At 35.4% G+C, this 63,051-nt stretch overlaps 4 protein-coding genes across 7 annotated transcripts in view; 2 read left to right on the plus strand and 2 right to left on the minus strand.

Annotated features, from left to right (window-relative positions):
* Positions 1-15,869: 15,869 nt before the first annotated feature.
* Positions 15,870-20,619, plus strand: LOC133298799 (probable inositol transporter 2). The gene is made up of 6 exons (XM_061498151.1): positions 15,870-16,098; positions 16,465-16,535; positions 17,984-18,319; positions 18,779-18,886; positions 18,984-19,580; positions 19,927-20,619. Exons 1-6 carry the CDS (start codon positions 15,966-15,968, stop codon positions 20,398-20,400), a joined length of 1,719 nt encoding a protein of 572 aa, XP_061354135.1. The 5' UTR covers positions 15,870-15,965; the 3' UTR covers positions 20,401-20,619.
* Positions 20,620-23,426: 2,807 nt separating this feature from the next.
* On the plus strand, positions 23,427-27,610 carry LOC133298803 (uncharacterized). The gene is made up of 2 exons (XM_061498158.1): positions 23,427-23,614; positions 25,772-27,610. The coding sequence occupies exon 2, from the start codon at positions 25,832-25,834 to the stop codon at positions 26,834-26,836; it is 1,005 nt and encodes a 334-aa protein (XP_061354142.1). The 5' UTR covers positions 23,427-23,614; positions 25,772-25,831; the 3' UTR covers positions 26,837-27,610.
* Positions 27,611-28,732: 1,122 nt separating this feature from the next.
* LOC133298793 (DNA damage-binding protein 1a-like) lies at positions 28,733-51,019 on the minus strand. 2 transcript variants are annotated; one of them, XM_061498140.1, is made up of 19 exons: positions 50,866-51,019; positions 50,704-50,752; positions 50,403-50,462; positions 50,191-50,282; positions 49,673-49,724; positions 49,454-49,516; positions 49,288-49,337; positions 43,436-43,511; positions 40,047-40,256; positions 39,810-39,916; positions 39,529-39,637; positions 34,329-34,529; positions 33,998-34,213; positions 32,559-32,669; positions 31,527-31,802; positions 30,726-31,000; positions 30,264-30,615; positions 29,878-30,162; positions 28,733-29,593 (listed from the first exon to the last, which is right to left on the minus strand). In XM_061498140.1, exons 1-19 carry the CDS (start codon positions 50,967-50,969, stop codon positions 29,012-29,014), a joined length of 3,270 nt encoding a protein of 1,089 aa, XP_061354124.1. In that variant the 5' UTR covers positions 50,970-51,019; the 3' UTR covers positions 28,733-29,011. The 2 variants fall into 2 exon arrangements, with proteins under 2 accessions (XP_061354124.1, XP_061354125.1); XM_061498141.1 differs by lacking the exon at positions 49,454-49,516.
* Positions 51,020-58,784: 7,765 nt separating this feature from the next.
* LOC133298801 (serine/threonine-protein kinase Aurora-3-like) overlaps positions 58,785-63,051 on the minus strand; it is a 4,921-nt gene continuing 654 nt past the window's right edge. The window contains exons 2-8 of one of the 3 annotated variants that reach the window (XR_009749863.1): positions 62,136-62,406; positions 61,588-61,830; positions 60,319-60,414; positions 59,676-59,890; positions 59,520-59,592; positions 59,002-59,426; positions 58,785-58,837 (exon numbers count right to left, since the gene is read on the minus strand). Coding sequence is in view for 1 of the 3 variants with exons in the window: in XM_061498156.1 (XP_061354140.1) it covers positions 59,328-59,426; positions 59,520-59,592; positions 59,676-59,890; positions 60,319-60,414; positions 61,588-61,830; positions 62,136-62,264 (855 nt within the window). In the remaining 2 variants the exon portion in view is untranslated. The remainder of the gene's footprint in view (positions 58,838-59,001; positions 59,427-59,519; positions 59,593-59,675; positions 59,891-60,318; positions 60,415-61,587; positions 61,831-62,135; positions 62,407-63,051) is intronic. The other 2 variants (XM_061498156.1, XR_009749864.1) reach the window with 2 other exon arrangements.

Genomic DNA, 63,051 nt, shown 5'->3' on the forward strand with positions numbered 1-63,051 from the left:
TTAGCATCCATGATAGATGCCACCTTCGTGGTGTCATCTGGGTGTTCCTCTACTTCAGCTCTCCTGCAGAGTTTGGTGATGAGGTAGGGAAGGAAGACCGTAGTCTTCCTTATGTCCCTCTACAAGCTGTTGTAGATGAGGGTTACTGCATCAAAACGGATGTGCTTGATGATGCAGTAAATTTGAAATTGAAGTCCCCAGCTAGCAGAGGCTTCATGAGAGGTGGGGGTGATGATGGAGTTGGCAAACAGTGCCCAGAACATGGCTATGTCCTCCATGCTCCCCTTGCAGAGGGACCCTTTGTAGTAGTTGGGATTGTCCAGCGCTACTGTCTGCTTCAGATCCTTCTGAAATTGGTACACCTCCCTACTATCCAAATACTCCTGGTATGGACAGTTGGTGACGGAGGGAAGGTGGAGTACTTCCTAGACATCAGCGGGGGAAAATGATACTTGTTTCCCCTCACTGTGACCACATCAGGTGCCTCCTCTTCGGACAACCTCCTTGTCTAGTATAGGAATTCCCCCACCCAATTCAAGTTTAACTCACGGTCATCAGTGGCGAAAAGCAACCACTGAAGTTTGTCCAGTGATTTCTTCACAAATGAAGGCAGAAACACTTTGTCCTGATGCAGAGAAATGTTCCTTTCTGGGTACATAATGATGGTGGGTTCAGTGAGCTCTGGTTCTTCGCCGCGGTTGGCTACAAGGATCACTTTAAATGAGAGCTTATTCATTTTGTTCAGAAAAGGAGTTAGGGCACAAATGCAGGAGGAATAAAAGGGTTCTGAGTTGAATGGAAGTAGTAGAACTTGAAGAAATCAGAGACCGAGTTTAAATAGACTGTGGGGAAGAAAATGAAAGGTTTCTGGGACGTGGAGGTTAAGGAGAGGAGGTTGAAGAAGTAGTGGAATGAGGACGTTACAGAACGAGTGGTCAGCAGTAGGTGACCAGTTACTGATGGGATGAGTGTGAGAAGATGGAACGGTTTAGGTCAAGACGTGGGAGAGAGGGAAAAGGAAAGGGTGCAGTTGTCTTAATGGTTGAGGAGACAGTTGCTTTTTCTACGCGCATTTCCAAGAATATGGCTGCGTATCTTTTTAAGTGACTCAGCAGGGACAGGTGTCCCAGTCACTCTTATCTCCTAACCCAGGGAACGTTCCCTTTGTCTTTTCCTAACTAATAAATAGATAACTAACTGAAATAAATAATAAGATATGCAATAGTGAGTACTAAATAAGGAAAAGGGAACGTACTAACCTATCACCTATTATTTAATAAATCTAAATGAACATGTAACAAAACATTTAATTATATCTATATGTATATATATATATATATATATATATATATATATTTTTATATTGGGATTGTGTGGTCAGGGACCACCCCAAAACTACGTTCCTGGAACGTAACGTACTTTATTTGGACTTTTTGGAGAGGAACATCAGACGTTCCCTCCTTTTTGGGAGCTGTGTGGTTATGGATAACCACCCCAAAACTTTGCTCTTTGTCAGAGAGCAAATGTATCTACTGGGTTGCCTCCCAGTCAGCGCTTAGCTTAATGTCTTTAGCTAGACATGGTACTTACCTCTTAAGGTGTTTCAGAAACGGTTGAGGGGACCTCAGTGTCCCCTGGTAGTGATCCTGGTGTTCTGGTTTGAAGGTTGGCAGCAATCTGCCCCAGATGGGACTCAATATTCTTGACCACTGCATCATTCCTGGTGACATATTCCTTGACATAATTTTCCAGGGTGTTGATGCGTTGGTCATCTCTGTGGAACGAAACGTAGTTGTTTCTTCTTTGTTCAGACGTTCCACTGCTGCTACCTTGCTGATACTGCTGTTGATTGTTGTTGAATGGTCTCTGGTTAATGGGTGGCCTCCATTGGGTGTTGTGGTTCTGATCCTTAATGATAGTTCCTCTAGGGCTTGAATGTGTATTTCGTCCTGCTTGTTGATTGTCTCTGGTGAAGTTCCTATTGCCAAAATTTTCTGCATAACACACCAATGCAGTGGATGGGCAGTCTGTTGAGTCATGAAGGTCACCACAGGCTGAGCATGGTTCTGTTTCAGTTGCTGTGAGTTGTAAGACTTCCACCCTTGGTGCTTCTTGGTCGGCTTTTAGGTTCTTCATTTCATTCATGAGTGATGCTAGCTGGGCTTCCATGGCAGTTTGTTTATCTAGTTCTAGCATGCCTGGCTTCCTCACTGGGCTCACTCTGTCTATTGGCCATTGGAGACATCTTTCAGCAGTCCATTCTATGATTTCATATCTTGATTCAAGTGTTCCTGTAAAAAAATATCCTCCGCAACAAAATCTAAGTGAGACTGAGAAGTATGGTCAAGTCCTTTATAGAAAGATTGTAACACTCCCCAACTCTCTACCCCATAGTTTAGACATTTTCTTATGATGTCCTTGTATCTCTCCCATGCTTCGTAATTTTCTCCATAAAACATTCTAAAGTTAGAGATTTCTGCTCTAACATCTGCTTGTCAAGACATTGGGGGAAACCTCTCTATGAACTTGTTAGAGAGTTCTTCCCATGTGTGGATTGACCCAGGGGTGAGAGTTTTCATCCATGTTTTAGCTTTTAAACCTAAGGAGTGAGGGAACAACCTCATTCCCATGTTCTCTTCTGTTACACCCTCAGCTTTAAAACTGTCACAAATATCTTGGAATGTGGTGAGGTGTGTGTAAGGATCTTCTGCAGGGAGTCCATTGAAGACCCCTGCTTCCCTAATCATGTGAAACATGATAGGTTTTAGTTCAAAATTGGGTGCTACAGGAGGGAGGATCACTCCCCTGTCTGGTCTCTTCCTAAAAGGAGCAGCCAAAGTTCTGAAGTTCTGCTCAGGGGGAACCTCTTTATTGTTATTATTGTGATCAGCCATGTTTTCAGGAAATCTTTCTCTGAGGTTCCTTCTTCTCCTATGGAGTGTACGTTCTGGCTCAGGATCAAAGAGAAACTCAGGTACTTCAATGGAGTGGTTAGAGTCTGTTTCAAACTCTTCATTCATAAACCAATAACACAGGGTATATATATATGCACAGCAGATTCAGTGATAAAGAGAAAAAAAATATAAAAGTAAAGGCAGATATACAGTATATGTGTTAGAAAACAATGACAAGAACAACAGTTAGTGTTTCAATCCCCGGCAACGGCGCCAAAAACTTGTTGGGTGGTTTGCTGATGGTGGAAAATATAAGTTCTGATAAGGTACGTTCCTCTGTTCTTGCAGAACACAGATTCATCCCTTAGTTCCAACCCAAGTGCGCAAGTGCACGCATCAAGAAATAAAGGGAGTATTAATGCCCAAATTATCGTTCCCACGAGGATAGAGTGCTAATGATTGTTTTATCACTGTTTATAAAGAGTGAAAATGAGAAGAAAAGATAGTAAATGAACTGTCGGGTCAAACGTTCCCTACTGTCTTGACAACGTTCCTCAGGAACAGTAGGTTCAATCTGATGGCAAACAGTTGCTCGCTGCGTTATGTATGTGATCCTTCATGTTTAGAAGAAGGTGAGATAACAATCATTGGAGTTTTTATAAGTACTAAATGAAATAAAATAAAACTACTAAAACAGAAATAACTATAATCAAGAGACAACAGGGTGGTGGTTATAACAGTTTAACAGAAGGAACGGATTCACTGCTTTACTCTTAAAGGGGCTGTTTTCTCTGCTCAAGACTTAGCACCTTTTGGCTTTGTCCCAGTTTCTTTGCCTGCCAACTCTGATTCCTCAGCTCATGGTCTAGATGGCTCACAAGTTTCCATATTCCTATGGCTCCCTTGACTCCAACAGGTACTTAGTTCAGAACCTTAAAATGGACAAGTTGGCCCCTTATTCCTAAGGTGACCAGTAGTGTTTTTGCCATGACATCTACCTTCCCCAATGGCTAAGCTGTCTGAAATCCCTTCCTTATGGAAGTTCCTTTATCAGTATGTACCCAATTTCCATTGGCGCACAATGAATATAGCTTACTTAGCCAAAGAAATACAAAAAGCTTCGGTCAAGAGTTTTGAAAATAGTTCTTTAAGAGTTTCACAGTTTACCCGTTCCACAGATAGTTCATCTCATTGCTGATAGTTTAAACATAATTATTCTCAACTGAGATCACATAGACCCGAGATTCAGTCAAGAGATAACGATTAGGACGAAGAGAAAAATACTTATATTAATTTAAATGACAGTTTACAAAAATAAACAGAAAATGGAGAAAGATGGATATTTGCTCGTGAGGAGTCTTGATGGTTGGTTACAGAGAAGAAAAAAGGGGTTGTCACTTAACTACAGTTACAACTGAAAATTAAACTAAGTTACTAACTACTCCTAAGTGATCTCTTCCTTTCTGACTGCAAACCCTCCAGGATTCGATGATGTTTTTGTATGAGGGTGGTCCTATTTATATATGGAAGGAGAGTGGCAAGCTTGTAAATCCTTTGGAGCAAGTTGCTTGAATGAGGGGACGGGACGGTGGCAGCAGAGTATGGAAGCTGCGCAAATTGCTGGATGGAACAAGGTTTGGTGATGATTAGCTGTAGTTTGCAGGCCTTCCCATGTTTTGCTTCTGTTTTCAGCTAATGAGAACTTTTGATTCCCTGCTCTTCACGTTTCCAGCTGCTCAGTTGGTGCACCGCCTTGCTTTTTAGAAGTCTTTAACTCTACGTTACCTGCAAAGTGTACAGAAGCATTAAATGAATAGAGCAGGTGCATTAAATGCGTCTCAGTCTGTTCCCCTTTTAATATATTTTAAAGGAATACGTTACCATCCGTTCCCCCACTGTGTTTTTGTCACAAATGTGTAAAACAAGTGATTTTCATGCTGAAGTTGCTCATCAGATGAGGGAACATATGGTATTTTGCCATCAAAATGGGCTTAGATGGGAACGAATTTACGTCCCATCAAGTTAACCTAAATATAGTACACTAGCGCTCTACAAATTATGAATTAAGCGGAAGGCTTAACATGCGTATTTATTCTAGTTATGGAAAAAATACGAATAAACTTTTTCTTTTTTCCTATTAATGTTCTGATTTATCTTAACAATTAACGCATATCTTATTATTCCCTGTATTGCCACGTACAAAACTTAATTCCAAATGTTATAATCTGCACAGTCCCATATCTGTACAAATTTCTTGAACGGTCTACCTATGTCTATTCTAGTTATATTTGTACTTGACAGACATATTCCATTCAAATATGATCATAGAGACCATTTTGAGCAGAAAACCTACAGACAACAGAAAATCTACACAAAACATAAATAAACATTATCAAACTTAGAATTTATCCATGAATTCACACAGATTCTGACTCAATGTCAGTCTTGAACACAATTAAACATGCAAATCTTAAATTGCAACAGATACAATACATACTGAAATACCTCGTACTGAACTATGGCTTAAAGCCAATACACATATACATGCAAAAATTCATACTTCATTACAGATAATCAAAGTAAAGGCTAAACATGCCTTTCAAAAAGATAACAGCTGACAACATGCATGTATACTACACATGCCTCAAAAAGTATATACATATACACACATATCAAAATACAAAATCTAGCTCCAAGACTAGCCACTCTGCACAGGCCTCTTGCCTTGAGATGACTATTCAATAATTTCTAGAATACCTGAAATATATCCCCACAACACGGGGTGAGAAATAAATCTCGTAAACTCAAGGTTTATGGAGAAGTCTCTGTTGGGTGGTTTGCTGATGGTGGAAAAATATATATTCTGATAGGGGACGTTCCTCTGTTCTAAATTAGCAACATAAAACAGAGTTGTTCCCTTACTTCCAACCCAAGTGTGCAAGTGCACGCATCAAGTAATAATGGGTGTATTAATGCCCAGATTATTGTTCCCACGAGGACAGAACTCTAAATATTGTCTTAAACTATTTTATAAAGAATAAAAATGAAAAGAAAAGTTATTGATTGAACTGTCTGGTCAAACGTTCCCTACTGTCTTGACAACGTTCCTCAGGAACAGTAAGATCAGTCTGATGGCAAACAATTGCTCGCTGCGTTATATATGTGATTCTTCCTGTTTAAAAGAAGGTGTGATAATAATCATTGGAGTTTGATAGATACAAGATTAAACAAAGTAAAAATAAAATAGTAATAACTATAGTCAAGAGACAACAAGGTGGATGGTTTTAAAAATAGTTTAACAGAAGGAACGGATTCACTGCTCCATTCTTAAATAGTTATTTCCTCTGCTCAAGACTTAGCACTTTTTGGCTTTGTCCCAGTTTCTTATCTGCCAACTCTGATTCCTCAGCTCATGGACTAGATGGCTCACAAGTTTTCATATTCCTATGGCTCCCTTGACTCCAATAGGTACTCAGTACAGAACCTTAAAATGGACGAAGTAGCCCCTTATTCCTAAGGTGACCAATAGTATTTTTTCCATAACACTACCTTCCCCCAATGGCTAAGCTGTCTGAAATCCCTTCCTTAAGGAAGTTCCTTTCTCAGTATGTGTTCAATTTCCATTGATACACAATGAATATAGCTTACTTAGCCAAAGAAATACAAAAAGCTTCGGTCAAGAGTTTTGGAAATAATTCTTTAAGAGTTTTGCAGCTTATCCGTCCCACAGATATTTCAGCCCATGGCTGATACTTTAAACATAATTATTCTAAACTGAAGTCCCATAGACCCGAGATTCAGTTCAGAGATAACGAGTGGAAAGGAAAGAAGAAACACTTATATTGAAATGAAACAAGAAAGATTACAACAAAATATAAAATGGAGAAGATAGTTGATGCTCGTGAGGAGTCTCAAGTGAATGTTACAGAACAAGGTAGAAGAGTTGTCACTTAACTACAACTACAACTATACAAAATTAAACTACTAACTAATATTTAGGTGATCTCTTCTTCAGGAATTTTATTCCTAAGGAATTCGATGATGTCTTCGTGTTTGGGACGTCCTTTTTATGGGCAGAAGAGGGAGTGACAGTCTCGTAAAATCCTTTGGAGTTGGTTTCTTGACTGAAGGGATGGGGCGGTGGCAACAGTGTTTGGAATCTTTCAACTTGCTTGATGGGTTAGTTATTGTTGATGATTAGTCGTTTTCTTACAGTCCCTCATGCCTTGCTTTCTTCTTAGCCAATAAGAACTCTTGATTCTCTGTTGTTCACGTTTCTTGGTGCTTAAGTTGTGCACCGCCTTTGATTTTAGAAGACGTTGTTTCCACGTTTCCTGCAAAATGAACAGAAGCATTAAGTGAAGGGAGCAGGTGTAATAAATGCTCTTAATTCGTTCCCCTTTTAATATGTTTTTAAAGGATTACGTCATCATCTGTTCCCCCACTGTGTTTTTGTCACAAATGTGTAAAACAAATGATTTTCATGCTGAAGTTGCTCATCAGATGAGGGAACGGATGGTATTTTGCCATCAAAATGGGCTTAGATGGGAACAAATTTACGTCCCATCAGTCTCCACCCATGAGTTCAAGAGCAACCAGAGCCAACCAGTCCAGGTGCACTCATGGCCTATCTGAACATGTTCATTGTACAAGAACTCACATACCACAACCCATATCATATCAAATCATGTTATAATCTATATGAATGCAACTACGCTATATATCCGACTATCACAAAACACAAACATACAGATATACCTCCAAGATAATGAAATTCTAGTAGAATAAACAAAGAGGAAGAATCCTCCTAAACCAAGAGCTTACCTCTAGTAACTCCTAGCAAGCTTACTTGTACACAAGTAATCAAGTCAAATCCTCCGAACACTGATCAGGAATCTCTGTATCTCCCGATTCACACATGTACCCAAATATATATCAGATTTGACATACACACAACAACTTGTAACACAAGATTCATATCTTGTGCAATCCACATTACACTCTTTACAAATTCATTCTTAACAATTCATGCCCATGCCACAAGCCAACCTATCTTTAAACTTGATATTAAGTTAAACCTACATCCACACATTAACAATTAGAGACTTAATCATTCAAACTTACTTAAACACTTTTTATTTAAGCTTTTGTGATTTAATTATTAATTAACTTCAATTCCAACCATATTAACTCAACATGCATCAAAACATACACTTGAACTTAAACTTTCAAATCATTGATTTTATATCCTTTGAGTATCAAATTACTTTCACAAGTTCAAACACTTAAACCAACCATTCAATTACACTTTATTATCCACCAAATACATATAACATCATTCAAAATAAATTAAAAATCATGGATACCCAATTAAACTCATTTGGCTAAAACATGCATATTAGATTTTTCATGACTTTTATGCATTCAAACTTTAATCCAATGACACCACACCATCATCTACACATTGAATTCATGTTATAAACATTCAATTAATCATTTTGCACACAAACCCTAATCTACCTACACTTGGCCGAATTGTATACATAGGTAAGTACTTAGTGATTCTTTGTATTTTCATCACACAATTCATTAACAATTCATCACAAAACCTTAATTTCATCATCAATCATATACCAACACATCATTATGATACACTTAGTATGCATATTCAAATTTACAACTTGAACATCAACACTTTGCATGCATTTTTCTTAACATATAAATCATTAATTAAACTTTAAATCATCAATTAAACATCACACCACATCAATTAACATACAAATATCATCAAATCATATCAAGCCCCAATTTACTATTCATGGCCGAAATTAGAAGTTAGGGTTAGGTTTGATTCTTGCAATTTTTCAAGAATTCAAGATATTGTCTTTGATTTACAACATTAAACAACCAATTTTCAAAACAAAACCACTTCAAAATTCATCATCAACATACATAGAAATTGATGTTGAATACAAGAACACAAATGTTCATAAATTATCATCAAATCAACAAAGTTGTTAGCAATTACCTTGTATAGCTTCCTTTAGGTAATTCTTAAGCTTTTTCCAACATAAAAACCAAACAAAACTCATCCAAAATACCAAAGTGCAGCAGCCATGTTCAACCTTTAGAAGGGATTATCTCACTTAATATAAGGCTAGAAGGTGTATGGTTTGAGGGCTTTTGCTCACAAGCTCACAAGGAATCTTTTTCATGTTGAAAATTTCTTGAAATTATGACTAGAAATCAAGTTCTCTCAAGCTCTCACTCACCATGGATGCCACGGTCATGGAGGAGAAGAAGATGAAGTATTTTTTGTGTCTTGAAGAAAGAATAGGAAGATGACAAGTGGTTTAAAATTAAAAGGTTTAAAGCTTTACTTTTTATGACTTTTTCACCTTTTTAATTTGGATTTTTCTATCAAACTTTCAAGACAAGCCAAGCACTCCTACCATCAGATTTGTGCATGAAATGCACTTCAAATGGTGTAGGAACCGACTTGCACAAGTGGAGGAAGAATAACACACAATTTTTTACTTTTCAAAGCTTTAAAGTAACTTAATTTTCATTGGTTTTCACTTTACACATCATCCACTTGAATTTTTGACCAACTGTTGCGGATCTAGCAAGTGTACTAGTCGTACAAGTAATAAAATGATGAGTAAAGATCGTTCCCACGAGGATTTATGTCAAGCACTGACTAACCATATATACTTAAGTTGAATCAAATGAAAGATATTTGTTTGCATAGATTTCTTGTCACCAGAAACTACACTGAATTGAATTAAAACTTGATAAATAAATAAAATGTAAATTATAATGTAAGCAAGTAGTCAAATGTCAATTTCCCTCAAGCATGAATTTATAGATGAACAAATTTCCATTATGAATTATCTACTATGTGATGTTGATCAACCTTTTTCTTATCATCTCAAGATATAATCCTTTACTACCCTGATAGACATTATTAATCAGAAACCTCAATCCCTTGGTGATTCCTTTCTTAATATATGCATTAATTACTAAGGTCTTAAGATCACATCAGAATCCTAGCATCAATCCCTTGACTACTAGAACACTAATGATGAAGTTGTCAAAAATAGAGAAACAATGTAAACATGTCTGTTCTACACTATTCCTCAACATGAAGAATTAATCAAGATAACTTCATACAATCACATAATAGATAAACAAAACATCTAATTAACCGTTCATAAATTCAAACTTGAGTTCCATTGAATCAGACTACAAAGGACTCTACTCAGACATAATACAAATAATAACAAGAGAAGAAGAAGAAAGATCAAACTCCATTGTCATGATAGTTGAGTCTTCAATCTTCAAGTACAATTACATGAAGTATACTAACTATTACAATATTAAGTCCTAAGAATTTGGAAAATCAGAGAAAATGAGGAGTCAGATCAGATCTATGAAAGATCTGACCTGATCTCCCTTCTCCTAGCGTGATGGGGAAAGTCAGAATATCATAGAATGGATATGAGAGAGTTGCATCTGATTCTCCTCTTGTGAAGGCCCCTTGTCCTTTTATAATTTACAAATTACAACAGAAATTTAATATGAGCGGTAAAACGTTCAGAATGAGTGTTTTAGCGTCCATGCTTGACGGATGCCCAACTGCTTTCAACTAACTTGAACGCTAAAACGTTCATGAATGGCCGTTTTAGCGTCCATGCCTTGTGAATGCTCAACTGTCCTCAACTGACTCCCCCGCTAAAACACTTGGTTTGGACATTTTAGCGTTGGAGACCAGAGGCTTTTTCCAACATTAGGGCGCTAAAACGTTCGCTGAAGGAAGTTTTAGCGCCCAAGACCAGCAACTTTTCATCCTCGGAATGCAGAAGCGCGCTAAAACGTTCTGTGTGGACGTTTTAGCGCTCAGCACCAGCAAGTTTTGGCCTCTTTCTGCAGCAGGGAGCTAAAACGTTCTGTGTGGACGTTTTAGCGCTCAACACTTAGGCATTTTTCTCTTCTTCAAAATCTCATTCCTTCTCTAGTTGCCTTTTTAGCTTGCTTTTCCTACAAGAACAATACAAATTCTCAATAAAGCTTCTTGAACTTGTAGTTGAGGAAATTCTAAGATATTAACCTCTTTTTCCATCATTTAATCACACAAATTTATACTAATTCATGCTCAAAAACCTGATTAACTAAGGGTTCATCACCAACCAATCATACAATAATATAATTACACATCACATATATCATAGAAAGCAAGACAATCATCTTTGACCAAAGATTCAGCCTAGGTGTAAAGTTAAAGCTTACTTTTTAAACTAGTTGACTTTTTAATTAATCAAACTTTGACATATTTATTTAAATTATTCTACGCATCAAATAATTAAATTAAACACATATAAAAACCTTAGAATTTACCAGAAAATTTAACTAGACTGTCAGAACTCAGTTCAGACCTAGTTTGCAAAATTACTAAAATACCCATGATACACAATTTTATGTATTTTTGTCTCTAAACGCAACTTATGTTCTTTTTAGGTTCTAATTGACTTGTTAGCCATGTATTGTATCCTTACATCCATTATCATGATAGTTTCATGATTCAACTGACAGAATTTCCTTAACAGACATAGGATTTACACACTGTCTCACCTAATTGTCAAACTTTATACATTTTGAGAATTAGGGTTGTTATAGAGTCCATAGTCATCTTCCATTCTAGAGTCAAGTTATCGAGTGTTGCAACTAAAGTATCTCAACTATTAGGCAACAAGCTGAGAAGCAAGAGAGCTTGCAACTCGTTATCAATCTTCATGTTAATCTTCGTCAGCTAATTTGAGTGCCTTGTATGTATTCAAATGCTCAATCATGTTGTGTCTATCCTTATAGTCTAACTTCATAAGTCGATGCACTTGGTGTGATTTGTTGTATGGCATATTTTTCTAAATCAAATATTCAAGCTTCATCTATATTTCGTGAGCATTTGTGTACGTTGACACGTTCTCGAATAAGCTTTTGTCGATGCACTTGCGAATTATAGCAATCACTTTTCGATTGAGGAGATCCCACTCTTTATTGTTATTCCTTTCTACCTTGTTCATGCTCAAGATGAACTCATACAAATTTTTGCAATAAAGATGATCCTCCATTACCATCATATGTGACGGCTCTCTCCATCTCTAACTTCACAAAGCCCTCGATCTAAGAGCTCAATACCACTATTGTGTCATGGAGCCCGACACTTATAGTCAAACTTTTCAATATATATCAAAGAGCCCGACTCTTTTAGCCCGGCTCACAAAAGCATCAACGAGCAAATGTAAATAAAAATCAAAACAGAGACAAGGATAGTAGATAAACCACCAAATTTAATGTGCAAAATCTCTTCAATGTAAAGAGTAAAAAGCACATGACCTAGAAATTAGAGGAACTCACCTTTTAAAAGGATGACTTATAAATAATAATTCTCTCACACAAAGGTGGATCTCTCTCTGTAGGCGATAAGGATCCTACACTATTTGGTTTCTTCTTTTTCATCTTCCATTCTAGAGTCAAGTTATCGAGTGTTGCAACTAAAGTATCTCAACTATTAGGCAACAAGCTGAGAAGCAAGAGAGCTTGCAACTCGTTATCAATCTTCATGTTAATCTTCGTCAGCTAATTTGAGTGCCTTGTATGTATTCAAATGCTCAATCATGTTGTGTCTATCCTTATAGTCTAACTTCATAAGTCGATGCACTTGGTGTGATTTGTTGTATGGCATATTTTTCTAAATCAAATATTCAAGCTTCATCTATATTTCGTGAGCATTTGTGTATGTTGACACGTTCTCGAATAAGCTTTTGTCGATGCACTTGCGAATTATAGCAATCACTTTTCGATTGAGGAGATCCCACTCTTTATTGTTATTCCTTTCTACCTTGTTCATGCTCAAGATGAACTCATACAAATTTTTGCAATAAAGATGATCCTCCATTACCATCATATGTGACGGCTCTCTCCATCTCTAACTTCACAAAGCCCTCGATCTAAGAGCTCAATACCATTATTGTGTCATGAGCCCGACACTTATAGTCAAACTTTTCAATATATATCAAAGAGCCCGACTCTTTTAGCCCGGCTCACAAAAGCATCAACGAGCAAATGTAAATAAAAATCAAAACAGAGACAAGGATAGTAGATAAACCACCAAATTTAATGTGCAAAATCTCTTCAATGTAAAGAGTAAAAAGCACATGACCTAGAAATTAGAGGAACTCACCTTTTAAAAGGATGACTTATAAATAATAATTCTCTCACACAAAGGTGGATCTCTCTCTGTAGGCGATAAGGATCCTACACTATTTGGTTTCTTCTTTTTCATCTTCAGCGATGACATTAGATATCTTCTTCAAAGGGTTTATTCTTTAGCTTTTCGCTTTGCTTTTTCTCTTCTTCTTTTTGCAGCCCTAACAACAGCAATAAAAATATATTTTTAAACAAGAGATTAGTACAATAAATCAATCAGGCTAGAGACCCAACACAACTTAGACTTTATTGGTATAGAGGGATTTAGGTTGCTTGACCCAATACATGTATTATGTATAAGCTTCAAACCTTTGCTTCCTATTTTAAAAAAAAGGAAATTGATAATTTTCATTTAAAACACTCAATTTATTTTTTATTTTTTTATGTACTATGATAGATGCATGGAACAGATCTACCTACCAACATAGTTGACTTCAATAAGATTAAATAGCTCTACATACCAACCCATTTGACTTGTATACTTATGCACTGTTTATTAAAATTTGTGGTACCTATATCATTTAAGAATTAAATAATATTTTTGTATAATAAAAAAACAGTTTATCATTTTTGGTTTTAATAAAATTAACTACAGTATTTGGGCTAAAGCCTTGAAATATATATATATATATATATATATATATATATATATATATATGTACACACAATATTCTGCTATAAAAATTTACTAATCTATTTAAAAAAATTGATAAATAAATAATCTGTCATATTTCTTAACATAAAAAAAGTATCCTTTTGTATAAGTTTTTACCCAAATAGAAATTACGAGAACAAAATTAAACCCCTTTGTGCTCAGTAATAGATACGTGGAATTACATTTCAAAATAGATTTGCTTTTTGATGAAATCAAAATAGAATATAATGTTCTCTACAGATCAACCAAGTTGACTTGTAGACTTTTGCAGTATTCTAATAAACTTTGTGGACACCTATGTCCTCCAAGAATTAAAATAGTATTTATTTCATTTTTAATTTTATAAAACTAAAAACCATAACCATTACAAACTACAAAGTATTCGATAAATTGTTTTTTCTATTTTGGAAGAATATGTATTTTGCAGAAAAATCTCAAACATATATAAAATATTATTATAGAGATTGCGATATTACTATTTTTAATTTTATCATATATTTTCTCCTACATTTCCTTAAAAAAATCAAATGAAAACAATTATATCATATATGTTTTGGGAGGCACCCATAAAGGTATTAATAAAATTAACATTGATATTGAGGGTGCCTTGCAGAATATTTATTAATCAATAATTTATCATAAATTTTTAAAAAAAAATTATCAAACATAATTAACAAGTGATAAATATTTAACAACTCATATTAAGTATATAAGTATTCATTTAAACAAAATAGTAAATGAATACTCATACGCTTTCCCATTTATAATTGATTTTTTCTTTTTTGGAAACAATGAATAATACTAGTAACACTCATTGGGACCCAATCAAGAAATCTTTTCGTGAAACTAGAAAAGGAGAGGGGCTCTCTAGGAAATACGGAGAGGAGTAGGAATAGGAAAGGGGACCCCGCACCCCTCCCATGAGGTCCCTAGCTAGTCTAAATCACACAAGCAACCATCAGTGGAATCTTCTTGGTTGAAATTTGATGTAATTTTAAAATGTACTTTCTTAAGGATTTAATGAATGATAATACTATACTAGTAACCATTACAGAAATTTCTTAGTTGAGTTTTGATGTAATTTTAAACTCTACTTTCTAAAGGATTTAATGCGTGAAAATACTATGATAAATGCACTAATAGCCAATTTACTTGCCTTTGCTATTCGTTTATCGACCATTTATTACATTTTATAGGTCAAATTTACAGTTTGCATTTACACTATTCAGTTATTCTAATGTGAGATTTAATTAATTTGTGTAAATTTTTAGCAAGTTATAGTTAATAAACCAACTAAGTTGACTTTGAATACTTTTTTTGCACTTAGAATGGAAAACAAAGGTTTTGTGTTGTAATAATAAATTTTGTGAAAATCTATATATCCTTTAAGAATTAAAATAACTTGTAATAAAAAAAATAATGGCATGTCATTTTTATTTTCGATAAATTTTATTATATTATCGTATTTTCAAAATTTTATTAAGCAAAATTTGTATTTTTAGATATATAAATAATATTTTGTGTTTCTTAAAATAAAAAATCATTCAATGGGTCTAACTCGGTTGGCAATACATACCAAGTAGGTGAGGAAGAGAAATGAGTTCGATTCCAAAAAAAAAAAAAAACACCATTTTATATAAGCTTTTTCACAAATGAAATTTTTTTAAAAAAAAAAAAAGTTTGTCATTTATAAACTTAATTGACTAAATTAAATTAATTTTAAAGGAAAAAATTGTTAAAAGTATATTATCATTTAATTTTTGTTTTTTAGTTTTCCATCGGTTCATCCTTTGAACTATTATTCTTGAACTTGAGACGTTTGATTAAGGGATTCAAATTCCTTATCACGTGTGCCAAGGATGTTTGTTTATTATTGTTTAATTTGATTATTAAAGAAGATTGATATCCGTGAATAATATCATTTAATTTGTTTTTATGTTATTAAAAAATGAAATTCATTTTCCAACATTAGTGTCCAAACTCGTAATCTCAACGTTTTCTCCAATTATAAATATACTACCCACCAAGCCTTTCTTCTCCCAAGCTCAAAACATCATTGCTCAAGCAAGAACAACCAACGTTGAATACTTGATCATATCTTTTTCTTCTCTTATAGTATCTCTTCATCTAGAGAAGAACACTTCGAAACCATGGAAGGAGGCATACCAGAAGCTGATATGTCTGCTTTCAGAGAATGTTTATCTCTTTCATGGAAGAATCCTTATGTTCTTCGCCTTGCTTTCTCTGCTGGAATTGGTGGCCTTCTCTTTGGTTATGACACTGGTAAGTAACAAAAAATTTCATGTATTATTATTTATACTCCATTTTAATCACCTTGTTCTTCTTAAATCTCTTTCTCTCTTAGCATCTTTGTCTTGTTTTCCTAGTTTTTAACTCCCATATTAAACACCCCATTTCTCTGTTTCTCACCCTCTTATCTAAGAAGCACCTTCATCTCTATGCTTTTTCTTACCCTGATATAGCAAAAAATACTTAAAGAGTACACTGCTTCTGTATCATATTTTAATTTTAATAGAATTAATAATATATTTTACTATAAGGGTACATAATTTTCTTTCATATAAGAACATATTATTATTATTGTTATTATTACTTGGATTATGGTTAATAATTGGTGGGTATATGCAGGAGTGATATCTGGGGCTCTTTTGTATATCAGAGATGACTTCAAAGCAGTTGATAGGGAAACTTGGCTTCAGGTAATACCTACAACCTTCCTTGAGGCCATATATGAAAAGAGGAAATCTTAGTTTACCAATCAATTCAAATTTCTTCTTGTGAATCCCAACCTTTTCTTTAATGGACTTTAATACCCTTTCATCTTCTCTGTTTACAGTCACCAACTTGCACAAAATAACAAAACAATGGTTTTCTATCTTTCATACCTTTTACGAAACCTCAAAGTTTCATTTTTTTTAATCATTTTTTGTTGTAATAATTTTACCAGCAACTTGGGAAACCTGTTTAGATATATATAATTTTGGAGAATAATGTTTATCATGTTGCTCTTACATACATATAAAAAAAAGTGTGTATAAGTCTTTTTTTTTTCTTTTTCCCTTGTATAGGTCCACATATTTTTATATGTATGTAAGAGATAAAATTATCTCCTATAACATTAGAAAATTAGTCCATAATTTTTTAAAAATTTAACAGATGGAGTTTAAGATTCATTTTTTTTTTTTTTATGTGAGTTTGCAAATTTTCAAAGGTTTCGGTGGATAAATTTAATACCTGATCCGTATTCATCGGATGAGATCCATTTAATATATTTTGGATAATCTTTACATTTTTTATTACATAAACCCATTTTTTTCTTCACGCCTTCTTAAAGACATAAAAAAAATATTAATTACCGGATTCTTCTGTACTTACATCTTTTTTTTTTCTTTTTTTTTTGGTAGTTAAGTACTTACATCTTTTACTTCAATGTAAAAGTGTATAAAATAAGGTAAATGTGATTAAAATTAAATGAAAAAAATATAGATGTAAGGGGATACGTGTCTAAGCCCAAGATATTCTCACATAATTTAAAATTAAGATAAAAAATATATATCCCCACATTAATTAATGTCACGCCTCAACATATGCTCTGTTGGCCCAATAGGGGGGGATCTCCAACAAATTAAAAGCAAGATTGAACACCAACTTTTTTTTTTTTTTTGGTAGAGAATTATATTCTTAATCTGCATCATTAATCATCAAACAATTCATTAAAAGAGTTCATAACATAACAGAGAATACGTGTGACACTTTAATTCTGATATAATTCTACAATTTAATAATTCATTCGGCATAACCATAAAAAACATGCACTAAAAGTCAGATTCTTTTCTTCTTTTTGCCCCATCTTTCTATTTGTTTTCAATTTCATGTATGATATATTGATGATAAAAAGTTTATTATGCAATAATTTGTTACTCAATTGAAATTGTGAGTAAAATTATAAATGGGATGCAACAAAATCTAGAAGGCAACCATAGGTTATATATACATAATCCCTTACACAATACTTTTGTGTTAATTTTCCTTTTCCTTTTCCGAAAGGATGTAAAAGAAAAACCTATGGTTCTTTTATTTTTCTTTTGAATTCAAAGTACTTATTGTCATGTTGTTGTGAATTGTGAATTATGAAAAAACGTTTCAGGAAGCCATAGTGAGTTTTGCACTTGCTGGAGCAATCATAGGAGCTGCAGTTGGTGGATGGATGAATGATAGATTTGGAAGGAGAGTAGCAATCATTGTTGCAGATACCCTCTTTTTAATAGGGTCTGTGATCATGGCTGCTGCTATAAATCCAACTGTTCTCATTGTGGGTCGAGTATTTGTTGGCCTTGGTGTTGGCATGGCTTCAATGGCATCCCCTTTGTATATTTCAGAGGCTTCCCCAACAAGAGTTCGAGGAGCCCTTGTTAGTCTTAACAGTTTTCTTATAACTGGAGGACAGTTCCTTTCCTACCTCATCAACTTGGCCTTCACTAAGGTGAGAAACTATGCTATCATTTTATCTGTTTGTTCCAATGTTGTGTGATATATGTTATACAATTGTGACAGTATGAAACATGCCTAGTTGATATATACAGGATGTTTGAAGTTCTTTTGTTCCATAGTATAAATTTTGCACCTTGTTCTTTTGTGATGTGTGAAGAAAAGTCATGACACAATAGTTAGTGTTGTCACTTGTCTCCATGTCACTTAGGTCACATGTTGAATTCATGTAATTAGTCTCTTCAATTCTTAATAAAAGGCGAAACTAGAGTAGTGGTAAATTGTTTCTTTATGATTGAAAGGTTACGACTTCAAATCCAGGAAAGCCGCTTTACAAATATATAAGATTAACACTTTCTATAAAGATTGTCCTCACTCCACTTTCTCCAGTCGGGGTTTAATGGCTTTTTGGTTTTGATGTGCTAAAAGAATTTGTGCTTAATTTTTCATTCAGGCACCAGGGACATGGAGGTGGATGTTAGGGGTAGCAGCAGCACCAGCTTTGATACAAATTGTACTAATGTTGTCACTCCCAGAATCACCTCGTTGGCTTTACAGGAAGGTTAGTTCATCATCATCAGTCATCAATTATCACCAAGTTTTCAGTCTGTGAAATACTAAATCTTCATTGTTATTCCTTTTTCTTCTTCTTTTTTCAGGGTAGGGAGGAGGAAAGCAAAGTAATTCTGAAAAAGATTTACCCTCCTCAGGATGTTGAAGCTGAAATTCTAGCTTTAAAGGAATCAGTTGATATGGAAATCAAGGAAGCAGAATCATCAGATAAGATAAGCATGATCAAACTATTGAAAACTACATCTGTTAGAAGAGGTTTATATGCAGGGATGGGCCTTCAAATCTTTCAGCAGTTTGTAGGTATCAACACTGTAATGTACTACAGCCCCACAATTGTTCAGTTAGCTGGTTTTGCATCTAACAGAACAGCACTGCTTCTTTCACTCATCACATCTGGGCTCAATGCATTTGGTTCAATTTTGAGCATATACTTCATTGATAAGACTGGTAGAAAAAAGCTTGCTCTAATAAGTTTGTGTGGTTGTGTTGGTGCTTTGGCTCTCCTAACTGTCGCTTTTCGTGAGAGTGAAATTCACTCTCCAATGGTTAGTGCCATTGAGACCTCAAATTTCAATAACACTTGTCCTGATTTCAAATCAGCTGTTAACCCTAGAGGATGGGATTGTGTGACATGCCTAAAGTCTTCACCATCTTGTGGTTTTTGTGCTGCTGCTCATGACAAGGTAAATCTATTCTATCCTTTCATTTTGCCAACCTCATTTTTTTTATTTTTTTTTGAAACTATGCATATAGCATGATCATACTGCTAGCACTGTTAATGTGCATTCACTTAACAATTTAAGTATTTGGTTGAAATTAACATAGTATCAGAGTTTTTATAATCAAGTGGTCTAGAGTTCAATTTTCACTGCCCACTATTCTATTAACAAATATTTAAATATTATGAAATTTCTTAATACAGGTAGACGGGATTGTGCATTATTCACCCTTCAAGTCTAACAGACTCTTGTGTGACACTTAACACTTACTTATCATATTTATTGACACTACTTTCAATTAAATTTGCAGCTATTACCTGGGGCTTGTTTGATCTCGAATTCTACTACAAAGGATTTGTGTGGCAATGATCATAGGGCATGGTACACTAGGGGATGTCCTAGCAAATATGGTTGGGCTGCATTAGTAGGCCTTGCTCTCTACATTATTTTCTTTTCACCTGGTATGGGAACTGTTCCATGGGTTATTAACTCTGAGATTTATCCCTTGAGATATAGAGGAATTTGTGGAGGAATGGCATCAACAACTGTTTGGGTTTCTAACCTCATTGTTTCACAATCCTTTTTATCATTGACACAAGCTATTGGGACAGCATGGACATTCATGATATTTGGAATTGTGGCTGTTGTAGCCATTTTCTTTGTCATTATTTTTGTACCAGAGACCAAGGGAGTTCCAATGGAAGAAGTAGAGAAGATGCTGGAACAAAGATCTTTACAATTTAAGTTTTGGCAGAAGAGAGATTCTGGCTCTGAGAAGCACTGACTCAGAAAAAAGCTCAGTTTTAAGTGGAGTCTTATTATATAGCTTTAAATAGTGATTTAGGTGTCTGAATATTTGGCAATGGTTTTTCTTGAGATATAAGATTTGCTGATATAGCATGTTAGTTCTATTGTGTACTTGATTAGTTGGATGGCTGAAAGTCCTTGTGAAATCATTATAAATACTCTTTTTACTTATGAAATAATAAAATTAAGTATTAAATGGTCACCAATTGCATTACATTGAAATCAGTACAAGATAGAAAATAAGGATTTCTTCTCTTTGCAGTGAAACTGCTATATCAATAATTCAATCATCAAGATTCAAACGAAACCATTTTCAGAATGGCCAATTTTTTCTCTTCTTTTTATACTAATTAGTTCAGCAACACATAAAAAATAATATTGATCAAAATAATAAGTCTTCATAATACAGAGTTGTATGCGTGCACGGTATTTAATGAAGCATCCAATTTAATTTAATTTATTTTTATATTATAGTGGGAATGGATTTTTAATTTCTTATATTAATACCATAATATCATCCGAAAAATATCAACCATGCATTTATAACTTAATAATTAAAAATTAAAAATTTTATTTTTTATTTTTTATTTTACAAGTTTTATTGTTAAAATTGTGAAAGTTAATTTCTCATACTAAAACTTTTTACATAACATAGAAATAAGAGTTAAAGATTTTATTTTCATACTTTATTACAATTTTTAAACTTATTTTTATCCTCTCTTTTTTTGTACAGAATTTTATTCTGTTTTTAATTAGACAACTTAACGAAGAAGCCAAGCAACATTTTCATTTTAATGTTTTTAATTTATTTTAAAGAAAAATTCAAAAAAAAACCCTGTAACTTTCCTCGTAATCATTTATCCACTCTCTAAAATTTTAAATCATTTATCCCCTTGATTTAAAGTTTCTTTATCACTTACCCCCTCACTTAGGGGGGTAAATGATAAAAAAACTTTAAGTCAAGGGGATAAGTGATAAAAAAATTTAAATAAAAGTATAAATGATTCAAAAAATTTGTGAGGGAGATAACTGATAATTAAGAAAACTCATAGGAATTTTTTTTAAATTTTCCCTTTATTTTATTAGTTACAGACTAAGACTAGCCCATTTCATAAAGTATTTTGCCGGTTTAACAATAACTACCAAATATTCGGGGGATTCCATATAGGTTTTAGTAGGTCTTAAATGAGTCAAAGAGCTTGTTAGAAATCTACAATCTTATCTATTTTTTTGCCTAATTTGATTTAACCCATTCTAAAATAAAAATAGTACATGTTTAAACTTAGGGTTTGCTACTCTTACTGTTATTGCAGATGAAAAATTTTGCATCAAACACGTTCATACTAGGATTCGTATGCGGATCCTGGCATTTAAAAAAAAAAAAAAAAGACAAGATCTGCATGTGCATCCTAACTTTTTATGTGTTACTGCAAAAAAATCTCTTGCACCCACCAGAGAAGTACATTTGCCTTAAACTTATTAGAAATTAGACCATATACTTATTTTCAAAAGCTTGGCATTTAAGCCTTTAGACGTGACTTGTATTTTTAATAAAATAATATAAATATAAATAAAAATACTACAATCTAATAACTATATCTTTTAGGGAAAAATGTGTGTCATTTTAAATGAGGTAAAGTTATGTCATTTTAAATAAGAGAAAGAGAGGACAAAAAAGATAAAGGTGTGGGTCTCACCTCTTTGTGAGAGTGAAATGATACAGGTTGTGTCATTTAAAAGGACAAATACTTTTTCTTATTTTTTAATATATAAATATAAATTTCTTAAAATATATTAAATATAAGTTTAAATTATGTCATTAAAATATAATAAATATGAATCAAAATAATTTCCTAAAACACATTTAAATATAAATTTAACTTTTAAATATCAATATAATTAAGTGCCAATTATATACATGTGTGTGTATGGGTGCATGCATACATGTCTATATAAATTTTTAATTTACTTTACATTAAATAAAATTTAATTCTATATAAAAAAATTAATACAATTCTGTTTATTTAATTGTTCTTTATTTTGAGTAATTAAATTATCAATATTTTGAACTGTGAGTTCAGCGTTGTATAGAGTAATCATAACCTATAGTTTATAGAATATAATATGTCATTTTTAAAGGTTTTGCATACTTAATAGGATAGATCAAACCTTGTATTTTTTAAAAATAAATCATGTAAAATTTTTAATTTAGCTTGGATCAAATTAATAAGTCAATTGACGTTTGAAATATTTTATATAAACTTAATTTATTTAAATTAAGGTGGCGTTTGGTAGAGGAGAAATTTTTTTTTGTCCGAAAATTTAGATTTTCAAAAATATGATTTTTATATTCAATTTACGATAATATTTAAAAATTAAAAAATTTAAAAAAATTTAATTTTCTAAGAATCCTATAAAATAATGTGTACCAAACGTCCCCTGAAGATAATATTATTGTCCCGGTGTTACAGGAAGGACACATTTTACTTTGCCAGGCAAAAATTTAAATTTGGAGAGAGAAGAAAAATTGAGGTGATAGTGGGCCCCATCTGTTGAATATCTCGTAACATAAGAATCGAATTACCCTTAAAATAAACCTTTATTTGACCTGACTTATCTACACTGAATAACACTAAATTACGTAGTTATAACTTATAACGTGTAATGTTACTCTGAATGTAAATTTTTTGGTATTAAAATTTTATTTAATCATATATAAAAATTTTGTATTCATATAAAAATATTTACAAATTATAATAAAATTTTCACTAATTTAATATATATATATATATATATATATATATATATTTATATATAACTTTTACATAATAAAATGATGTGATATTGCTTACCAAAAAAAAAAATGGTGTGAGATTCGTCAAGTTTGATATCTCTTTTCCAAAAAAAAAAATTAATAAAAAAAAAAAAAACAGAGTCTTGGGGTTGCATCCCCAGCTACATCATTATACACGAACTCCTGAAGCTGTCCATCAGATCATAGTCATGGACTCATGGGCCCTAAACGAACTAATCCTAATTAAAAAAATTTCAATTTTCGTTATTCGCTCATTCCAAATTTTCCATTTTCCAATTTTCTTCTTAACACGCTAACCCAAATCCGAAGCTCCTTCCATCTGGGTCTTGAGTGTTCACACTCCAACAATAAACAACACCATCGTCATCAAGCAGTGGTATCTTATCTGTCTCACTTTCTTTCTTTAGTTTTTCTTCCTTGTTTCAAAATATTATGTGTTTTTAAATTGAGAAATGAGAAGAAAATCTCATTCGGTAATTTGCTTTATATGTAATCATCATGTTCTGCCAATTTTGTGCTTCCCATTTCATGATTATATGATATCTTTTAGAGTTTGGTTTCCATTATAAGTTCTGCCCTCTAAAGATTCATTTTTAGGCAACAATGAACGTTGGGTTTTAAATTTGTGCTAATCTGTTATTTTCCATGAAGCTAACCTTTGCAGTTAATTTTTTTTTTTTTTTTTCTAAAAAAAATTCAACAGAAGTTTTTAAATTTATGTTTCAGCTGGAGTTTTCCAGCACGCTTTGGAATGTGCTGTCAATTCCCATGTATTCTGTGGCAGTTTTAAGTTACCAGCCTACCACTCTTTCCATTGTATGTCTTCTTCTGATAATGTTAACTAGCAACATGGAAGAACCTAGTTCATTGTTTTTTTTTTTCTTTTAAGGAACAGAACAACTAGAAATAAAAAGAAAAAAAGATTACAACCTAAATTAAATATGGAATATCAATGAACTTTTATGATTCAGTATCTAGAAGTGTATATAGATTAGAATTGAATCAAACTGATGTCCTAAGAAAAAATACAAAATAAAAAAAAATAAAACCTAGTAAATCAAGTCAAAATAACAAAGACACATTGGAAACAAGTTTAACTATGTGCAAGATAACAAAAACATCTGCTACTCTGAGCCTTCAAAAGGTTTTGTTTTATTAAAATAGGTCTCTCAAACAATATAAATAATGGTTATATGTTATAAAAATTTGATTTGGAACTATGCTAGAATATATCTTGCCAACTTGCACCTACTTGAAAAAGGTTCACCTAAGTATACTTTTCTATAATGCAATTTGTAATGAATTATTAGGCTAGATCACTTTTCTTTTCTTTTCTTTTTTCTTTTTTTTTTCTTTTTTAATATGCAATAGCTGTAATGTATTAGATTTTAGTTTTTTGTTTGCAATGATCATTGAACTTGTTGTATTCAGTATTGGGCCACTTCATTTATGTGGTTATTAGATTGAAATAATGATACGTTTTAGTATCGGCTGTAAAGATTTATTATCATTTCCATATAATGGATGTGGTGTCTGATTGTTACAGTGTGTAATAATAGCTCAGTTTATCCATACTTTGCGTGTGCTAAGTGTTGGCAATGCATTGTAATTCTCTTACAACCAAATAGGTTAGAGTATTAGATAGTTAGATTGGCAGTTAGAGACTGCATCTTCAACTGCTTCTAATAGCTCCTATATATTCCAGAACCTGTCTATAGGTTCAGCATCAATCATAATAACACTACTCAGACTATTCTCTCAATTCTCTCTTAGAATTTGTCTTAATTTCTATCATTTTCTCTGCAACCATAAACTCTATTTCGAACTGCCTAACTAACTTTCTAACACTCTAACCCATTCTTTATAATGAGACCTGTTATATGTTTTAATTGACTCAAACAAATGAGAATGGGGAACTTCGTTTTCTACTTTTGATTACATTGAAATTTTGAATTTCCCAATTGCAATTTTTTTTATATCATTGAACTATAAGAACTTGTTTGTGGTACTTGGTCCATTTGTTATGCCTAGTTGCCTATGTTTTTTTGAAGCATAACTGAAACTCCTCTCTCTATCTTATATATCTGCAATTGCTTATTTTCTTTGCCATATTACGAATGCACTAGAGCATTATATTGGTTTGTTGAGTACATTTTATTTGCCTAGGCTCCTGTTACTAATGTACAGGGCAGAGAACAAATAAATGATACATATATATTTGTCTTACATAATTATAACAGCTTAGAAACTCTATTGGTAATATAGACTACATTTTTATTGTCGTTAGTTATTGCTATTGGTAATTGGTATGCATTTAGGTGCATACACACATTCTGATTGTTAATGCATAGGGCCAGTCCATTTTTTGGGTTTTAATATAGTGGGCCAGCCCTAACCTACATGGCCCTATGGGCTTCTGGCTTTGCATTCCTAGCCCACAGTGGTTTGGGCTTGCCCATATTGACTGCTATTAACTGACTCGGTTTCAGCCATTAATCACTAATCATGTTGTATATTGGCTATTGCATACCAGATAGTTGAAGAAAAGGAAGTTAAGCCAGTTTTTCTTGAGAGAAACCACTGTTTGCAGAATATGAAAGAGGAAGAGTTGAACCGATGTCAGATTCAGGAATGGTACCCAAGGTTCAAATCTGTATCCATCAAGACCTTAATTCATCAACTTCCTGAATCTTTCATCCAGTACCTTCTTGATGACACTGGGCTGTTCCTGTTACCTGTTTCTGTCTTAAATGAAGATGCATTGCCGAATAGAGTTCATAATCCCGACGAGGAAGATTTTGAGGTGTCAGAGGGATCCAGCGATGAAGCAGAAGAACATTCTCCGCCACCTTCTTTTCCAGAACTCGAATTAAAAATTAAGGAATCCATTGAGTCCCTTGGGGGTGCAGTCTTCCCCAAGTTGAATTGGAGTGCCCCAAAAGATTCAGCTTGGATAAGCACTGCCCGCACCCTCCAGTGCACCACTTTCAGTGAGATTGCGCTCTTGTTCCGAGCATCTGACTCATTGGTCCATGACTTGTGCCATGCTTATGATTCCTGCCATGACAAATCTTCATCCAGACCCGTGAATTTCTTCCTCGCCCTCCGGAAATGGTATCCATCCCTTCAGCCAGACATGGAGTTTCGGTGCTTCATACATGAGCAAAAACTAGTCGGAATCTCTCAAAGAGAGGTTACCACTTTTTATCCTGCTCTGCTTGAAAAGAAGAATGGTCTCCTATTGCTGATGCAGGGATTTTTCAACAACTATGTGAGAGCTAGATTTGAGTCAGAAAACTACACATTTGATGTTTACATTACAAAGAATGAGAAAGTTAAGGTTGTGGATTTCAACCCTTGGGGTGGCTTTACATTGCCATTGTTGTTTACATGGGATGAATTAGAGCATATCCAAAGTGAAGATGATGATGTGGAATTTAGAATTGTGGAAGATCGTTGTGCTGTTAGGCCAGGCCTCAAAACAGCAGTTCCATATGATTACTTGGATACAAGCCCAGGGAGTGGTTGGGATCAGTTTCTAAGGAATGCAGATGAAGAGTTGCATAGACAATCCAGGTCTACCGAAGCTGGTGCATGATAATATTAGGTACTGTTTCTCAGTGTTTAAAATCCCGGCTCAACCATCGACTCGGCCGAGGTCAGGGGTCAGGGCTCACGGAGTCACGGGTTCAACCGGGGGGTCAAGGGGTCACTACGCTGACCCGGTTTTCTATATTAAAAATTTATAAATATATATATCCTATATGAAAATATTAAAAACTAAACCACCAATCATCAAAGATCCAAAATATGCTTAACATAATTCACCAATTACAATCACAAGTCAATATTACACAACCTAATTAAAGTATCAAAATACTAAAGTACAAAACTCGTATTCTAATAGGGTCACTATATTGACTCGGTTCTGCCTCTTTTAAGGTCACTGACAAAGGAAAATTTCAAAGAAGTAAGAATGAGTTTTGTTTTCCATCAACGACTGTAAGATTTCATTTGAATGGGTAAAATTCTTTCCTTTTCTAAAAGATTCACGGCAGCAAGGTGAAGATTGAAGACATCTACGCCGCTTGGAGAGAAGAGAATGATTAGATTTTGGTTTGCAAGCATTTTTATTTTATTTTTTTTAATAAAATGACGTTATTTCTTGGAATTTTTTCTGTTTGTTTTGTTTGTTTTATACCGAAGCTGGTGCGTGATAATATTAGGTACGTCTGTTTCTCAATTGAGTAGGTTTTCTTTTCTTTTTTCCTTTTCAAATTTTATTTGGAGCTTTTTGACAAAGAAGGGGGAAGAGACTTGTGTCTAGAAAAGTTCTTTCCAATTGAGGGTGTATTTTTCTGGTAACATTTTAACTTACTAGCTTGCTGTTTCTGCAGTCTAATATTTAATGTTTTTTTTTTAAGATTTAATTACTGTGTTGATGTAGGTAATTTTTTTATTTTTTTATTTTGATACAGATGTATGTAATTTTATGTTATTCATTGTAGTTAGTTTATAAGCTTTTAATTGGACTTTTAACGTTATCAAATATTTAAATTGAGTTCAAATTATCAGGCCTTCAATAGTTTAGTGGAGACTTGGGATATACATGGAGTTGAACTGGCAATTTACTTTGTTTTAGTTCTCTTTCTTAAAGAAATAAGTATTTTAAATTTAAATTTTATGTTAAGTATTATAAATTGAATGATAAATGTTACAAATTAAGTAATAATAGTTAAAAACCTTATTCCTCGAATTGTAATCTCAAAAGATGTAATACGTTAAATCGAGAATGCCGAAGTGGATCTTTTAAATAAAATGTTTTTTCCTTCTAAATCTTTACATATCTCTTCATCAGTGATGAAGGATGAAATTCTAAGTTGATTCCTTGGGCAGACTTTTTAATTGGACTCTAGAATTGCTTCTTTAAATCTTCATTAACGAGATTTTAATTAAAGTTATAATCTTTTTCGAGAAATCGAATCACAAAGACATTGGATGTTTTGAATTGAAACCCGAAGTTTAGAATTGTGAATATTGAATTACAACGGATACCAAAATAGACTTTTGGGAAGTCATACCCTGAACTGAAGAACAAAACATAATCCAATTAAGTAACATCTTCAAAGGTTTTTTTCATCCTTTCTCTCCCTCTCTCATATCTTTAATCAAGTTATCTCCACACACTCTTGAGACGAATCCCTTAAAAACTACAGCAACTAAAAAGCCTAAACAATTTTATTGTCCTGATTTTAAACTTGAATCTTCCTTTAAGAGCACAACTCACTTACCACTGCATATGTTTTTTGTTAATACAAATTTTTGGCATCATTCCTAGTATCCAGGCAGTAAACGTAGCATTACAATAATGGTTACAACTTGCAAGCAAAAAATTACCCGACCGTTCAGATTTCCATTTCTGATAAAATGTGTTGTCAAATCAATTAAATTTGCAACTGCATTGCATAACCAACAGCTTGAAAGCAAATGCTCAAGCAAAATGTGCGTAATGGAAAAAAAAAAAACTCTATTATGCCTTTTGAACACATTATACACCATTTGGGAATTGGGATCATTATATTACAATACATTCCCTTAGTCACAGCAAAGATCAAGGCAAAAGACGGGGAAAATATGTAACCCAACAAAAAAAAGAAGGGAAAACTAGGTTATTCAAATGATGTTATTTTAACCCCTAGAAAAAGGAAAATTAACGTTCAACCACTAGAGAAGAAAGAATGAAGAAACAAATAAGCTCCACATAAGGATAAACTCAGTGCAACCTAGTCAACTCTTCTACTCTTTTGCATAACTCTTCTACAGAAGCACCCACAGCCTGGGAAATTTCATCCATCTTGCTGCGTTTGAGATCAAGAAATGATTCAATTAAATCCCCATCCAGAAAATTTCGAGCATCTACAGTTTTCTTCTCATTGTTAAATGACCTCCATTGCTCATGGCTGAGCCCTCCAACACCCTTAATCACCTTCCTCAAGCTTGATTGAAGCTTCTCTAAGAAGACATATTGCTCATGAGGAAGTGAAGCAATTACCCCAATCACGCCATTAATGGTTCCAAAAATCACAGTGGGAATCTGACCCACCTCAGAATCAGGCATGCGCATAACAAGGGAACCATGACGGAACCGATTGACAAATTCTCCAAGGTGATACTCACCAACCACTTCAAGACGACCCCGTTCTTCATCAGTAGCACCTTCACTATTTTTCCGAACAGTAAAGAGATTGAAACTATTTTCAGCACCAACATATACGTCGTCATCAAGGATTTCAACAGCAGACATCCAATTTGCATTGTAGTCACGAGCTCTCTCCTCAATAGCACCTTCTTCATGCTAATAATAAGGAACAACAACGTATCATTCAGAAAAGAAAATGGAGTACTCGTATAAACTCAGACTACAGAATACCAACTACTCTCATCTTCAAAATCTAATCAGGAGAAGGAACACAATGAAAACAGTTCATGCAAACAAAAATAAAAAACCGAAAGTTCTCTTACCATGTCTTTTAAAAAATGAAGGGGGGGAAATGAAAATACAATGTTGGACAGGTTAAAATTGAAGGCAGTGAAAATTATACGACAATGACTTTTAGCATAAGACAAGCAGAGGCTTACCTTATAAATTAACAAGGAAATTGACTTCATCAGGTCTCCAACTACGATAAAATCTCCTCTAGTTTGCACATATAGCGCTAAGATGTGTCCATGATGTCCACATTCAGACTGTAATTCTCGAGTACCATCCTCCCGGAGCACCCACTTATACAGCTGAATTTTTTGATTAATAGCAGCAAGCAATTTACCGTTAAATGCATTCAAGCAGTATACAGCTCCTTTTGTCTCTTTCTCAGCAATAAGCTGTAGCTTTCCATCTTCAACGGCAAAAACAAGAATTCTCCCCTGCATTTGTTTTTTTAAAAATAGGCAAAGGGTGAAGGATATCAAATCCTTTGACCAGAACAATGCTGAAAAGAATACATATTAGACAACTGCCAACTTACCTTGCTTGGTTCACTTTCCTCTGGCAATACATAGGCAGTTCCAACACAGTAATACACATTATTATCATCAGAGAAAGAGCAGCTAATTATAAAGCAACCATGTTCGTAAGTGTCAAGCGGATAAGTTGATATGAACTCAAAAGTTTGGTCATCCAATAAGCGGACAAAGTGTGTTTCAAATTCTTCAGCACTTGTTGGGTTGTATTTCAAAGTACAAATAGCAAAAGTCCTGGAATGCTCCTGATGGCAGATACGTCGTGCATGCTCCCCAAGTGGGATAGAGCGAATATGAAGTTTCTGTATGTCGTCAATGGTGCCAATAGTAAGCTCACCCTCTTTTGCAATTGCAAGACTGTTTAACATAGGAACACATGGATAATACATCAAAATGTACAAGGCACAGAAACGGAAAAGGATAAATTAACTAATTCTTGGATGTCAAATTAACAAAGATCAATATACCTGTCTGGAAAAGCAGCAGAGTTGAAAGGGCACATGTGACTCACTTCCTTCAGATTCACATTGCTATAAAGTAATTTTTTGTTACTACTATAAATCACAGTTGGCCTATCAGATGCAGCAAATACATGGGTAGTATTCTTGGAAGAGAAAGTCCGTAGTGTGATGGGCTGTGTCCCAAGAGAGACCTTTTTCCTATCTGTTAACTCACCAGTACTTGTGTTCAACAGAAAGTTTAAGAGATGGCCATCACCAAGGGCACATAGCAAGTAAGATATCTGGAGAATAAAATGAAGAATGCAATATACATGAATAGAAATGTTTTGAACTGTGCGAAGATACTAATATTCCTGATTTATTATAATACTCACAACTGCTCACATGTAAAAAAATCCAAAATCCCTAACCTAAAAATTGAACTACATGAAAGGATAATTCCCAATAATAAAACATTTCAGAAACAACATAACTAAGCAGAAGCAGAATTAAAGAAAGCAAATAAGATACTTCCAAGGAAAAACTACAGTTGACTACTGAAAAGAGGATTGAAGCCCAGAAATGTAGTAATTTAATCATTAAGTAACATTAGAGAAGTATTTAACACAATCTGAATTGTAAAAGGATGTAAATATTTCTTGTCTAGTATGTAGCACCCACAATTGCTTGCATGAGTAAAACTAAAAAATTCCTACCCTAAAAATTGAACTACATAAGAGAAAGGAGTATTCCCAATCAAATAAACAATAACTAAACAGAAGCAGAATTTAAAAAATCAAAATATAAGATAGCTCAAGGAAAGCTTACCCCTTCAAAAGCACAAAGAAGAACAGATCGAGGTATTATCTCTCCTCCTAAATGCTCCTTTGTAATGAGATTCAGGTCAGGAAGAGAAAATATTCTAACACTTATGTCAGTCCACATTCCAACTGCTGCCAGATGACTGTGATCAGGGTTTTCACCAATGGGGTTTATGTCTAGGCATGAGATCTCATACTCCAGTTGGGCATGCTTCACTTCTAGCAGTATACCATCTCCAATTTCCAGATAAACTAAATGCCCACCTCCTGTGGCCAACAAAACCTGTATCAAGGTGTAACATTATTATTTTGATAAATCAGTTATAACAGTTATTAATGACTTGACAAAAAGTCGAAATAATAATTTGTATTGTCACAGTAAAGTCCAACTATTGAAATATTCACAAAACTGTAAAAATAAAACGTTGGTTCACAAAACAGAAACAACAAGGAACTTTAAAACTACAAGAATAAACAAAGCTGTCTGGTCTCTTTGCATATCAGAAATTCGAATTCCATTAAAATAACCTTGAGCAGATGCAGAACACCAAAGAGAATCTGTAAACACATCACTTACAAAAAATCCAAACAAACAACAAAAAATATATCATGTGAATATCAATTCAATATTTCTTTGGCTGTTATTAGCATTACATTATGCATTAATGATCCCATGATTTCAATACCCTTTCTTCTAAATAGCAGTAGCAACTACTAGCAGAATAAATTAGAACAGATGCTCAATTCATGATTAAAATTAAGTACTAAGAATACTCATTGATGACCAACTTCCAACATCCTGACAGCTAGGATACATTAAAATCAAAGAGGGGAGCATCTTCATTAGAATTCAAGGGCTTAGCATCCCAACCCATGGCATCAATAATGGACTCAGCCCCTTAATGCTTGATGCAGTTTTGAGAAACTATTAAGTAAAGTTGCACCCTTGCCATCAACCATAACTTTTGGCCTAAAATATCCAACAAAGTATCACCTACAGTTTAAATGATATCATACTCATAAAGCATCAGAATCAAACCTGGGTAGCATTTGCAGTGGCAACGTTAACTGAATAGCCTGATGGTGCATGCCATTCATGTCTGAGTTCTCTAGTTGTAGAACTGACCAATCTTACGGAGCTTGAAGTAACCTGTTATGGTGATTCATCAGCCAATGAAAGGTTGAAACTGGGTGAAAAAAATAAAAAATAAAATAAAATAAAATGGTAGAACACAGCAGAACAATGTTGATATAAGGCATCAACATCAGAGGCATTACTTGGGAGATAAACTGCAAACGTTCAAACGAGACTTATGCTTTCAAAAGAAGCTTCAAGAACATTAGCACATTAAGCATAGTTTTATTTTATTTTGTTTGTTTTTGTCTGATTCAGAATCTCACATCATGAATTTACACATAATATTTGTATTCTATTTACTATAAGATTTATTCTTTTAACCAAGTAAACACACAACGGACAAAATACACACAAAGGTCCTCCAATTCTTAGAGCAGTTTTATCAAATAGAAAAAAAAAAAAAGAGAACAAGAAGAGAAGTTCTTTTTCTATTGATAAATGATAAAGAAGAATTAGACAAGAAACATGAGTACAAAAAAGAAAATATGATTTATAAACATGAAAACAGAAACACAGAAAACATTTATGCATATCTTCCAAAGAAAGCGCACTTAAAACAAAATGTGCAAGCAATAAGAAACCAGTCCTGCCTTGAGTAGGGGGAGCAGAAATAAAATATCCCTTTAATTCATTGAAAGAAAAAGATAAAAGTTTGTAAAATTGATAATAGGAAAGACAAAATATGCACGTTCATGTGCATACATATTTTGACTGCATATAATTTCAGTTTAGATGTCCAGAATATTAAGCAGGCCATTAATGTTCATGGAAAATATATAATACCCTTTTAACGCAACAGGGAACATTTCTTCTTGTTATGCAATTACAAACATGAACAGAGAAATCGTATGAAAGATAGGAAGAAAAAGAACAAATCTTTATGGATAATTTAATATCAATCAAAAAATGAGAAATATCCCCTGCAAGGTTTTGCAGTTACAACTAAACTAATGCTCTGTTTTCTCAATGCCAACAGCTCTCTTTCCTCCCTTCTACCTCTCCTATTTAAGCTAAACCCCTGTCCTTCCAGCCTCTCTACATAACTAACTAATTGTTCTAACTATGATACTATAACACTTGTCAATTGTTATCTGATGTATGGTTAGTTAGTTAAACATTTGGAAATTCCTGTGAATGGGATCCTGTACAAAAATACAATAAATTGATGATGCCCTAAAAGAAAATTAGATTGAATAATGCAAATGGTAAAACAACTCGCATCTATGAATAAAATCTTCAATACAACATCTGTTTTGCTTAATTTTAGTCAGAGATGGAGATGTTAAATTAACAAGAAAAGAATAAACCCATTGTTATAGGGAAATAAGATCAGAACCTACTTGTACAAGTTGATTGTGAATTGCATCATGGCAAAATAATGATTGCACTTGAGAACAGAACCCTTCAATCTCTGTTTCCTCCAGCTCATCCTCGAGATTCATTGCCAAGATTCTTGTTTCACTTATAAAACTCACAACCAGAAAAGTGTCGAAAGGATCATCAGTTGAGGATCTTAGTGCCCACATCCCTTTGATACCTTGAAGTTCAACTGATGCCTACATCACATGAATGCATCAAGAAATTACTACTTTTTAAAACACATGTTATTTAGTTATAAATATTTATTTTTATTTGAGATTTTGTGTCTTGGGTGCGGGGAAGGGAGCTGACCTGTTCATTGATCCCTATTCCATTCCGAACAATGCGAAGAGAACCATCCTTGTAAGCTCCAGAACAAGTTACAACCTGACCTTGACCTTGCCTTTCAAGGTCTACCACACAGAAGTCAACAATTGGCCCCAAATTGACATACCTTTCCAAGAGTTCCACATAAGAACCTTTTGCATCAGGCTGTAGATTCAGCTTTATAAGCTGTATCCCAACCGTCAGAGATTATTAATATGATATATCAAATATGGAATGGAAGTAAAAGTAATTAGAGATGAATATGCCATTATACACTCCAAATTCCTTAAAACAGCATGACCAAAGCAAACAGTGAAGAAAGTACTCCATTTATTGTAAAAGCTACTTTATACAGATTTGTCTTCCTCACAATATAAGATTAGTAGAAAATAAATACATTAATTGAAAACAGTTTGTCTCGACATCATAGCTAAGAAATGGAGGATCCAGTTTCCCAAGAAACCAAATGACCACTATTTGGCTATTTATTCTTATTTTTGTTTTCCCAACTGAAGTCAGGAATAGATTCTCATATATAGCTAGTGCTAAGGAAATTAGATTTTATAAGAATATTAGCAATTCCACCCATCATAAGACGCATAATTTGTTTCCTACATGATTAAAACCACCATGCTCTCCAGACTACATGCAAGCCAGTAGTTGCAAGAGTCAGAAAGTCAGAATTCTCAATAAAATTAAAAAGAAACCTATCCAACACAAGATAAACACTCCATTTCTTATACAAAACTTTCATGCAATCCAGACTAGAGTTCAAAACAATTAGTTGGGGAAGTCAAAAAAATTTGTATAATTGAATTTCATATAAATATGAACTCACAATACAATTTTAAAAGTGATACTGTAGAATATTCTAGAGTTTTCTACTTGTTTCTAGCTACTTGTTCCTTTGAGTAGTGTGATGCCTCTTCGGTTACTGTGTATTTTATTTATTACTTCAACTCCTTAACTACCTTGTAATCTGTATATAAAGATCCCTTTGGGTGTCAATCAATATATGAAAAATACATTTCAGTCTTATATTTCATCATGGTATCAAGAGCAGGTTATCCTATGGTCATCTTGTAAACCTTCACGTTTCCTTCCGTTTTCCATTTTTCACTGTTTATTAAAATAACTCAAAAACCATATCTGGACCCCTCCAATCACGAAACCAAGGCCACCATTGGACTCAGAAGCCATTTCCGAGTCGACCCACGTCAGCCCCGTCGCCGGAAAGTCAGCCACGCGCCGCCACTGCAGAACTGCCTCTCCGGCGCGTGTGAGCCACGCGCCGCCCTGCCGGCCTCCGTTTGTCACGCGACTTTCACAGAACAGCTCGCCTGGCCTTCCTCTTCCTGTTCTGGGGGTTTAAATCACGATTGGAGCACTCTTCTTGTTGGGTCCAGTTGGTTCCTCTTCGTGATTTTTCAGTTCTGAACGATTGGAGTTCCTTTTTTGTTTTTTTTATTTTTTTATTTTGAACAATGGAAGTTGAAAATATTGAGGCTGAGAATAAGCATTCTGAAAAATCATCCGGTAATGTTTCCGGTGTCTTTCCTCTTCCCTATTCTTCGTCTTCCGGAGACAACCCAGCTATACAGATTACTAACCACCGTTTAAACGGTAAGAATTATGAGCAATTTCAGAAGGTGATGTCTCAATCTGCTGAGGCAACTAGTCATGTTGCTCAACAAGGTATGGCATTCCATGTTGATCATAGTAGTCGTTGGATTCTTGATTCGAGAGCTTCTGATCATATGACAGGTAATGCATCCCTGTTTTGTTCTTATACCCCTTATTATCACCAGTCATGAATAAGGACGGTTGATGGTAGTTTCTCTAATATTGCGGGAAAGGGATCCATTAAGCTCTCTGAACATATTACTCTGAATTCTGTCCTTCATGTCCCTTCTCTTACTTGTAACCTTATCTCTATTAGTAAACTTTCCTCTGAATTCCATTGTGTTGCTAAATTCCCTGCCAAAACCTGTGTTTTTCAAGAACAGGATTCGGGGCTGATGATTGGCAGTGCTAGAGAGGAAGAAGGGCTTTACTATTTTGAAGAAGATTCTCATGAAAAGAGATTTTTTGCAAATCACTCTTTATGTTTATCAGACGATTGTAATGATGTTTTGTTGTGGCATCGTCGTTTAGGACACCCAAATTTCTTTTATCTTCAAAAGCTGCTTCCAAACTTATTTATCAACAAAAAACCAAGTTCCTTTTTTTGTGATGATTGTCAGTTTGCAAAACACTCTCGTGTTTCTTATTTCCCTAGAGATTATCATGTTTCGTCTCCATTTACATTGATTCATAGTGATATTTGGGGCCCAGCTCGTGAAAAAAATATATCTGGAACTCGTTGGTTTATTTCCTTTATTGATGATCATTCTAGAGTATGCTGGGTATATCTTCTAAAAGATAAGTCTGAAGCTGCAGCCACTTTTAAAAATTTTCATGCTATGGTACAAACTCAATTCCAGACCTCTATCCAAATCCTGCGAACTGACAACGGTACTGAATATTTTAATTCTGTTCTTGGTGATTACCTAACCAAGCAAGGTATTATCCATCAAAGTTCTTGTCCTAACACCCCTCAACAAAATGGGGTGGCTGAAAGGAAAAATAGACATCTCATTGAAGTTGCTAGAGCCCTCTTGTCTACAATGCATGTCCCTAAATACCTGTGGGGGGAGGCTGTCTTGACTGCCTCATATCTCATCAATCGGATGCCCTCTCGCGTCCTGAATTTTCATTCTCCCATATCTTGCCTTACCCGCTCTTTTCCCTCCTTTCGGGCTCTCTCTTCCCTTCCTCCAAAGTTGTTTGGCTGCGTGGTTTTTGTTCATATTCCTCCACATCAAAGGTCCAAACTTGATCATAAGTATGTTAAATGTGTCTTCATAGGATATCCTCCTAATCAAAAAGGTTACAAGTGCTACTCACCTTCTCTTCGAAAGGTCTTTGTTTCTATGGATGTTACTTTTTGTGAAACACAATCATTTTTTCCCTCGACTTCTCTTCAGGGGGAGTCTATTGGTATAAATGAAGACAAGTCTTGGAATCCAAATAATTCTACTGTCTTACCTTTACCCTTGGAAACATCTGTTGTTTCTTTACCTTTGGAGTCAGGGGGAGTTAATGTACAGGAGACAAGGACAACAATTGTACCAGAGACTGGAGATCCTCCCGGTAAATGGGGAAAATTCTACAGCAGGCGAAAATCTCCTCAAGATCCTCTAGACTGCCAGGATTCTGACCCGAGTCCTAGTTCCAGCAATCCACTTGAGAACACTGGTACAGCTGACCTAGATGTGCCCATTGCCCTTCGAAAAGGTACTAGATCTTGCACTGCTCATCCTATTTCTCATCACATTTCATATGAAAAGTTATCTCCAGGTTTTCGTGCTTTCAACACTATATTAGACGGTACAAAAATACCAAAAAATATCCAAGAGGCACTTAATGACCCTAAATGGAGGGATGCAGTCTTTGAAGAAATGGATGCTCTTAAAAAAAATGGAACTTGGGAGTCCGTGGCACTTCCCAGAGGAAAGAAAACTGTAGGTTGCAAATGGGTGTTCACAATAAAATTTAATGCAGATAACAGCATCAACAAATATAAGGCCAGATTGGTTGCCAAAGGACTTACTCAGACTTATGGGATAGACTATCAGGAGACGTTCGCTCCCGTTGCCAAACTTAACTCTATCTGAGTCTTACTATCACTTGCTGCCAACCTTGATTGGCCCTTGCATCAATTGGACGTAAAGAACGCTTTCTTAAATGGGGACTTACATGAGGAAGTTTACATGGATCCACCACCTGGTTTTGAACAAGGAGATGGTTCTGTATGCATGTTGAAGAAATCTCTTTATGGACTTAAACAATCCCCTAGAGAGTGGTTTGAAAAGTTTACTCGTGTTGTTAAAGAAAGAGGATTTATCCAAGCTCAGACTGATCACACTTTATTTTTTAAACACTCCGATAGTGGCAAAATTGCTATCCTCATTGTTTATGTTGACGACATAATTGTCACAGGTGATGACTGGGAAGAAATAAAATCTTTAAAAGGGGGTTTAGCTAGTCAGTTTGAACTAAAGGATCTTGGATCTCTCAAATATTTCCTTGGAATGGAAGTTGCTCGTAGCAAGGCGGGAATTTCCTTATCTCAGAAGAAATATATTCTAGACCTGCTACAAGAAACAGGTATGCTTGGGTGCAAGCCTGCAGAAACTCCAGTTGAACCCAATATTAAATTGGGAATTGAAGATGGAAAAGATGTTGACAGGGAGCAATACCAAAGGTTGGTAGGGAAGCTGATCTACTTATCTCACACTCGGCCTGATATTGCATTTGCGGTTAGCATGGTTAGCCAATTCATGCATTCTCCTAAGGAAAAACACCTTAGTGCTGTTTATAGAATCCTCAAGTACCTCAAAAACACACCTGGTCGAGGAATGCTCTTTAAAAGGGGACACAAGAGGATGATAGAAATCTATACAGATGCTGATTGGGCTGGCTCTGCTATGGACCGAAGATCCACTTCAGGATATTGTACCTATGTCTGGGGAAATCTTGTGACCTGGAGAAGTAAGAAACAAACTGTTGTTGCCAGAAGCAGTGCAGAAGCAGAATTTCGGGCGCTAGCCCATGGCATTTGTGAAGGAATCTGGTTAAGAAGGCTCCTTGGAGAATTAAAGATATCTTATTCTCTACCTGTGAGACTCTATTGTGATAATAAGGCTGCAGTCAGTATTGCTCAAAATCCTGTACATCATGACAGAACCAAACATGTGGAGGTTGATCGTCATTTTATCAAAGAAAAATTGGAGGGTAGTGTATGTTTGTCATATATACCTACCAAGGAGCAAACAGCCGACATTCTCACCAAAGGATTACACAAACCCATCTTTGAGGATTTAATTAGCAAGTTGGGGATGATCAATATATATCTCCCAACTTGAGGGGGAGTGTAGAATATTCTAGAGTTTTCTACTTGTTTCTAGCTACTTGTTCCTTTGAGTAGTGTGATGCCTCTTCGGTTACTGTGTATTTTATTTATTACTTCAACTCCTTAACTACCTTGTAATCTGTATATAAAGATCCCTTTGGGTGTCAATCAATATATGAAAAATACATTTCAGTCTTATATTTCATCAGATACTCATGTTTATTACCACACCTGTGAATCTCCACAACTTGAACCAATGTAGACAAATGCATTATCGAGATATGATATTGTAGATGCAATAGAAGTCTCCCCAAGAGGCTCAATTTTGAGTCCTGTAACCCTACAAAATAAAAGTAGGTGGCAAACCAGAAGATTCAATAAGTAAAATAATGATCAACCCTTTATTCTTTTTGAAAAAAAAAAAAAGGATCATTTCTTTAACCAACATATTCATCCACAAGAAACAAAAAAAATTAAGCCAAAACAAAGCAAGCAAAGAAGAGATCACGTACTTTTCTTTCTCATGGGTTATTACAAGTAAACTAAGCAACCCAGTATGGTCACCAAGTAAATATCTAGAACCGTCAGGATCAACTCTTCCATAGGCTTTAGTAACTGACTGAGATGCACCCATAAAATATAATTAACAAAAATCCACAAGTTGTGTCTCTTAGATACAATCCGAGAAACTTAAAAAATTCACATCAGAAGATTCAAATGGAAGTAGCAGATAATATTCTATAACATACAGGTCTAATTGGAATAGCTTTAAAAGCTTTATCACTGCAGTACACTACGGTTTCTTCTCCAATAATAAGCACACCGCAAAGAGGTGGAGGAACTGGTATCAATAAATCAGCCCCATTATCAAGATTGCTCTGGGACCATGGACCCTCAACAAAATCTTTATCCTTCAGAGAAACCTCATATGTTTTAACATGACGAGCATCTTTATTGTCCTGTATAGATAGTAGAAACATTGAATACATAAGTTATACAAGAATATGAATACTCCCAGTCATAAACTGAATTTAAAACAGTACAACTATGACATATGGCTCACACAACTCACATACCCTCTTCAAAACCCACTAAAGTCTGTCAAAAAACCGTGTCAACAATTCTAATAGAAATCTGTGCAATGTTGACTCTTCTCTGGCACTTCTAGAACACAAATTACATGTAGAACTTAACATTTTTTCTTCTGGAACACAAATATTTAATATTTTTATTATTTTTAAATTTTTTTATTGAACCCTGGGGCCTGGGTTCATTTATAACATATAAATTTTAAAATCAACGCTGTCAATGATAGGAGCAGAAGTGAAGCCTCTGCCATGATGCCCCAGTATCAGGGCCAGGGAATAGATGTCAACATGGGTAGCAGTGAACCATTGAAGTGGAAGAGATAGAAGCCAAGGAAATATGGACTGATGGCACCATTGGATTAGGCCATAGTTGTGAATTCCGGATAGCAGCGCCAAGCAACAAATCCAGAAAAATGATACAGTGGGATGGCCACTATACTGAAGATTTGTGATAAGATAAATAATTTATACTACACGCGTATAAATACTCAAAAATGAAAAATTACCCACTATTAAAGACATAATTAATATTAATAATCAAAAGTCAGAATCAAGACACACAATCACCATCCATCTAAGGCATAATTAACAAATCAAAAATCAAACAGAGCAAAATGAAGCATAGAAAATAGGCATGGCTGGAAATAGAACAATGGCCAGGAATTTGGCAAAACTGGAAATGCAGCAAATAAAAATGTGTAACAAGTAACAAATTACATGGCCAAATAAGAACACAATAGTGAAAAAGTAATAAGTATAATCAAATAAAAAGGAACGAATCTTTTTTTGAAGAAAAAAGTGAGGAAGAAACTAGGAACAAGGAAGCTGTGCGAAACAGAGGTGACAGAAAGAAGACCTGAAAAAAGGAAAGTGCTACCCCAAAAGAGATGCATTTGGCTGCAGAATGCTTTGGTATTATTGTTGATTTTCCAATGCCAATACAACATTGAGAGGGAGAGTGAGAATGATAAAGTTTCATAATTTCATTCTTCTGCCAATGATCATTCTGGGGATGACTTTTCTACCCATTGACCACTGGTGACTTCTCTTCCCTTTGACGATCATTCCAATAGTGACTTACATTTGCTGCGACTGACACTAGTGCCCCAAATTTTACAAGTTTATTGGATCTCTAAGTTTTCTTTCTATTTGAAGCATCCAAATACTACATTTTGGAGAAGTTTTAGTTCTTGTTGTGCATAAAATTGTTTACCAAGAAATTTTTGCTCAGCATATTTCAAGTAGTCTTTTCTTCCTTAATCATGCAATATTCAAACTAGCTCTTTAGGTTGATGATAATTGCAACCGTCCTATTGAGTTATCTTTCCGACAATGCTTGTCTCTCCAGCATATCCAACACCCTTGAGTTGTCTCTCAACCACGTTTCATTGAGCCAACTTTTTTATTTTCTTTTCAAAGTGTTCATTGGTAAAAAGCTTAAAACTTAAAAAGTTTTAGCTTATGTGGAAATGCTAGAATATGTCCAGAATATTTTGAGTTATTTAGAATATCTTAGCATATCTTTAGAATATATTTGTATAATCCAAGAATATCTTTAGGATATATTGTAGAATCAATTACTCATCTAATTGCTGAAGCAATCTTTGGAGTTATTCCTTATTTATTATGTTTCATGATTTGCTTCCTTATTTGATTAGGTCAGTCACCTTATTGTATTAGTATAAATAGGACCATTGGTTTGTCTTTTGTATCACAATTAATATACACGAGAGAATATCACTGAAAGTTTCCTTCCACTCTTTTCCTCCTGTGCTTAAAACCCTACAATTTCAACAACATAACTCTTTCTCAAAACAAGTTCAAGGGCAAAGAGATACTCTTAAAGATGCCAGCATTGTGCTCCAACAAACCAAAGGAATACTTAAATTGCATGCTGACAGTCTATTACAATTTTGGTCTCCTTATAGGGAGTTTTAGAATTGCAAATGGGTTTAGCATAGAGGAATTTCTGTATATTTGAAGAATAGCAAGGGAAATGTAAATCTTGTTGAGAACTGTTTTCTATATGACGGACTTAAACTCAAGAGGAAGTTCTCAATTTCCAAATAGGTTTACTGCTGAAAAGTTTTTGCTTGTTTGGAGAGGAAATGGAAGGAGTTATTGATAAGTGTCCAAGACACTACGTTTTTATGGTTAAAAAGAGTTCAACTAATAATTAAAATAATTAGAAATATAGTGTTAAATAATAAAATAATAAAAGAGAGTAAATTGCCAACAAAAAGATAAGATTCTAATATTTGTTATTGTTTCAGGTTGTTTGAGAAAAGAATAACAAAATACTAACTTGATAACGACCAAAGCTGTTGCAATCCGGAGATATGAAGCAAAAATAAGGAAATAAATAAAAAGAAATTATTTTGGTCAAGCTCGCTTCACTCCTCGCTCAAGCAAGCAAGTGAGTGAGCAAAGAGAAGAATTAGGCTCGCTCCACTGCTCGCTTCAGCGAGCAAGTGAGCGAGCTGGCTTGCTATACTCCTCGCTCAAGCGAGTGAGTAAGCGAAGAGAAGAAAATGCTCGCTAAGCACCTCGCTTCAGCGAGCTCCTCAGCGAGCGTGTCCAAAAATTGAAGCCCACATTTTCTCTTTAAATACAATGCGATCAAAGCCATAAAGGAAGACATTCTCGAGCGCGAAAGAAGTCAGAGACAAACACGAAGGCAGGAGCGGAAGAGGAACGCTGGAGCAATGCAGAGGAGAAGGGAGGAATCCAATCTGCATCATTGATCGTCTTCCTTAATCAAGTTTCATCATGAACTTTATTTATTTTCCAGTTTATTTTAATTCTGTCTTTATAATTATGCAGTTATAAGAACACTCCCCAGAAGAGTCAAGAATCGTTACTCTTCTATCCATTTTAGGAAATAAATGCAAAAACTAAAGCAAGAGCAAGAGGTGTCTTAATTCCCCCATGATTCCCTTACAATACAAGGAAGTGAAGAAAAGAAGAAAAAAAATAGCAAAACACAATAACAGATCTCACAACGTATTTATGACTGAATACTCTTCTAAGCAGTACAATAAATTAGAAACCTGGTAAAGAACCGCAATTGTTGGTTTTGAACAACCAAAAAGAAACTTGATATCCAAAACTTGGAGCTCCTCAAGCCTGAAAGAAAATGCATCATTATTTTTATAAACTAAAATGTATCAGAAAATGAACCATAAAGGAAAGGCTAAGTTGGCAAAATTACAAGAAAGAAATATGGTCAAAATGTTTTCAGTTTAGGAACATTACTCACTCAAGTTGTCAACCATGTTTAAATGATTGGTTTATTAGTTACCATTTCAGTGGATAACTCATCCTAAATTAGAAACATTATTACCAAGAATTCCTTTTTATTCTCACTTAAAATATTGAGCATGATATGTATTCATGAAGTAACACACAGGATATATCTATTGTGAATTGTGAGATACAAATCAGAGCCATTCCCACGCTTGCACTTAAAATCTTAAGCTTTATGGATAATTAGTTCCTTGACATCTATTACTACCAGTACAAATCATTGTCAAAATTATCACCAAGCTATATGCAATGATCTTCTGCTTAAGTCAATTACATCACTATAAACCTTATAGAAGGAATTTCATTCAAGAGAAAACAAAAAAGATTCAACGAGGGTGATAAGAAATCCTACAAAACTGATAAAGCTAAATACCACAAAAAGGGGACTACTGTGCAAAAAGGCTTGGCTTCACAATTTCTCTGCAAAGCCAAGATAGCAACACCCATGAAGCAGCCAAGAGCAGAAGTAAAAATGTTACTCTATCCCAAATCAAACATGAAGACAAAGAAACCATCTTGAACAAAACATGGAGACATGGAAACCCTCTTAAACTTACGAGCATCCCTCACCAACCAAACACAACAAAGGACTGCATGAAATGCAAACAACCATAAAATCTTTTTCTCCTTGTTTTTACCAATAACTTTATAAACATACTTCAAAAATTGCTCAAACAGAGAGACACTCCCAGTGCTCTCCTATCATTCCAAAAGCTTGTTCCAAAGGAAAATTGCCATCTTACTGTACAAGTTTTTTACTTACTAGTTTCTCTACCAATAATCTCTAGTGCAACGGAAGTCCCAAATTTAAACAATGATCTTGAATAAAATATAAACAGCCAAGGAGCAAGTTAGTCAATGTAGTGATGAAACAAGTGAAGAAAAGCCTCAAGAAAACAGACATTTCCCATCCAAATGTCCTCCCAAAATTTGAGAAGAGTATCATCATCCAAAATAAAAGAAACCAGTGGTCTAAAAGGAACATAAGGACAAGCAGTAGCAATGGTCGCATGATTGGCATCCCACCCATTCTGGTCAAGACCTTAATTTCGCCACATTACTTAGTGCCAAAAAGAACTAGTCTCCAAAAGAAAGGGCTAAAGCTATATAGCCACTGATGGAACCCAAATTTACAACATTGAATTTATTGAATCAATCGAGGCATAGCCTCTTTTTACAAATACTAATACAAGAACAAGACACCAAAAGATCCCAACTTACCCTTAGAACCAACTACCCTAGGCTCTGAGATCCCCAAATCCCCAATATTCACTCAATGCATGCACACCTCACTCCAGAATATTCTAGAAAAATTCTGAAACTAACTCACTCTTTTCAGGCCTATCAATACTCCCCCTCCAACACCTTGTCCTCAAGGTGAAGAAAGAGGACAAGTAATGTGAGAGAATTTCCACCCAGATCCCATTGCTTGAAGTATATTGGTCCAATTGATAGCTTCTATTCTACGGGCATACTTGACAAGGAGAGAAGCATGTCACAGTAAACCCCTTTGCTCTGGAACCTATAGCCATCTCCAACTTCAACCGGGTATGTCTTCTGATGGAACCAGAAAAATAACATTGAAATTATAGAGATAATGGAGGCTATGCCTCTTTTACATACACTAATATGCAGAAAATAAACCCCAAGAAAGCCTCAACTCCCCCTCAAACCAAACACCTAGGCTCAAGAGTTCCCTAGAGGTCTCTCAATTTCCCCACTAAACAAGTCTGAATACATGCATAATAGAGACATCACCCTAAACTTCTATATATACTAATTCTAAGATATTAATGGGCTTGGATTATTTATTATGGGCCCATCAATACTCCCCTTCAAAATTCACCTTGTCCTCAAGGTGAAGAAAGAGGATAGGTAAGTGAGATAAATTTCCACCGGGGTCCCATATTTTGAAGCCTCTTGACCCAGTTATACTTGAGGAAAAGGAACCACCATTGGAGTACCCACCCAAGAACTCAGCTTGCCATTCAATAAACTCTTGACTTGATTTGATCAATTTATTCGACTCAATAAATATATGCTCCTTCCATTCAGTTTTAAATAACTTGTGCTCCACTGTCTCTTCCGCAAATGTTTGAACTGCATCTTGTTTTTTTGCCCTCTTCTCCGGCATAAGTCGCCGGAATCTTGCTTCCTGCCACTCGCCGGCGTACGTCCCTCCTGTCACGCCACCATGCGAAGACTGGGTCACAGTGCCTCGGCTATTAACGATTTGCATGCTGCCGCCCTGCATGTAGCCCATCGGGTTGGGCAGCCACCATTCCGCCATCTCCTCCAGCGACCGTCGTCGGAAACGCGCGCCTCCCCCATCATTGCCCCCTTCTGACGTTGCCCTCTCATTTGTGTTTTGCCCTAAAATTCTCCCTGTTTTAGCTTGTCTTTGACTTAGGCCCATATTGTATGAGATACACCCCCTATAACTGGACCCTCTTTGGAAGTTATTGGGCCCTTGCTGCTGATTTAAGCCCACACTAGTACTTCCTTCAATTTTATTGCCAGAAACCAACAATTGTTTTAACAACAACCTGCCAATTTCTGATGGAATACTTCCAGTCACGTTATTCTCCCTTAAATCCAATAACTCCAGCATGTCTAGATCTCCAAGGTCTTTGGGCCTTCTCTGGTTCACATGAGGTCCCAAATGGTTTCCCCCCCACAGCCCATTATTTTCTTTTATGAAATTCCCATCATGTCTTCCCTTGCTGATTAATGGGCCTTGCCCATAGCTTCCCTCACTAGAAGCCCAATTAGTATGTGCAAGCCTAGTGTGGAGGCTATCCCCAAATCCTGACCCGTAATTTGATCGCCTCAACGATACTCCGATCTGTTCTCGTCTCTTCTCCCTTTCTTCCTCCTTGGTCAGTGATCTTCTCCGGTGAGCAGCAAAGTCGATGGCCTGAGCTCCTTGTGCCGCTGTCCTTGCCACCGTTCGTGATCGCTGCCACTGTTCGCGCTCAGTCTCTGTGTTGATTCCAGATCTGTGCGCGCATCGTCTCCCTATTCCAGATCTGACTTGGTCTTCTTCAACCTCTGATTTTTCCTCTTCATGCGATTCTTCTTCTTTCTCTTTGCCTTCCTTGATTTGTTCCTTTGCTACTTTATCACCATCAATTGCTGGATCTGATTCTCCATCATCTACCAATAAAATTTCCGGTAAATATTTCTCTATGAACGCCTTCTCAAACTTCTTCAGGTTTGCGGTAAGATTCAACCACTTCCAACCTTGATACCAATTGAACGCACTCCCTCTTAGCCCTCTCACCGTTTCCCTATATTTTTTATCTTCATTGATTCCTTCGATCTGGAAATATTGTTCCAAATCGATCAGCCATCCCCAAGCATCATCTCTTTCTTCTCCAAAGAATTTTGGAACATCAGTAAATCTGAATTTCATTTCTCTTTTCTTTTTCTTTTTTTTTTTTTTTTTTTTTTTTTTTGGATTTGGACCAGAAAGCACTCCCTAGATCGGAAATGCTCTGATACCAAATTGATGGAACCAGAAAAGTAACATTGAAATTATAGAGATAATGGAGGCTATGCCTCTTTTACATACACTAATATGCAGAAAATAAACCCCAAGAAAGCCTCAACTCCCCCTCAAACCAAACACCTAGGCTCAAGAGTTCCCTAGAGGTCTCTCAATTTCCCCACTAAACAAGTCTGAATACATGCATAATAGAGACATCACCCTAAACTTCTATATATACTAATTCTAAGATATTAATGGGCTTGGATTATTTATTATGGGCCCATCATCTTCTTATCATCCACTTTAAGCTTCAGCTCATCTGCCACTTGCATCGCCACAAAATTATGCAAAGCACCTGTATCTACCAAGACCGCTACTCTTGTCCATGAGAAACTAAGGCATCAAGATATTCTCCAGGGAGCTGATACTTTATTACATGAGCTTCATAATATATTGATGATGTTTTCTGCATAAGCTCCTACCAACGCATATCCTTTATTATACTAATAATATGTGTTTCACCCCCAACATATCTAAGCTTTCCATCATTGGGACATGGTAATATTCTACCACCAAAGCTACATAGAACCTTCATCTTCATTGATGAGCTGTCAGAACCTCCAGAAGAGGCACGACGATGAAGGACTCAGCTATTGTCTTGATTAGATGTAGTTTTAGTAATTGATCGAGTTGATCCATAATTATTTGTCCTGCTGTAGAGAAGAATTCCTTCTTTCAAGCTCTTTTGGACCTTTTTCAACCTTTGAGAGCACAGAAATATCTGACCTATTTTCAGACCATGCAATGTGCATGGCCTAAAATCCCTTTCAATTCCACGTACCTTGTTCAATAATTGGGATCAGCGACAATATTTAGAAAGGCAGGATTCCTAAGATTCACACTCAAGCACATAGCCAACTCATCTTCTCCAGTTGCGTGCGCCACCACCTCGTCGTCCCCATTTTCGCTTTTGACTCCCTCTCCTATCATTAGGTGGAGTAGTGGGTTACTGCACACATGGTTTGCAGACAAGGGTGCATCATATCTGAAGCGTAGGTAGAGTTGCCTTGTCCCTCTGCATTCTCAGCTGTGGCTTGATCTAGGGTCTAAGAGATCCCCATGAACCACTAAAAAAGACCCTTCCCAAGCTCACCCTTAGAACCAACACACCTAGGCTCTAAGAGATCCCCAAATCCTCAATATTCACTCAATACATAGATGCCTAACTCCACTCATTCCCCCTCCTTTTATCCTATCCTCTAAAGAATATTCTAGAAAAATCCCCAAACTAACTAACTAACTCTTTTCAGGCTCATCAGTCACTAAAGAAATGTTTTCTTAGACGCCAAATTCCCAAGCCAGAACCTTCATTCTTGACGATCTCTTCTCTGTTTTCCCAAACCTGACTATATAAAATCCCTCATGATTTTCTCTACTCTTTAGGACATGCCCGCTGGGATTCAAAAAAGCAAGAGATAGTAGAATGGATTACTAGCCAAACAGGTTTATATAAGACATAAGAATAATCCAAACATTCAATCAGTAAAAAAAAAACCACTCTTCCATATATCTAAGCACTAGGAAATCTTATGAATCACAGGATCCCAAAAGAAGTTAAGGATTACCACCCAATGGAAATCACAAAAGAACCTAACAACCAGCCACAGACCCAAAGACAGAAAGAACCCCATATATGCATTCAAACAAGCCAAACTTCTTTGGTTAACCTTTAAACTTGAAAGAGCCTCAAAGAACTTATTAATAGAAAGAAGTAAGAACACCCACAAAGGTATCACTATTATCCTCTAGAAAGAGAATTGCATCTTCAGCAAATATAACGCGCAAGACCATAACCCCTGAACCGACATTTAATTATTTATTTCAAGTCAAATGGTTGGGAAACCTTATTTTTCATTAGGCTTCGAATATCTTTGCCCAAGAAAAAACATTCATGAAAAATAACAAATCTATCTTGGTAGAGAAGACTTGAGAGTGGATAACTGAAACTCGCTGTCTCATAGTTGCTACAGTTATGCATCCCTAGTGATGGCTAAATTGTAAATAGAAGCCAAAATGGGTAGACAATTAAAAGAATAATAGTATTACCTAATATTAAATGCTTCTTTGAGCTGTCCCCTGTTGTCAAATGGAATGACCTGGTGTAGAGCAACAAACAGAAAAATCAATCTGATAGTTTAACAAGATAGTGAAAGCCAAGACTTATTCATCAATTTAATCTAATATTTTTACACTCTTCAAAGATGTTACGTACTTTAAACAACCCATCATACAAGTGGAGTCCAATCAGTCTGCAATCAGGATCAATAATACCAATCTGCAAAAAGAGAATACATTAACAGGTAAAATGCACTGCACGACTCTTGCATAGACTAGATGAAACATTAATGTTACTGAAAATATCATAATGTCATATGAACATAATAAATACCCAAAATTCTAATTAGATAGAAGTGAAACACAATTCAAATACCTGACCATTATCTGTAGGGCGTCCAATACGATCAGAAACATCCCCCATTGCCCTGAATGACAATGACACATAAAATTAAGTAAATAAACAGGATAAACATTACTGCTCTCACTAGGAAAATAGATGTCTAATGGGCCACTTCTAGCAGACAATTCACAGTCGAGCCATTGAGGTGGTATTATTAACACCTTTTACAATAGATAATAAACGCATTAATGAATTCACAATGACGTAATAACAGCCACATGAAAATTAACCATCAGTTGAGTGTTGATATGGGCTCGTGCTATGCGTAGGGTCCACGGAAGGTTCAGACCCATTGTGTGAATTTACATAGGCAGCCTTAACTTGCTTTTTGCAAGAGGTCGATTACATGAATCGAACACAAGACAACACCAACTGTTATGCCAAGGTTTCACTTCATGAAAAATATTAATTTCAGAACTTACGCAGAAAAGACAAAAAAAACAAGTAAATCCATGCCAAAGGAAAGAATAGCTCTTTATCTCATGCATTACCTAGTGACAAGCTCAGAAGTCTCAGGATCCCATTGAAGAACACAGAATTTGTATCTTTCAGTTGCAATAAACAAAAAATCTTGCGCTTCACCCTGTTTCACCCACGCACGCACATTCACACACAAAAGCATAAGCAATCTTTATGTAAGAAGAAAACAAAAGCATGAACCACAAACTCAAGAGATATAGATTTTTTTTCATTTTTATCTCACATGAGGGCGGAATAGTTCGAGTGTGGCAATTCTTCCATAGATAGGCACATCCAACATAGGCTACGAAATAGAAAAATTTCACAGTTATCTCATTCCATTGCATAAATAAATATCCAAAAAATTAACAAAAACATGTTGAAATAGAACAAGGTAAAGAAAGTAAAAGCTCAACACATTATTCCCCAATTTCAAAGCTAAGAAGCATCACCAGAATGATGATTTAAACGATGCGTTTTGTGTGACAGTGTTGTAGCACACGGAAAAAACAACAACAACAAAATTGTAAAAGGATGATAGGTACCTGCAAGCCCTGAGGAGTGAGCAAATGAATCTCGATGCGTGTGCATTTTCTGTATTCAAAAAATAAAAAATAAAAATAAAAATTGAATTGCTCAAAGAGAGGCAAAACGCTAATGAATAAAGCGTGAGTAAAATAAAGAGTGAAAGAGTGTGATTAATTTACGCAAGGATGAGATTGAGGTCTTGAGGTGATGTGAAATTGCCGACGCATGAATGAGTGACGTTGGTGGGTTTGTGAGCAGTGACCACGTAGTTCCATATACTCATCTTCTCTATTCTCTCTTCTCTACAGTTTCTGAGTTTCTCACTCTTTTGTTTCCAAGCTCTCTCTCACAGAGGAACAACACGTATTTATTTTGTACATACGCCGCTTAATGCTGAAGCGCTTCCTCGCTTTGCCCTTGCTTCTTTTTCTTTTTTTGTATTAATTTTATGTGCTTTCGTCACGGCTAATGTGCTTTGTTGATATCATAATTCATAAATATCAGATTTTGTCCTGATTTTTTTAAAGTAAAAGAAATCGCTTCATTAATTACAATTTGATATCTCTCTTATTATTAAATTGTAATTTTGATTTTCTTAAAAATAAATTTTTTTAAGGAAATTAAATTCCTTACTTTTTAATTAAATATACTAGGTTTTTTTTTCACGTATATGACAAAATAATTTACTAAATAAATTATTTTAATGGAGCTATGGTGACTTTACTAAAAAAAATATGTTATTTTATTACATTTAAATTATTTATAATAAGATATATATATATATATATATATATATATATATATATATATATATAGATTAAAGTGTTTATTGAAGGATTTGATTCCTGAAAAAACATTGGTAGACCAAAATGGTACATCAAAAGTGCAATTAAACCTAAATATAAATAAATTAGATATTATTATATGTATTAATTAATACATAAAAATATATGACATAATTTTGTTTTACTTATTCATGTAATGGTCTCTTTACAAATTTCAAAAAGTTCAAGAAACTCGTATCCAAATTCAAATATCTATATGTCTATTTTAAAATGTGATAAAACTTACAAAGTAGGTGTACATTTTCCTTTATTAAATTAGCTATTTTTAAAAATTAGCTCATAGTGATTTATTTTCTAATAATGACAATTATGTGACTTGGATTCAAATGTAGAATTCTTCATTGTTAGATGACATATAACTATATTATCAACTCATTAAAATTAATGTTTTGCCTTGAAAGAAGGAGATTCGCTTTTCCTCAACCTAAACTTAATAAATTAAATTGTATTCTCTTTTTTTCTTTTTTTTTTAATAGCAAATTAACTAAGGCCAATAAAGAGAAGAGAACATAGGAAAAAGCAAATGATCCCAAAAGTAAAAATGATAATGACCAAGCCCATACAACTAAATTAGTGACAAGGGATATAAGCAATTTACAAAAGATATAGGTTTAATTATTATGTCATCATTATACTTGTATCTACCTCTTTGTAGTGGCGGAGTCAAGGAGGGGCTAGGTGAATAATAGCCCCTTCAAGTTCATACAAACTTTTATTTTATGTCACATTTAGACTTAAGAGAAAGGTAGTATAGCATAACTTCCCCCTCCCTTTCAAGCTCAATCTTTTAATTTTTGTTCTTAGTATTCCTAATATACGAAGAAAGCTTGAAGAATTATTCAAATTTAGCTATGTATTAACTCACTGTGCTGTGTACTGCTTTGGTTGTGTGACCATTTGTTCCTCTCACAAAATTTTCTAGCTGTCATTGCTTGTTTACCAAGTGTTGCTTGGATCTCAATAGAAGGCTTCACAATGAGAAGTGCATTCCAAAATATGCATTTTGAAAGTGGAGATATCAAATTACAAGCAGGTTCCAACTTCAAATTTTTTTATCAGTTACTATGTTTGACAGATTTGATGCCTTTCTCTAGAAAAGTTTAGATGACCAACATTAGTCAGTGTAAAGATTCATCCAAAGACACAAGCTCAATGAATATTTGTGGTGGTATTATTTTCAAAAAGGGAGCATAGTTTTATTACAAAGAATCTACAATATAAATCAAATTCTTTTATATGGTAGTACGTGTAACCAACATAATCATCCATCTCCATACTGTGCTTTTTGTTAAATCTTTGAGACTGCAGAACAGTATTTAATCAGTTAGAAATAAATCACAAGCTGGGTGTAGCTGAATACATACGTAAAAATTTGTATGTTTCTGTTAGAAATAATATTAATTTATTATTATTAGAATAGTCTAGATTGTGGGTTTGGCCCATTAGGTCATCCCATTAGGTCTTTTAGCCTCTATAAATAGAGAGTCTCCTTGTACATACTTATATACTCGAATATACAATATATTTCAGATTCAATTTGGTATCAGAGCTCTCGATCTGAGGGCTCGGCTTCCGCATATATATCTTTTCCTTTATTTTTACTGCCGTGCATCATACCGGCAACCATCCTTTCACACCTAACCCTTATTTAGTCACAAGTTTCTTGTCCTCAACCTCGTATCATCTAGAAAAAGATCGTCAGCCTCCGTTCATCGCCGGAAACCGCCACAAAACCACCGTCCGCCACTGTTCACCGCCGTCAGACTGCTTTTCCGGCGACTTTTCCGACCAACCACCACGCGATCAGGAGCGGCTCAAGGAGGCGACCCTGTCTGTCCAAGCCGCGTGTTGATCGGAGCATCCACGCGCCGCCACGCGCCGGTGGAAGTCTCCGGCGGCCGAACCATTGTTCCGGCGCGTGAGCCACCGTCCGGCCACCGTCCCAGGCCGGACCACCACCATCTTGCTCGCCTCCTCACCCTCTTTCCAGATCTGGTCTCCGCTCGTTGTGGGTCCCATCCGTTTGAAAGATATCAGTGAAAAACCCGTTGTTTGGACACTTTTGTGCAACGTTTTTGCGCGATTTCTTGCTTTCTTGTAGTTCTTTGCTATTTTCTGGTCATCTCATTTTATTTTGTGAGGGAGGGCTCAAATAATGCGTCCAAAAACACGACTGGCATCATCTCCGGTACTACCACATCTCCATTCTTTTCTCAGGCCAGTGATTCCAATTGGAACAGTGAACGCGGTCGCAGACGTGGCCGCAGACAGAGGCCTCGTTGCAATTATTGCCAGAATCTTGGGCATTTTGAAGAACGCTGCTATAGGAAGTACCCTCATTTGAAGCCAACGTCTGCCAAATTTGCTCAAACTGATGTTACGCCACCTTCAACTGGATTAGTAACTCTTTCAAGTGCCGACTATGAGGCACTTCTCAAGAAGGTTTCTTCTCAGCATCCTACTCAAGACACTGGTAATCATGTTGCTTGTTTTTATCAATCATCTCTTGGACCCTGGATAATAGACTCAGGTGCTACTCATCATCTTTGTGGTAATAAAGATCTCTTCACTTCATTTTCTTATTCTAATAACCTACCCCCTGTCACTCTTGTTGATGGCACTAAGGCTCCTGCTCGTGGAATTGGGGAAGCCAACCCAACTCCCCTTTTAACTTTGAGTTATGTTTATTATATACCTGGCATTCCTTTTAATTTAATCTCTGTTAGCTAGTTGATTCATTCTCTTTCATGTACTATTACCTTCTCTAAACAATCCTTTTCTATGCAGGATTCGGGTACGGGGAAGACGATTGGAGCAGGCGTTGAGTCACGAGGTCTCTACTATCTGATTGCACCACCTTCTCCAGTAGCCTGTTCTCTCACAGAGTCTCCTGAGCTAATTCACAGTCGTCTGGGTCATCCAAACCTCTCCAAGCTTCAGCATATGGTTCCTTTTTTATCCAATCTTAAGTCTTTAAACTGTCATTCTTGTCAACAAGGAAAACACACTCGCTCCTCCTTTGCTAATAGAGTCAATAAAAGAGCTGATGCTCCTTTTTCTATTGTTCATTCTGATATTTGGGGTCCGAGTCGAACAACGTCTGTTTTGGGTTTTCAGTATTTTGTCACCTTTATTGATGATTTCTCCCGTTGCACTTGGGTTTATTTAATGAAAAATCGTTTTGAGTTATTTTCAATTTATCAAAAGTTTTGTGCAGAAATAAAAACTCAATTTGGTGCTTCTATTCAAATCTTGCGCAGTGATAATGCAAAAGAGTATGTGTCTCTTGAATTTTCTAAATTTCTGGAAACACAATGGACGATACACCAGACTACCTGTCCCCACACTCCACAACAAAATGGAGTCGCTGAACGTAAAAATAGACATCTAGTTGAAACTGCACGTACCCTTCTCATTCATATGAACGTCCCACTCCGTTTTTGGGCAGATGCTATTATCACCTCATGTTTCATTATCAACCGCATGCCCTCTTCTGTGCTAAATAATGATGTTCCCCACAGTATTTTGTTTTCCGGAGCACCTTCTTATCCTCTGCCTTTACATATTTTTGGCTGTACTTGTTTTGTTCATGATCTTACTCCAGGTAAAGACAAGTTGACATCCAAGGCCTTCAACTGTATTTTCCTTGGGTATACACGTTTTCAAAAAGGGTATCGTTGCTATTCTCCTGATCTCAAGCGTTATATCGTTTCTGTTGATGTCACTTTCCTTGATCAGCAGCCTTTTCACTCTACTCCGTCTCCAGTGTCCCAAGTTGATCAGGTCCTTCCTGTTCCTTTTCTTGACTTGTCTTTACCAGCTGCAGGTGACCCTATTCCAGAGGAGCAACCAATTACCTCCATACCTGCAGATCGTCCTCTCCTCACATACCAGCGTCGTCAGCCTGCACCTCCTCCGACTTTGCCTCTTGATGACTCATCGCCCTTTCCCGTCGGCTCTTCTCCTCCGGATCCTCCATCAGAGACTCCTCCCATTGCCCTTCGGAAAGGTATTCGATCCACTCGAAATCATCATCCCCTTTATTCTTTCTTGAGTTATGACAGACTTTCTTCACAACATTTTACTTTTGTTTCTAGTCTCTCTTCTATTTCCATCCCTAAAACCACAGGTGAAGCACTATCTCATCCAGGGTGGCGCCAGGCGATGCTTGATGAAATGCAGGCACTTCACTCCAATGGCACTTGGGATCTTGTTCGTGCTCCTCTCGGGAAGTCTGTTGTTGGTTGTCGATGGGTGTTCACAATTAAAGTTGGTCCTGATGGCACTGTTGATCGCCTTAAAGCTCGCTTAGTGGCCAAGGGATACACACAGATCTTTGGTCTTGATTATGGGGATACCTTTTTTCCTGTTGCTAAGATGGCTTCTGTTCGCCTGTTTCTTGCCCTTGCCGCCATTCATCACTGGCCCCTTCTCCAACTTGATATTAAGAATGCTTTTCTACATGGTGACTTGCAGGAGGAAGTTTATATGGAGCAACCACCAGGTTTTGTTGCTCAGGGGGAGAATTCTGGAATGATATGTAAACTTCGGAAATCTTTATATGGCCTGAAGCAATCTCCTCGGGCCTGGTTTAGCCGTTTTAGTTCAGTTGTTGAATCCTTTGGATTAATCAAAAGCAAAGCCGATCATTCTGTCTTTTACCGGCATAGCTCTTCTGGCCAGTGCGTTTATCTCCTGGTCTATGTTGATGACATTATCATTACAGGCAGTGATCAGACCGGGATTGATCAATTGAAAGAGCATTTATTCAATCAATTTCAGACCAAAGATCTTGGCAGACTTCGATATTTCTTGGGGATCGAAGTTGCACAGTCTAGGCGGGGCATTTCCATATGTCAGAGGAAATATGCACTGGATATCCTAGATGAGACTGACATGTTAGGCTGTAAACCCATTGATACACCTATGGATCCCAATGTTAAGTTATTACCAGGACAGGGGGAGCCACTGCCAGATCCTAGTCGCTACCGCCGACTAGTTGGAAAATTGAATTATTTTACTGTGACAAGGCCAGATATCTCCTTCGCAGTGAGTGTTGCAAGTCAATTTCTTGATTCTCCCTGTGACTCCCATTGGGATGCAGTTATTAGAATTCTCCGATATATTAAAAAGGCGCAAGGAAGAGGTTTATTATATACAAATAAAGAGAGTTCAGAGATCTCTAGTTATTCAGATGCTGACTGGCAGGTTCTCCTTCAGATAGACGATCCACCTCAGGGTATTGTGTTCTCTTCGGAGGAAATTTGATCTCTTGGAAGAGTAAGAAGCAAACTGTGGTCGCCAGATCCAGTGCGGAGGCAGAATATCGGGCAATGGCAAATGCAACCTGTGAGCTCATCTGGCTGAGTCAATTGCTGAAGGAACTCCATCTCTGTGAACAAAGGCCTATGAAGCTCATCTGTGACAAGCAAGCCGCTTTGCATATATCCTCTAACCCAGTCTTTCATGAGAGGACCAAGCATATAGAAATTGACTGTCATTTTGTTAGAGAAAAGATCCAGTCAAGGGAGATCGAGACAGTATTTGTCAATTCCAATGATCAACTTGCGAATGTATTCACTAAAGCTCTTAGAGGTCCCCGAATAGATCATATTTGTAACAAGCTGGGAGCTTTTGATATATACGCACCAGCTTGAGGGGGAGTGTTATAAATAATATTAATTTATTATTATTAGAATAGTCTAGAATAGTCTAGATTGTGGGCTTGGCCCATTAGATCATCACATTAGGTCTTTTAGCCTCTATAAATAGAGAGCCTCCTTGTACATACTTATATACTCGAATATACAATATATTTCAGATTCAATTGTTTCTAAGTATTGCAGTACATACATATTCTTGAGGAGAAAATCCATAATGTTTGAAAGAAAATGCATCAGGCAATGATACACGTCCACATATACTTCCTCTAAGGTGTTCACATAACTAATACTCAGGGAATATTGTAATATCTCTCAAAAGCCAAGGAACCATCAAATTGAAATTTTTCATGTTGTATATTACATTTTAAATTAACAAAGTCCAAAAGAACTAGGAGCTGTGAAACCTCAAATACCTGAAAATACAGATTAATGCCACCGCACCAGGCAGCAGGTAGTGGCCAATAATCGGGAGTTTGAAACATATGGTACACTTCAGGCATTACTGTCATTACTTTTCCATCAAAACATATGGTAGTTCCAAGTTGCGACAAGTTTAAACAACATCTGTGACAAAAATTCTAAGATTCATGGATTTGGAAATAAAGGCTAAAATAAACGACTAAAGTGCTAGATAGTCAAATTTTTTGACGGATGAATAGTCTCTACCACACTTGTTGACTCCAGTCGAATTCTGTCAAATTTCGACTAATTTTTCTAGCTATGTAGCAATACTCAATCAGCAATAATCAGAGATGCTGAAACCTCATTACCAGTAAATATTCAAACAACCACAAGAGACGTTTATGCAATAACTAATAAGGCAGTCGAACCTATCAACACAACTAAATTCTAATACAGCATGAAGTGAACCAAAGAGAAGTGCATTCCATTTGTTTCTAATATCAACTAAAGAATGCTCATTCTATATATCCACGTATCATGTACACAATTAGAAGAAGAAGAAAAAGTTTGTGACATTTTTTCATTTCATAAGGTGAAGGGTATGGATGAATAAAATGTCAGTTCTCTACACTTCATGGTAATGTACTTTTATTATTTATTTTGATAAAACACTCACACAGACACTTTATTGTTAAACCTGCAGAAGGATGAAAAAAAAGTTGCGTCTTCACTCACAATTTTTAAGGTATTTAAGAGATAGACAACTTGTAGCCAAAAAAAGAAAAAAAGAGATAGACAACACAAATTTTTTGTTCCTGTGTTTGAAAAACAAGGGATTATGAAGGTAATAATAATAATAATACAAAGCACATTATTGGCCTAAGTCACTTTCGATTTTAGAAATTTAGCACACTATGAAGCAGCTCAGTTAGAATTAGAACCGAAATTTAATCATGAACAGCAAATATCCTAAATTGGCAGTTGTCTGAATTTGTAATATAAAATCTTATTTTCATTTAAAATTTCTTAAAAAGAATGATATGAATCGACATCATTCATAAACTATAATTCAGATCATATTTCATAGGGAGCTTAATCATCAAATAGGAATTACTAAATCTGAGCTGTTACATTCAGTACTCTCATAATGTTAGAAGCATGTCAAAGTCAATAATACGTGTAAGATTAGTCGTTAGTCAGGCCTACTTTAACTGCATATAGAAGAATGGAAGAAATTTCACCTGCAACCACAACAATTGCAAACAAGATGTAAAAAATCAATTCAACTCAAAAATTTAAGTTGTTGGGTGAGATTATATTAAAGATTTTTATACTTTTTTTAACATGTCCCCTTATATGAGAGCCCATTGAACTTGAAAGATGAACAATGGACAGATCTACCTACCTGTGTTAAGAAACTCCACAAGATTTAATTAATTATTTACTAAATAGGGGGTGATGAGGATCAAACCCATGACACCGACACTCTGATACCATGTAAAGAACCAATTCAACCCAAAAACTTATGTTGTTGGGTGATGTTCCATTAATGATTTTTATATTTCTCTAACATTAAATCCTAAGCTTCATAATCCTCACAGTGAGGGTAAAGTGTCATTCAAGTTGATGATAGACTTGAACACTGCATAGCACTTATATTTGCCTATATTTTTCAACATCAGATGCACGATTCAATCTTAGTCGCTCGTACATGACTGACTAGAGTTTATACTACTTGCGGATACCCATAGGATTTGCATTCTTGATTATCCAAGGATGCTCCCTTATCTTCTGAAGAGAGAGCCGTCTTGAGGAGTCTTTCACCAGGAGCTGCACCAATTTACAGATTGCTGTTAGAAGAACATCTAATATGTTTACTATAAGGATTGGGGCCAGGATATGAACACTTAGATATGAACATACCCGACTAATAAGATTTTTGGCATCTGAAGAAACGGCAGGGGAGGAAGGGAAGCTTAGGTCAACCTTCATTATCCTACACAAAGCTAAATACATTACATACGCATTGAAGAGCAACATCTATTTACTTAAACATAAAAGGCCCACATACTTCCTTACCTTTTGAAGGTATCTGCTTGACTCTCAGCCTCAAATGGAGGAGAACCATAGAGGAACTCATAACAAAGGATACCGAGAGTCCAGTTATCAACCGCATAGTCATGAGCTCTGTTTTCAACCATTTCTGGTGCTAAATAATCCAATGTTCCACACATGGTATGTCTTTTGCTACTAGACTGTACAGACCAACCAAAGTCGGCAATTTTAAGACGACCCTGCAATCAAGCCATGTTAAGACTTGTTGTACAAGTGTCCTTAAACCCCAAATATAATTAACTAGCTCCAACTAGCTACCATATCTACAATAGGAAATATTTTCAGTCTAGGATTTCTTTCATATGGATTTAAATTCTGGCTTGGGAGAAGGGGATAGGAGAAGAAAAGGCAATAAGTTAAGGCGTGAGTAAAGATTTCAATGAAACATATAACAAAGCTGAAGAGGACAAAAAGTGGGATGAGGCAGAAAACAGTATTGAAATGAGCAGCAAAATGTATTATAGTTAATATTATGTAATCTGTAGGTATTCAATTTCTTCTGGGTGTATTGCCATAAGTTGACACAAAGTGCAGAAAAATATATAGCTTGCAGAAGAAAAAACAAGGTATAAAGAGAAAAAAAAATTATAAGTATATTTTGGCGTACCTCATGGTCAAGTAACAAATTTTCGGGCTTGATATCCCTATGAATAACATGCTTCTCATGACAATAAGCTAATGCCTTTGTGAGGCTCAAAATATACTAGAATTTTCAAAATAAACAAAGGTTAGGAGTCAACTGATAAGAGAGGCTTGCCTCAAAATGAAAGAGTAGGATGATAAGAATATAATATAATCTCTGCATAGAAGATACTTTTAGGAAGAGTTTGTTTCAAGGCATAATATTACATTCCCAGAAATGACATAGTTAAGTTAGCATTTAATATTTTCAGGAATAATTTTCAAAATTCAAATGATGGAAAAAAAAAGTGGGAGTGAGAGTGGAAGTTAACAGTTGCGTTACAAGATAACTTCCACTGTCATAGTATGGGAAGTCACATACACACCCCTCATCATTGGAATAAAAAACAAGTAAAACATAGCAATGTCACTTTCCTAAGAATGAATAATGTGCAGGAATATTTTTTTAAAGCTTATGCCAAACATGAGAATGTCATCTTTCCCAACTTCACTTTCCCAACAAGATTTGACAATCTTTAAAACAAACGCACCTTTAGAGATTCCAACCTGTTTTCATGTAATTTCTCTATAATTCCGTAATTTCACAGCATGACCTTACAATTAGTATAGTTGCTGCAATCATCATAAACAACTTATAATTTAATATTTAAAATTTATTATAAAAGATCTTTGCTTTGCTGTCCATTCAATCTCTTTAGAGATGTAATCAATTTATCACAAAACATACAATGGCAGATTTTTGTTCATACTTGAATTTTCTCAAAAAGTTAAAAGGCCACTAATCTCAAGTGATGCCTGAGGGCGGGACTTCAGGAAGCAATAAGGTTGTTTTTTGTGACCAAAAAGTCATGGATTCGAGTATGGAAAACAGTCTCTTTGCAAAAAATACAAGAATACAAGAATAAGACTGGGGTATAATCGACCCTCGCCCCTACCCAAGTCAGGGAGTACTAGGATTTGCCCTTAATCTCAAGGGATGCCTAGAACCACCGAAAACGTTCATTTTCCAACGAGAAAAACACAAGCTTCCTCCAAAACAAGGCCGATTAGAGCAATAATAACAGAGTTAGTCAGAATGGAAGAAGCAAGAAGGACACTGCAGCAAGGAAAAGGTGACAAAGGAAACATAATCTCATGACTCATGACTCTAACCTGTCAAATCCATATCCAAAAAACCAACCTTTATCACATAATCTTCAAAACAGATATACATACACACTTAAGAAAGGATTACCGTGGCAGCCTGCTTCTCAGTGAGATGACCTTTTTTTCTTAGCTCCTTGTAAAGCTCACCGTTATGAGCATATTCAAGAATCAAGAAAACACGCTCATCGTCATGAAACCAACCATAGAGTCGCAGGATGTTCGGGTGGCGAAGAGCGGATTGTATCTCCATCTCTCTCCTTAGTTGATGTTGAATTCTGTACTTTTCAATTTGTTGCTTAAAAATAACCTTCAATGCCACAATATATTTGCTCTGAACACACACACACACACACAAAACCATTGGCAACACAGAAAGCAAAATCTGCACCTCCCGTAAGTATCAAAGATAAGTATTTAAATAATTGTTGCACATAGATTTACTTAATTTTCAATAAATCAATTATTTAGCTAAGGGACATTTTAATTATTTTTTTAATTACTTGAAAACTTATTTTTTTAATTACTTGAAAACCTATTTATTTATAACATAGATGGAGAAGTTGAAATAACCATGTTCGATGATTTATAAAGAAATGAAACATAGAAACGTTGATTTATGAAGCGTGAGTTAGGAACCTTGATCTCTCTGGCGACGTAGACCCTGCCGAATTTGCCTTTGCCGAGGGGTTTACCGATCTCGAAGTCTGCGAGGGACCACTTCCGATTTGAGTTGTCTTCTTCCTCCGCTGGGTTTTGGGAAGCCATTTTCGGTGGATTCAGAGATTGAAAAAAGGAAGAATTTAACGGAATTTGAATATCTTCAAAGGCGCCTAAACTCAAATCAAGTGCAAGCAACGAACTCGTGCTATCATCTCAGAGCCGCATTGGTTATATCATCGGCAAATATCTGTTTCATGACACACAAAAGAAAGTGGGTGGACCAACCATGGAGAAAAAAGAGAAAAAAATAAAATAAAATAAAGTAAATATTGTTTTTTGGTAGGTAACAAAGGCCTACGATGCACCGACACAGGACATGACACGACACTCCAACACGTTAATTCTAACAAAATGCTAAATTTTGACACGTTGGACACGTTTTGATATTAAATAATATTTTTAATATATATAATATAATTTACATTTAATACATATAACAACTCATAATAAATCATATAACTAATCAAATATTCAAATTTCATAATATAAATATTAAGCAAAAATAATAGAACATCCCAAGAGTTGTAGACCATTTATACACTGCGTGTCACACAAAATAGAAGTGTTGGGCCTCTTATTACCTTCTACTTGCTAGTGCACCTTACATATGGTAGATGTCTGACTATAATATTGAGTTTTGTTTTTATATGATATGTAAAACGAGATACAGGGTGGCAGACTTTTAAAAGACCTGGAGTTAAAGCTTTCTTGGATCATCTAGCTTAATTCTATGAAATTGTGGTGTATACAGATGAACAAACCATGGTAAGCTGGCAAACACAATGCAGTTTACATATAATATATTCACCAAGATGAATGGGCAAAAAATTGA

This window comes from Gastrolobium bilobum, unplaced genomic scaffold, assembly GCF_033153095.1.
Source record: "Gastrolobium bilobum isolate Gb01-03AN ecotype WA unplaced genomic scaffold, APGP_CSIRO_Gbil_v1 utg73159, whole genome shotgun sequence".
Taxonomy (NCBI): domain Eukaryota; kingdom Viridiplantae; phylum Streptophyta; class Magnoliopsida; order Fabales; family Fabaceae; genus Gastrolobium; species Gastrolobium bilobum.

Excerpts from the sequence above, each read along its gene's own strand:
- LOC133298793 (XM_061498140.1), bottom strand. The coding sequence starts at position 50,969 with ATGAGTATATGGAACTACGTGGTCACTGCTCACAAACCCACCAACGTC. Across the intron at positions 40,257-43,435 it reads CAATTGCGGTTCTTTACCAG|GACAATAAAGATGCTCGTCA; the intron begins GTTTCTAATTTA and ends CTATCTATACAG. Across the intron at positions 39,638-39,809 it reads ATAACCCATGAGAAAGAAAA|GGTTACAGGACTCAAAATTG; the intron begins GTACGTGATCTC and ends TTTATTTTGTAG.
- LOC133298803 (XM_061498158.1), top strand. The coding sequence starts at position 25,832 with ATGAAAGAGGAAGAGTTGAACCGATGTCAGATTCAGGAATGGTACCCA.
- LOC133298799 (XM_061498151.1), top strand. The coding sequence starts at position 15,966 with ATGGAAGGAGGCATACCAGAAGCTGATATGTCTGCTTTCAGAGAATGT. Across the intron at positions 18,320-18,778 it reads TCAACTTGGCCTTCACTAAG|GCACCAGGGACATGGAGGTG; the intron begins GTGAGAAACTAT and ends TTTTTCATTCAG. Across the intron at positions 19,581-19,926 it reads GTGCTGCTGCTCATGACAAG|CTATTACCTGGGGCTTGTTT; the intron begins GTAAATCTATTC and ends TTAAATTTGCAG.